This window comes from Crotalus tigris, unplaced genomic scaffold (assembly GCF_016545835.1).
Source record: "Crotalus tigris isolate CLP2741 ecotype Arizona unplaced genomic scaffold, ASM1654583v1 scf7180000024347.1601321, whole genome shotgun sequence".
In the NCBI taxonomy this organism is placed as follows: Eukaryota; Metazoa; Chordata; class Lepidosauria; order Squamata; family Viperidae; genus Crotalus; species Crotalus tigris.
The window spans coordinates 109059-174577 of record NW_024100516.1 but is presented as its reverse complement, the minus strand read 5'-3'; the positions used below and the strand labels follow the sequence as shown (position 1 = coordinate 174577).

The 65519-nt window shown below is 44.3% G+C and overlaps 1 protein-coding gene across 4 annotated transcripts; it reads right to left on the bottom strand.

The window, feature by feature from the left end:
- Window positions 1-5881: 5881 nt before the first annotated feature.
- On the bottom strand, window positions 5882-24197 carry LOC120300649 (ammonium transporter Rh type A-like). 4 transcript variants are annotated; one of them, XM_039326947.1, is made up of 4 exons: window positions 24080-24119; window positions 21394-21539; window positions 15567-15694; window positions 5882-7379 (listed from the first exon to the last, which is right to left on the bottom strand). In XM_039326947.1, exon 4 carries the CDS (start codon window positions 7350-7352, stop codon window positions 5931-5933), a length of 1422 nt encoding a protein of 473 aa, XP_039182881.1. In that variant the 5' UTR covers window positions 7353-7379; window positions 15567-15694; window positions 21394-21539; window positions 24080-24119; the 3' UTR covers window positions 5882-5930. The 4 variants fall into 4 exon arrangements, with proteins under 4 accessions (XP_039182881.1, XP_039182880.1, XP_039182883.1 ...); XM_039326946.1 differs by lacking the exon at window positions 21394-21539 and having other exon boundaries at window positions 24080-24197; XM_039326949.1 differs by lacking the exons at window positions 21394-21539; window positions 24080-24119 and adding an exon at window positions 17870-17982.
- Window positions 24198-65519: the final 41322 nt, after the last annotated feature.

Genomic DNA, 65519 nt, shown 5'->3' with positions numbered 1-65519 from the left:
TACAATTATTCTCTTCTCTTCCTGTTCTATTCTCTTCCTGTTCTACTCTACTCTACTCTACTCTACTCTACTCTACTCTACTCTACTCTACTCTACTCTATTCTATTCTATTCTATTCTATTCTATTCTATTCTACTCTACTCTACTCTAGTCTAGTCTACTCTAGTCTACTTTACTCTACCTCTCTATATATTCTATTCTACAATTCTTCTCTTCTCTTCTCTTCTCTTCTCTTCTCTTCTCTTCTCTTCTCTTCTCTTCTACAATTATTCTCTTCTCTTCCTGTTCTATTCTCTTCCTGTTCTACTCTACTCTACTCTACTCTACTCTACTCTACTCTACTCTACTCTACTCTACTCTACTCTACTCTACTCTACTCTATTCTATTCTATTCTATTCTATTCTATTCTATTCTATTCTATTCTATTCTATTCTATTCCCAGGCAGAAGCCCATTCAAGCCAAAATATTTTGAAATCCCCTGCAGCAAAACTGACAGCTAACAATAGCAGAGTGATAGAATTAGAACCAGCAACCCCTCACCCAAAAACATCTAACACAGCAAGTAAACCATCAGCCACAGCCACAGAGAAGCAGGACATGAACTTTAGGACATAATAGGATTAACCCCCCAATGGCAAAAAGGGCACACTCAAAAGCTCAGGTCAAGGTCATGCCACAGGAACAGGAACTCCAAACAGAAAAGCCCCAGAAGGTATCAAAACCCACCACTCCCAGCTCCATGTAGTCAGCTTTCCCAGCTGTCTGGCTCTGCTCTTCAATAAACTGCAACTTTCTTTCTAAAGCAGTCTCCATGTTGTTTATTCCCAGCTTGGACTGGACCCTGACGAGGATTTTTCTTTCAACAAAAAGAAATCTCAACCCACCTCTATAATTTTGCTGAGAAAATGGTACGGATGCCTTGCATTGAAGGCGGGAGAGAGGCAGTTTATTGAAGAGCAGACCCAGACAGAATGGTGGCTCTGGGAAAGCTGACTACACGAAGCTGGCCAGAACGGTCGTAAAATGGGGCAAAAGCCATTAGCGACGGTCTCACTTAGCAATGGAAATGTTGGGGTTCAGTTGCGGTGGGATGTTGAGGACTACCTGCATTGGTCCTGTGACCATGGAGGTGTTGTAATGGTCGCAAGTGTGAGGACCAGTTGTTGAGTCACATTTTCCAGTGCTGTTGTAAACTTCAAACAGTCTCGAAATGAATGGTTGTAAGGCCAGGGTAGGGTTTCTTGCCTGAGCATGGGGTTGGACTAGATGACCTCCAAGGTCCCTTCCAACTTTATTGTTATTATTATTGTTGTTGTTGTTAATTATTAATTATTATTATTGCTATAGCCCAGTAACACTTTAGTGCAGTGTTTCTCAACTCTGGCAACTTGAAGAGGTCTGGACTACAGTTCCCAGAATTCCCCAGCCAGCATAGCTGGCTGGGGAATTCTGGGAACTGTAGTCCAGACCTCTTCAAGTTGTCAGAGTTGAGAAACACTGCTTTAACGATTGCTCTTTTGAGCTGTGACACCTTTCCCTACCGCTTGTACAGCCCCTTCACACCCCAGGGCCTCCTGAGACCTACACCTTTCCTCCCAGCCCCCAAATGTCCCCTTCCCCCATCCCCAACGCCCACCCCCCAACCCCCACCCTCCTGGCTTTGCTGGTTTGTGCCTGATGCAGACTCCAGTTCTTCTTATTTTTCAAGTAGATGAGCGATTCCTTGGCCTTCCTTTGTCAAACTTCGGGCCATATATTGTATTCCGACAATTAACAAAACAAACTCGGGGGCCGCTGGGGTCTGTTTGTGATTATTTGCTGAACAATTTCCCCCAGCCTGGCGCAGGGGCGTTCTCTCTCCAGCCTGTGGCCGGATGCCAAGCCTTCCATCCAGTTTCCAGAAGTTCTCGCCTTCCAGAAGGAGCTCCTGACTCCGGGCAGGGCGCCTCCGAGCCGAACGTCCCTCCTCTCCCACCGAGCATGTAGGGCGCCACCCTGTCCTCCAGCTTGTCCCAAAGGTGACTCACCAGCGTGGGAACGCTTCTGGATGGCAATGCTCAGAAACAGGAACAGGCCAGTGCCTGAAGCTCTAACAGCCCCCCAAGCTTTGCCCCCCCTCCCCAAGAATGCAAGAGCCCTCTGCCCTTCCGCTCTCCCCGAGCAGGGGGTTGGACTAGAAGACCTCCAAGGCCCCTTCCAACTCTGTTATCCTATCCTATCCTATTTCTGTTCTACTCTACAATCTGTTTATTCTACAATCTGTCTTTCCTATCCTATCCTATCCTATCCTTTTCTATTTCTATTCTACAATCTGTTTATTCTAAAATCTGTCTTTCCTTTCCTTTCCTATCCTATCCTATCCTATCCTATCCTATCCTATCCTATCCTATCCTATCCTATCCTATTTGTATTCTACAATCTGTATATCCTATCCTATCCTATCCTATCCTATCCTATCCTATCCTATCCTATCCTATCCTACAATCTGTTTAGTCTATTCTAGAATCTGTTTATTCTATTCTATTCTATTCTATTCTATTCTACAATCTGTTTATTCTGTTCTATTCTACATTTTTTATTCTACAATCTGTCTATATTATCCTATCCTATCCTAGTCTAGTCTACAATTTGTTTATTCTACAATCTATCCCATCCCATCCCATCCCATCCCATCCCATCCCATCCCATCCCATCCTATCCTATCCTATCCTATCCTATCCTATCCTATCCTATCGACAGTTCCATCTCTAACTATCACAAGATGGTCTGCCTCAAAAGCTGCTGAACCAAAAAGAAATCTTGAGATTAAGTCGCATAGTTGCGGCTGTCACTTTGACTATATTTTTTTTTTAATCACACTGCGGACACTCCTGTTTTACGGCAGAGTTCCGCAACTTTAGAAAGGTGTTAGCCTTTACAAAACCACCAGGCTCCCAAAATTTTGGCTGCCACTGTCCAACAAGACCGACCCTCATTTTAACGCCACAAAGGCGTCGGCTGCTTTGCATCCAGGTAGCCCTCCACTTACGACCACCCCTGAGCACCAAATGTCCGTTGTTAAGCGAAACATTGGTTAAGTGACATTTGTCTTCTTTCGTCACCTTTCCTGACTCCGTTGTTAAGGGAATCGCTGCTGTTGTTAAGTCCGCAACACGGTCAAAAGCCAAGCTTTCCCCCTTGGCTTTCCTGATAAAAAGGTTGCAAAAGTTGATCCCCTGCGCCCGGGGCTGCAACCGTCATAAATACGAGTCAGTTGCCAAGCATTCGAATGTTGGTCCCGTGACCGTGGGGGAATGCTGTGACGGTCGTTAAATGTGAAAAAATGGTCCTAGGTCACTTTTTTCAGTCACGTTGTAACTTTGGTTGTTAAATGGACTGTTGGGAAGGGGAGTGAGCTGGGACACAGGTCAGCCCCCCCCCTTGCACCCACCCCCCAGGATCAGCAGAGAGATCCTTAGAGTCATGCAGAGTGAAGTTCTGCGGTCTCTGTTTGCACACACGAATGCCTAATTACGTCGTCCTTTGCCTGCCAAACAAAGAGTGTGTGGTGCTACTGTGGTCTCCTCAAAAAGAAGGGTATTCTGGGTGGTGGTGGATCCTCCTGTGATCTCCAGCCTGTTTGAGGCCACCCCCGGCGGCCGCTCCTCGCCTAATTAAACCCCTATGGAATTCTCGGCTAAATTAAATCCTCAATTCTGCCACCAGGAAACAGAAGATAATCCTTTGCAGAGCTCAAAACATCCCTTCTCTGCTTTCAATTTCAAGCAGAATAAAGCTGGAAGGGACCTTGGAGGTCTTCTAGTCCAGCCCCCTACTCAGGCAGGAGACCCTATACCAGGGGTAGGAAACCTTGGCTGTTTTATGACTGGTGGACTTCTCCCAGAATTCCTGAGCCAGCGTGGCTCAGCTTGGAAACCTCTCCCTTTCCCCTCAGCGTGGCTGGCTCAGGAATTCTGGGAGTTAAAGTCTACGAGTCATAAAAGAGTCAAGGTTGCCTAGCCCTGCCCAAATGCCTGGATTTTGATCACGTGACCGTGAGGAAAAAATATTTAAATATTTAAACCAGGGATCTTCAAACTTGCCCCCTCATGACTCATGGACTTCAACTCCCAGAATTCCTGAGCCAGCATGGCTTAGCTTGGAAACCTCTCCCTTTCCCCCTCAGCATGGCTGCCTCAGGAATTCTGGGAGTTGAAGTCCAGAGTCATAAAAGAGTCAAGGTTGCCTACCCCTGCCCTACACCATTTCAGACAAATAGCTGTCCAGTCTCTTCTTAAAAACCTCCAGTGATGGAGCACTCACAACTTCTTAAGGCAAAGCTGTTCCATTGGTGAATTGTCCTCACTTTTAGAAGTTTCTCCTTAATTCCAGGTTGCTTCTCTCCTTGATTAATTTGCATCCACTGCTCCTTGTCTTGCTTTCTGGTGCTTTGGAAAATAAGTTGACCCCTCTTCTTTGGGGCAGCCCCTCAAATACTGGAACACTGTTATCATGTCAGCCCTAGTCCTTCTTTTCTCTAGACTAGCTTAGTTCCTTCTTCTTTCTCCCAAACACTAGAGGTCATTTGTGGGCAGAAAAGCTGCCTATAGGGGTAAGTCCTCGACTAACAACAATAATTCAGCCTGTCCTTACGGTCATTAAGTGGCTCAAGAAGTGTGGTGGCTCACAAGATTAGGACACTTGTCTGATAATCAGCAGATCTGCGTTTGAGAGCCGGTTGAGGGATGGGGCGAGCTCCTGTCACACATTCCAGCTCCTGCCGGCCCAGAAGTTTGAAAAGGGGTGACAGCGAGTAGGTAAATGGGTACCACTTTGTTGGGCAACCTGACGGGGATGTGAAAGGAGGCCCCAGTTGGTCATCCCTCGTGCAATGGTGATGTCACAGTTCGATCTTTTCAACCTGGAAGTGCTTTGGTGTTCCCGACACAACTCTAGTACTGTGTTTCCCTGAAAATAAGACTTAACCGGGAAAAGAAGGCCTAGCATGATTTTTCAAGATGCTTGTAATATAAGCCCCACCCCAAAAATAAGCCCCAGTTAAGATCATCAGCCACACCAGGGGTAGGCAACCTTGTCTCTTTTATGACTCGTGGACTTCAACTCCCAGAATTCCTGAGCCAACCATGCTGAGGGGAAAGGGAGAGGTTTCCAAGCTGAGCCATGCTGGCTCAGGAATTCTGGGAGTTGAAGTCCATAAGTCATAAAAGAGCCAAGGCTGCCTACCCCTGAGCCAGATGGATACGTTTAGTACCTTATTTTCCAGAAGATAAGCCTTAACTGGAAAATAAGCCCTTTTGGAGCAAAAATTAATTTTTTGCTCTTATATTCGGGGAAACACGGGGTAGTAGTAGCACTGGGTCATGTGACTGCCCAATCTGACCACCTTTTTTGCTGCAATTGTGAAAGGAACATGAGGGTCATAAGGCAAATACCACAGTCGTTAAGCAAATCCATTGTAAGCTACGGGGTGGGGATGAGGGTTATTGCTGGAAATTGGAAGTAAATGCAAAAACATTGTAGGTAAGTGACATGACGTCAGGGCACTGCAAATAACCCTAAACGTGGGACATTTTCCCTGGTGCCCAAAATGGAGTCACACGACTGGGAGGAACATGGTGATTGAAACTTTAAATCTGAGTCACGAGTCCCTTTGAGGAGGGTGTTGTAACTTTGAGCAGTTGCTAAGCGACGGGTCATAAGTCAAGGGTTACCTATATGCAGTGAGATATAAAAAGCCGAGTTTCCCGTTTGTAAGGGGAGATTTTTGGTCACGGATTCCAAACTAACCCTCTCCACATTTAGCAGATCCCATCTTCTCGATCATTGATCAGAGGAATCTCCACAGGGGAGGGGCCTACATGAAATCTAGCTTGTACTGATTGTACTACATGGAGGAATTTTATTGCAGCAGGGATAAATAAAAGGCAATCAAGCTTTGCTCTTCAGTGGCATCTGAAGGTCTCCGTCCGCTTGGTCCACATTCACGTTCTCAAGGGGCTTCTGGATTTGAAAATAAAGCTCATCGTCAAAGCAGAATTGGTCAGGAGGCTGGGCTAAGAAGGGGAGTTTTAAAAGCAAGCCCGTGAGATAGCCTCCTACGAGGGACACAACGACCGAGAGGCCGAGGCCTACAGCTTGAAAAAGAGCCTGTTCTGAAGTGCTCCTTCCCAGCCTTTCTCCAATGAAGGTGGTCTCCACGGTGGCATTTTGCAACGGTGGACTCCGCGCGGGGAAGACATGGTAAAGCTGGTGTCCGTAGGCTTCATCTGGGACTATCAAAATGGCCACGATCCCAGCTAGGGCTCCAAGGATGCCTGGAAGACCATGAAGGTTGTGGATCCCACACTGGTCTTGAAGATGGACTTTGTTGGCCAAGAACGGGGTCATATATTTGAAGCCAAGGATGCAGACTAGAGATGACAGGATCCCCAAGAGAAATGCCCCACCTGGACCGATGGCCATGTCGGCTACTGTTCCGATGGCCACCCCTCCAGCCAAGGTGGCGTTCTGTAGGTGGCCCATGCTGATTTTGCCCTTCTTCTCCAGAAGGCTGGAGATAGCAAACGTGGTCAAGACGCTAGCGCTGAGCGTAATCCAGGTGTGTAGCACGGCCCTATGTTGGGCATCACCTGGATGGACAAGAACAGAAACAAAACTGGGCCAGAAGACCCAAAGGAATATGGCGCCCACCAAGGACAGAAGATCAGAGATGTAAGAGGGAGTGTCCTTGGGGTGTCTCGTCTGGAGTCCTGACCGGTACAAAGCTAGGGAGGCCCCCAGACCAAAGTAGCAAGAAAAGACATGGACGGTGACAGTTCCTCCAATGTCCACTGCTTGGAAGTAGCTTATAATTAGCCACTCACAAGCTACGTAGAGGGGCACCTCAAAGAAGCCCATGAGGAGAAGCTGGATGGGACTGGTTCGGCCCAAGATGGCCCCTGCAGAGATGAGGACAGTCACAGTGGCAAACTCCGCAGTCAGAAGGTTGTAGAGGCCTAGATGGATCTTTCCATCGTGGTAATGATAGATGAACCCCTGCACGATCAGAGCCCACTGCACAGAGAAGTTGGACAACAGGAAGTTGTAGGCCACAGCACTGACCCCGTAGCCTTTCATAAACGCCAGAAGCAAACCGAGGCCAACCAACAACATCAACTGGATGTCTTGGAAGAGAGAGAACAAGACATAGAGCTGGTTATCAGCTGGGTCAACGTCAGCAGGCTGGCGGGCAGCATCCGTGTGCCGGTCGTATGTTGTGAAGAGCACAAAGATGAAGAGGAGGGCACCTTGAAAGACAAAGAGCAAGACGGGCAACCGGCAACGGAGGCTGGTGGAGAAGAGTTTGGACATGTTCCACTCAGCAGGTCCGAGACGAACCTGTGAAAAAGCAACAAGAAGACGCAAAAATATTAACAATTTTGAGAAGGCTATTGCAAAGGTCTTCCAACTTGTGGTCGACTCTGGACTTTTCAAACATCCACCAGACTCAACCTTGCAAAGCCGAGGGATTTCTGCAAGTAGTACAGGAGGTCCTCGACTTCAAACAGTTCATTTAGGGACTGTTTGAAGGTACTATGGCACTGAAAAAAGTAACCTATGACCAGTTACTTACGACTATTGCAGCATCCTCATGATCACCTGATCAAAATTTTGACACTTGGCAACTGGCATGTACTTATGACGGTTGCAGTGTCCCAGGGTCACGTGATCCCCTTTTGCGACCTTCTGACAAGCAAAGTCAATGGGGAATCCAGATTCACTTAACAACCATGTCAAATCAACCTTTATTGTCAAAGTGCAATATGTGTACAATGAGATTGGCTGAGCCTCTGCTAAATTAACCAGATTCCCTTAACAACTGTGGCAAGAAAGGTCGCAAAACGAGGCAAAATTCACTTAACGAATGTCTCGCTGAATAAATGTCTCGCTTAGCAACAAAATTTGGGGCTCCGTTGTGATCGTAAGTCGAGGACTACCTGTACCCCCCCCCCCAGCTCAGAGTTTCTCACTCGAGGTGTGGACTTCAACTCCAAGAATTCTTCAGCCAGCCATGCTGTCAGGCTGTAAAATTGATGGCAGGAGAACTGTACTTTCAAAACCATGAGATTCTGTTAATGTAGCTTTACAGTAAAATAGAATTAGCTTATTTGGCTGGGTTTAGTGTCCGATGCATCTGGTAAGGCTGACAGTAGCAGAAAATAAAAAGAGGTCATTTCTGGCGTGCAGAATTGTCCTTTCTGCTTGTATAATGACACTTACATGAGGCACTTAATCTCCGACGTTAAACATTAACCAAAGATTGAATCCACTTGTAGGGAAAAATTTAACTTGTTTCTTGAGCAAGCTTCAGAAAATTGCAGAGATGCCTTTTTGGACCAACTATCAAAAATGTCACAATATGCGGCAATAAAACTGTCCTCCACATTCCTCACTGTATTGGTCCAAAGATATGGACTTTAGCCAGATTTCATGACGGCAATTTCTGAATAAATAAAGCTTTTAACCACAGGTTGTTGAGCCCTAATCAAACAAAGGTAAAGGCGATTTTCGGTATTGTTTGCCATCGATATATTAGCTGATCTTGCTGAATCTTTTTTTTTTTTAAAAAAAAAGAAGTTAGAACGTTCAATTACATAGAAAAATGAAATCTGGTAGGAAACCATAAATACACCCATTCAGGGTAAACCACAGTCGCTATCAAGACAGGGTATATTTGTTTGAGAAGCACAAGGCAGTTTTTTAAAAAATTATTTATTTTTATCCCACCTGTATTGTTTTTATAAATAAGCTGGAGAACATACCTTATGCCCCTTCTTCGTTCTATTTTCCCCACAACAGTAACCTTGTGAGGTAGTGAGATTAGGCTGAGAAAGTGATCGGCCCCAAGTCACCCAGCCGGCTTTCATGCCTAAAGTGGGACTAGAACTCACCATCTCCTGGTTGAATGGCCCAAAGTCACCCAGGTAGCTTTCATGCCTAAAGTGAGACTAGAACTCACTGTCTCCTGGTTGAATGGCCCAAAGTCACCCAGCTGTCTTTCATGCCTAAAGTGGGACTAGAACTCACCGTCTCCTGATTGAATGGCCCAAAGTCACCCAGCTGGCTTTCATGCCTAAAGTGGGACTAGAACTCACCATCTCCTGGTTGAATGGCCCAAAGTCACCCAGCTGGCTTTTATGCCTAAAGTGGTACTAGAACTCACCGTCTCCTGGTTGAATGGCCCAAAGTCACCCAGCTGGGTTTCATGCCCAAAGCAGGACTAGAACTCACAAACTCCTGGCGATTGGGCCAAAGTCACCAAACTGTGATGCCTAAGGCAAGTCTAGAACTCACAGTCTCCAGGTGATTGATCCAAAGTCACTCAGCCAGCTTTCACATTTAAGGAGGGACTAGGACTCATATTCTCCTTTTTCCTAGCCTGGTACCTTAACCAGTTGACCAAATTGTCTCTCTCCTACAGAGAGGATGCCCTCTCCTTTATTAGACATGGTTCAACTGGAGAGTATCAAAAACTGAGAAGAACCCTTGGAGATCTTCTAATCCTCAGTCAACCTTGACCGACGGCCGTGCAAATTTAGACATCCCTCTCTAAACTTTCCACCTGTCCACTTTTGTCCTAATCTTGGATGCTAGAAGGCTAGGAAGAATCCATCCATGTTACACATACTTTTCTTTGAAAATCTGGATTCACGCATTCATACATTTAGCCTTCAAGTTAAGGTCACCTAACCATAACCGACCAGATTTTACAATTTTATTGTAATTGGCAATCTTCAACAAAAGATTGCTGGCAATCTTCAACAAAACCATTGTAAAAATGGGCAGATGACCTTGGGATGCCATAAACGGCTGTAAAGTATAGGTTTACCATACACCGCTTAGAGATGTAATAAATAAACAAATAAATAAACAAACCAATAAATAACTGCAGCCATTTTGCTGAGTGTTCAAAGTGAAGTCACATGACCATGGGTGGGATGGGGGGGGGGACTCTCAGAACCTCTGATTCAGGTGTCTTAAATCCCCTTTTTCAGGCAGGTTGGATCTTCCAACGGTTGCTAAGCCACTGGTCGTAAGCCGAAGACTACTTGTCCGTGGGTTTCAAAACTCCCCCGCCCCACCGTCTCTTTCTGCTCTTTGTTCTCATTGCTGATGTTTTAGAGTTTAACAACCACAGCTGGGGAATATATATATATATATATATATATATATATATATATATATATATATATATATATATATATATATATATACTGTATATTTGAGCCAGCGAGACAAATAAGATTGCCCTGCCCAATGCAGGCAGTCCAGATGTGACAAAGATGGCTGCTTTTTTTTTTTTAAGTTAAACCAAACCACAGAGTTGTAGTCAGGACCCCATAGATGGAGTTTGGAAATGTTTAACTTCTCTGAGCTCTTTCTTTCCATATTATTCCTTCCTTTCGTATGACTTTAGGGAAGTGAACCATAGTAGCTATCACCTTCATCATCATCATGGGATTCCTAGAGGGGCTCCATATCTGTAAGGCCCCTCTAGGGCTTTGACTCTATGCCTCATCATACAAGCCAACTGATGGGGAGATTAGTTAAGCCTAAACCAGGCAACTTGAAGACTGGTGGACTTCAGTTCCCAGAATTCCTCAGCCAGCTATACCAAGTTTGGAAACTCTTAGCCCAGGGGTGGGGAGCCTTGGCTCTTTTATGACTTGTGGACTTCAACTCCCAGAATTCCTGAGCCAACATGGCTCAGTTTGGAAATCTCTTCCTTTCCCCTCAGCGTGGATGGCTCAGGAATTCTGGGAATTGAAGTCCACAACTCATGAAGCCCTCAGGGACCCTTTGGGGCTAACCCTACTTCTTTTTGCTTCCAATGGCATCCAATACAACTCACAACCATTCAGTTAGCAACTGTTCGAAGTTACAACGGCACTAAGAAAAAAGGGACTTAAAACCAGTACTCACATTTATGACCGTGATAGCATCTCCATGGTCATGTGATCAAAATTTGGGCGCTTGGCAACAGGCATGTAATGGTGGCATCCCAGGGTCATGTGATTGCCCTTCACCACTTTCTCAGCCAGCTTCCGACCACCAACATCAAGCTGTATTCGTTTAACGACCGCGTGATTCACTTAGCGGCAGTGATTTCCTTAACAACCGTGGCAAATAGGTTTACAATTGGGCATGGCTCACTGAACAATGGCTTTGTTTAATGACAGAAATTGCAGTCATAAGTCGAGGACTATCTATACAACATATTTGCCCGATAGTCGTGTTTATTTGTAAAATTGATTGGCCCCTTCTCTTATCCAGGGTAAACGGTGGGCGTCTTACAATCATAACTAACCTGAATCTTGACCCACTCAAATAAAGCCACAGTGTGTATTACACAATGTTGTGTATCTATGGAGATTCTCAGTCATCCAGGTATGGTTTTTTTCCTCAGGAGGCAACTGGATTTTCTTGTTTTTCTTTTTTATTTTTCGCTTCTCATCCAAGAAGCTTCTTCAGCTCTGACTGGATGGTGGGGAGCAAGCAATATAAGTCCTTCCAGTAACTGTGAGAGGGATCTTGGAGTTTTAGTGGACAATCAGTTAAATATGAGTCAACAGTGTGCAGCAGGAGCCAAAAAAAAAACCCCAACACAATCCTAAATTGCATTAACAGGGATTCACTCAAGATCAAGTGAGGTACTAATACCACTCTATAAAGCAGTGGTTCTCAACCTGTGGGTCGGGACCCCATTTGGGATCGAACGACCATTTCACGGGGGTCGCCAAACAAAGCAGTCCGCCATTTTTTCCCCCTTTTCCTTAGCTGTGCTACTCCCTTTTATTCTATTGGTTTTTGAAAGCCAATAAAATAGACTCTCTTGAATAGAGTCTAATTCTATTGGCTTTCAAAAGCCAATAGGAATTGTCCAGGCTGTCTCTGCCCTGCTGAGCCTACCAAAAGTCCCATTCTGCAAACAGTGCTGCACCAGTTGAGTAGTCCTCGACTTACGACCGGTTGAGTAGTCCTCGACATACGACCGGCTGGGGATTGCGGCATTAAAAAGGTTGAGAACCACTGCTATAAAGCCTTAGTAAGGCCACACCTAGAATACTGCAATCAATTTTGGTCTATCTTCCTGGGCTCCAAGATCACCACAGATGGGCACTGCAGCCAAAAAATTAAAAGACACTTGCTCCTGGGGAGGAAAGCTATGGCAAATCTAGACAGCATACTAAAAAGCAGAGACATCACCCTGCCAACAAAGGTGTGTATAGTCAAGGCCATGGTTTTCCAAGTTGCAATGAATGGCTGTGAAAGTTGGACCATAAGAAAGGCTGAGCACCAAAGAATGGAGGCCTTTGAACTCTGGTGCTGGAGAAGACTCCTGCGAGTCCCCTGGTCTGCAAGGCGATCCAACCGGTCAGTCCTAGAGGAGATCAACCCCAACTGCTCTTTAGAAGGCCAGATCCTGAAGTTGAAACTCAAGCACTTTGGCCACCTAATGAGAAGGAAGGACTCACTGGAGAAGAGCCTAATGCTGGGAAAGATGGAGGGCAAGAGAAAAAGGGAACGACAGAGAATGAGATGGCTGGATGGAGTCACTGAAGCAGCAGGCGTGAGCTTCAATGGACTCCAGAAGATGGTAGAGGACAGGAAGACCTGGAGGAACATTGTCCATGGGGTCATGATGGGTCGGACACGACTTGGCAACTAACAACAACGACACGCTACAGAAAAGATGTCGAGACTCTAGAAAAAGTACAGAGAAGAGCAACAAAGATGATCGGGGGATGGAGACTAAAATATATGAAGAACGGTTACAGGAACTGGGCATGGCTAGTCTAGTGAAGAGAAGGACCAGGGGGGACATGATAGCAGTCTTCCAATATTTGCGGGGCTGTCCCAGAGGGGAGGGGGTTAACCTATTCTCCAAAGCACCTGAAGGCCAGACAAGGAATAAAGGATGGAAACTGATCAAGGAGAGACTCAACCTGAAAATAAGGAGAGATTTTCTGACAGTGAGAACAATCGACCAATGCAACAGATTGCTTTCAGAAGTTGTGGGAGCTTCATCACTGGAGGCTTTCAAGAAGAGGCTGGACTGTCACTTGTTAGAAATGGTGTAGGGTCTCCTGCTTGGGCAAGGGGTTGGACTAGATGACCTCCAAAGTTCTATTCTATTCTATTCTATTCTATTCTATTCTATTCTATTCTATTCTATTCTATTCTATTCTATTCTATTCTATTCTACAATCTGTTTTCTATTCTATTCTACTCTATTCTATTCTATTCTATTCTATTCTATTCTATTCTATTCTATTCTATTCTATTCTACATTCTGTTTTCTATTCTATTCTGTTCTATTCTACAATCTGTTTTCTATTCTATTCTATTCTATTCTATTCTATTCTATTCTATTCTATTCTATTCTATTCTATTCTATTCTATTCTACAATCTGTTTTCTATTCTATTCTATTCTATTCTACATTCTGTTTTCTATTCTATTCTGTTCTATTCTACAATTTGTTTTCTATTCTATTCTATTCTATTCTACAATCTGTTTTCTATTCTATTCTATTCTATTCTACAATCTGTTTTCTATTCTATTCTATTCTATTCTACAATCTGTTTTCTATTCTATTCTACAATCTGTTTTCTATTCTACTCTACTCTATTCTATTCTATTCCATTCTATTCTATTCTATTCTACATTCTGTTTTCTATTCTATTCTGTTCTATTCTACAATCTGTTTTCTATTCTATTCTATTCTATTCTATTCTATTCTACAATTCTATTCTATTCTATTCTATTCTATTCTACAATCTGTTTTCTATTCTATTCTATTCTACAATCTGTTTTCTATTCTATTCTACAATCTGTTTTCTATTCTATTCTATTCTATTCTATTCTATTCTACAATCTGTTTTCTATTCTATTCTATTCTATTCTACAATCTGTTTTCTATTCTACAATCTGTTTTCTATTCTATTCTATTCTACATTCTGTTTTCTATTCTATTCTGTTCTATTCTACAATCTGTTTTCTATTCTATTCTATTCTATTCTATTCTATTCTATTCTATTCTATTCTATTCTATTCTATTCTACAATCTGTTTTCTATTCTACTCTACTATTCTATTCTATTCTATTCCATTCTATTCTATTCTATTCTACATTCTGTTTTCTATTCTATTCTGTTCTATTCTACAATCTGTTTTTCTATTCTATTCTATTCTATTCTATTCTATTCTATTCTATTCTATTCTATTCTATTCTATTCTACAATCTGTTTTCTATTCTATTCTATTCTACAATCTGTTTTCTATTCTATTCTACAATCTGTTTTCTATTCTATTCTATTCTATTCTATTCTATTCTACAATCTGTTTTCTATTCTATTCTATTCTATTCTACAATCTGTTTTCTATTCTACAATCTGTTTTCTATTTTATTCTATTCTATTCTACATTCTGTTTTCTATTCTATTCTGTTCTATTCTACAATCTGTTTTCTATTCTATTCTATTCTATTCTACAATCTGTTTTCTATTCTATTCTATTCTATTCTACAATCTGTTTTCTATTCTATTCTACAATCTGTTTTCTATTCTACTCTACTCTATTCTATTCTATTCCATTCTATTCTATTCTATTCTACATTCTGTTTTCTATTCTATTCTGTTCTATTCTACAATCTGTTTTCTATTCTATTCTATTCTATTCTATTCTATTCTATTCTATTCTACAATCTGTTTTCTATTCTATTCTATTCTACAATCTGTTTTCTATTCTATTCTACAATCTGTTTTCTATTCTACTCTATTCTATTCTATTTTATTCTATTCTATTCTATTCTATTCTACATTCTGTTTTCTATTCTATTCTGTTCTATTCTACATTCTGTTTTCTATTCTATTCTGTTCTATTCTACAATCTGTTTTCTATTCTATTCTATTCTATTCTACAATCTGTTTTCTATTCTATTCTATTCTATTCTACAATCTGTTTTCTATTCTATTCTACAATCTGTTTTCTATCTACTCTACTCTATTCTATTCTATTCTATTCCATTCTATTCTATTCTATTCTACATTCTGTTTTCTATTCTATTCTGTTCTATTCTACAATCTGTTTTCTATTCTATTCTATTCTATTCTATTCTATTCTATTCTATTCTATTCTATTCTATTCTACAATCTGTTTTCTATTCTATTCTATTCTACAATCTGTTTTCTATTCTATTCTACAATCTGTTTTCTATTCTACTCTATTCTATTCTACTCTATTCTATTCTATTCTATTCTATTCTATTCTATTCTATTCTATTCTATTCTATTCTATTCTATTCTATTCTATTGGTTCCTGAATGGTCCTAACGCCTTCGAAGAAAAACAAGAAACTCCAATTGCATACTTTACACCGGGGTGAGGAACAATGGCCCCTTTACGACTTGTGGACTTCAACTCCCAGAATTCCCGAGCATAGCTGGCTCAGGAATTCTGGGAGTTGAAGTCCACAAGTCATAAAGGGGCCATCGATTCTCACCCCTGCTTTACATAAATGCTCACCCTTCCGGACTCAGTGGATTTCAGCTACTCCTTACAGTTGCGCCCTCTTCGCCAATTACAAATTCCTCGGTGTAGTGCAGTAGTGTTACTCCAGTAGTCGTTGTGTGTCCTTTGGAGTCACTTGGGTGCTGTTGCAGGAAAAGGAAGTCAGAAGTTAGTACTCCGAAAAAACTCTAACTTGATTTTTTATAAGGCAAGGAAGGTATTTATTTCATATGGACCTGAGTTCCGCTATGGGGTTAGTAAAACTGTCTGTCCACCTTTGACAATGCCCCACCATTCAAAGGAGTTAGGAAATGCATCTTGCCGATGTCCCACTTCTTTTATAGGTTGCAATCCAGAAGGAGATCCTTGGGCCTGGGTTGGAGTTAAATTGTAACTTTTATTGATTATTGCAACGCAACCCACAAAGCCAACCCTAACCCTGAGAACATTTCCCAGTGACCTATCCCCACAGTAACAATCTTCTCTGATTTTCTTTTTTTCAAGGCACGTATGAGATGGTTTCCATCTGGAAGCTAAAACATATAAAGAACGGTTGCTGAAATTGGGTAGGTCTAGGCCAGGGATAGGCAACCTTGGCTCTTTTATGACTCGTGGACTTCAACTCCCAGAATTCCTGAGCCAGCATGGCTCAGCTTTGAAACCTCTCCCTTTCCCCTCAGCATGGCTGGCTCAGGAATTCTGGGAGTTGAAGTCCACGAGTCATAAAAGAGCCAAGGTTGCCTACCCCTGGTCTAGAGGCTAATGAAAAGAAGGACCAGGGGTGATGTGATAGCACTGTTCCAATCTCTCAGGGGCTGCCCCCAAAAAGAGGGAGTCAAGCTATCCTCCAAAGCACCTGAAAGCAGGACAAGAAGCAACGGATGGAAAGTCATCAAGGAGAGAGAAGCAACCTGGAACTGAGGAGAAATTTCCAGCCAGTGAGAACAATTGCAGGTGGTTTACTTACAATAGTTCATGTAGTAACTATTTGAAGTTACAATGGCACTAAAAAAAGGGACTTACGACCATTTTTTACACTTATGACCCTCCATGATCACGTGATCAAAATTCAGACGTTTGGCAACTGACTCATCTTTGCGACTGTTGCAGTATCCCGGGGTCACATAATCCCCTTTGGTGACCTTCTGATAAGCAAAATTATTTGGGAAGCCAGATTCATTTAACAACCCTATTACTCACTTAACAACCCCAGCGATTCATTTAACAACCATGGCAAGAAAAGTCGTAAAATGGGGCAAAATTCACTTAACAACTGTCTCCTGTAGCAACAGAATTTTTAGGGTCTTGAGTCAAGGACAGCCTGCAATTAGTGGAACCGCTTGCCTCCAGAAGTTGTGGGTGTTCCATCACATGGACAGCCACTTGTCTGAAATGCTATAGGGTGTGAGCAGGGGGTTGGGCTAGAAGACCTCCAAGGTCCCTTCCAATTCTGGTGATTATGGATTCTTTAGATGTGAAGGAGCCTTCCTTTAGAGAAACTCTTAAATTCTCTTAAAGGAGCATTTCAAAAGGCCTCTGTCAGGGCAGTGGCATGAAAAAGGCCCATCCAGATGGTCACCAGCATCTTTGTTGCGCATTAAAGGAGCCAGATGTTCTTTTGCTGCTTCTGCTTTGGCAGTTACACTAATTTCCATGGGGGCATTTCTTAAAGAGGTGGCCTCTTTCTTGAAGCCTCTAATAAATAGGGCAGATGTGCTGCATTCAGCGTGGGTCAGAATGATGACTTCCAGAGAAAATCTGGAGTGTGTGGAGCTATCATCACTACCGTTATCCTATAATAACAACAGCAACAACAATAATAATTCTATTCTATTCTATTCTATTCTATTCTATTCTATTCTATTCTATTCTATTCTATTCTATTCTATTCTATTCTATTCTGTTCTGTTCTATTCTATTCTATATTCTCTTCTCTTCTATTCCATTCTATATTCTATATTCTATATTCTATATTCTATATTCTATATTCTCTTCTCTTCTCTTCTCTTCTCTTCTCTTCTCTTCTCTTCTCTTCTCTTCTCTTCTCTTCTCTGTTCCAGGGGTGTCAAACTCACAATGTCACGTGACATGTTACGACGTATCACGACTTTTTCCTCATTGCCAGAGCTGGGGTGTGCCTGGTTTTGGCATGACGTATCCGGTCTGCAGGCCGGCAGTTTGACACCCCTGTTCTGTTCTATTGTAATAATAGAGTTGGAAGGGAACTTGGAGGTCTTCTAGTCCAACCCCCTGCTCAGGCAGGAAACCCTATAACATTTCAGATAAAATCCTTAGTTATAGATATGCAGAGAACAAACCTTAATTTTTTCCTGGAGGAATCTGTAACAGGTTGTCACCCCAATTTTGATCTCCTGTTTGCCATAAAGGCTGCTGGGGGTATCCTCCCTCGACTGTAAAGGAGACGGCAGTCAAAATATATACCATAGACAGTCCTCGAGTTACAACCACCATTGAGACCAACATTGATGTTGCTAAGCGAGATGGTTGTTAAGTGAGTTTTGCCTCATTTTACAACTTTTCTTGCCACAGTGGTTAAGTGAATCACTGCAGTTATGTTAGTAACATGGTTGTTAAGCGAATCTGGCTTCCCCATTGACTTTGCTTCTCAGAAGGTTGCAAAAGGCGATCATGGGACTTGGGACAGTGCGACTGTCATAAATATGAGTCTCAGTTGCCAAGCATCTGAATTGTGATCACGTGATGATGGGGATGCTGCAACAGACGTGAAGTGTGAAAAACGGTCCTAATTCGTCTTTTTTTTCAGTGCTGTTGTAATTTGGAGCCGTCACTAAATGAACTGCATACGTCTAAGCCAGGGGTAGGCAACCTTGGCTCTTTTATGACTTGTAGACTTCAACTCCCAGAATTCCTGAGCCAGCCATGCTGAGGGGAAAGGGAGAGGTTTCCAAGCTGAGTCATAAGCACAATAAAATCCCTTCAAGGGAAAAGGGAGAGCTGAGCCATGCTGGCTCAGGAATTCTGGGAGTTGAAGTCCATGAGTCATGAGGGGACCATAGTTCCCCCATGCTGGCTCAGGAATTCTGGGAGTTGAAGTCCACGAGTCATGAGGGGACCATAGTTCCCCCATGCTGGCTCAGGAATTCTGGGAGTTGAAGTCCACAACTAAGCTATTCTCCAAAGCACCTGAAGGCAGGACAAGAAGCAATGGGTGGAAACTAATCAAGGAGAGAAGCAACCTAGAACTAAGGAGAAACGTCCTGACAGTGAGAACAATTAATCAGTGGAACAACCTGCCTCCAGAAGCAGTAAATGCTCCAACACTGGAAGTTTTTACGAAGAGACTGGACAGCCATTTGTCCGAAATGGTGTAGGGTTTCCTGCCCGAGCAGGGGGTTGGACTAGATGACCTCCAAGGTCCCTTCCAACTTTACTATTATTATTATTATTATTATTATTATTATTATTATTATTATTATTATTATTATAAGAGAGCCAAGGTTGCCTAGCCCTGCCTAAATGACTGAATTTTGATCACGTGATCGTGAGGAAAAAATATTTAAATATTTAAACCAGGGGTCTTCAAATTTGGCTCTTTTATGACTCGTGGACTTCAACTCCCAGAATTCCTGAGCCAGCCTCACTGAGGGAAAAGGGAGAGGTTTCCAAGAATTCCTGAGCCAGCCATGCTGAGGGGAAAGGGAGAGGTTTCCAAGCTGAGCCAGGCTGGTTCAAGAATTCTGGGAGTTGAAGTCCACGAGTCATAAAAGAGCCAAGATTGCCAACCTCTGGTCTAAGTGCTATTGCTATTGCTATTTTAAGCACTTGGAGGGAAACCTTGAGTGAAAATCCTAGGGCTGAACCAGTGGTGGGATTCAAATACGTGAACAACCGGTTCTCTGTGTGGATGCCACTTCTGGAAGTCGGTTCTGGGCCTGGGCAACCAAAAATTAGCTACCAAACCGGTGTGAATTGGCTGAATCCCACCCCTGGGCTGAATGCTCGAATGGAAAGAAATGACAGGAAAAAAAATCCTGAAAATGCTGAACTTTTTCCATCAGTGCCCAGAAAGCTCCACCTACAGAACTAGAGCTGAGCTTGACTCAGAGAGACGTTACCTTAATTGCTGATCGGGCATAAAGGGGACATTGAGATGACCCAAATAAAATGCCTTGTCATGATTCTCTATCAGGCAGGGCTTGCAAGAGGACAAAGTCCCACCTGCCTTTTGAAGACTGGTGACCTAATCAGAAAAAGGAAGACTATTGAATGACAGGGGGGAAGTGAACTCCTAAGCCAATTTTTCCTGGCCTCTCCAGGACGTTTCTCCTCCAAATATTAACCAGCCCTGACCCTGATTACTTGTTCAAATTCAGACCAGGTTTTCTGCGTGTCTCCCGAAAACCTGGGCTGAATTACAACCATTCGTTTAGTAACCGTTCAAAGTTGCAACGGCACTCAAAAAGAAAATGACTTACAAGCGTTGCTTGCACTTAACAGCCTTCACAGTATCCCCACGGATCATCGGATCAAAATTTGGCCATTTGGCCAGCAGTATCTGTTTTCTTGCAGCATCTTGGGGGTCACGTGATCTCCACTTGCAACTTTCCCAGCTGGCTTCTAACAAGCAAAGTCACTGGGGGAAGCCGGATTCATTTAACAACCATGTAATTCACCTAACTGGTTGACTCAGCCTTCCATCCTTCCGAGGTTGGTTAAATGAGGACCCAGATTGTTGGGGGGCAGATTGTTGGGGGGACTTTGTAAGCCGCTTAGAGAGGGCTGGAAAGCACTGTGAGGAGGTATATAAGTCTAAGGGCTATTGCATTTACTAACTGTAGTGATTCACTTAACTGTGGAAAAAATGACCTTGGAAGGATGGAAGACTGAGTCAACCTTGAGCCCATCAGGACTGAACTCTTGGTAATAGAATGGAGAGTTAGCCTGCATACTGCATTCTGATAGATAGATAGATAGATAGATAGATAGATAGATAGATAGATAGATAGATAGTTAGATAGATAGATAGATAGATAGATAGATAGATAGATAGATAGATAGATATAGGATAGGATAGATAGATTGATACATAGATAGAGATAGGATAGGATAGGATAGGATAGGATAGGATAGGATAGGATAGGGTAGATAGATAGATAGATAGATATAGGATAGGATAGGATAGATAGATTGATACATAGATAGAGATAGGATAGGATAGGATAGATAGATAAATAGATAGGAAAGATAGAAAGAGATAGATAGATAGATAGATAGATAGATAGATAGATAGATAGGATAGATAGATAGATAGATAGATAGATTGATACATAGAGATAGGATAGATTGATAATAGATAGATAAATAGATAGATAGATGATAGATATAGATGGATGATAGATAGATAGATAGGATAGATAGATAGATAGAGATAGGATAGGATAGGATAGATAGATAAATAGATAGGAAAGATAGAAAGAGATAGATAGATAGATAGATAGATAGATAGATAGATAGATAGATAGATAGATAGATAGATAGATAGATAGATATAGGATAGGTAGGATAGGATAGATAGATTGATACATAGATAGAGATAGGATAGATTGATAATAGATAGATAAATAGATAGATAGATGATAGATATAGATGGATGATAGATAGATAGATAGATAGATAGATAGATAGATAGATAGATAGGATAGATAGATAGATAGATAGATAGATAGATAGGTAAGATGGATAGATGATAGCAATAGCACTTAGACTTATATACCGCTTCACAATGCTTTACAACCCTCTCTAAGTGTTTTACAGAGTCAGCCTGTTGCCCCCAACAATCTGGGTCCTCATTTTTACCAACCTTGGAAGGATGGAAGGCTGAATCAATCTTCAGCTGGCCAGGATCGAACTGCTGGCAGTCGGCAGAGTTAGCCTGCAATGCTGCATTAAAACCACTGCACCACCACAGCTCATCAACCCCCACCGTTAATCTTGCACAACATCTTTCTGGGGAATACGAACACAAGTTTATATAATTAATTCCACCTTTCCTAAAGCCCAGTCCCCCCCCCCCGCATTTGACATTTAATTAGCATTTATCGTTACAGAGAAAGCCCCACATTTTGCGAATGCGAGTGTTCAACGTCCCAGCTCAAAATCGGTGAACAAAGACAAATTCTTTTATAGAGTTTATAATCTATAATATTGATTGGTAATCTTTTAAACCTTTTATAGATAGCAGTTCCCTCCTTTGAGGAAGGCCTTTGCCCAGTGGTGGGATTGAAATACCTGAACAACTGGTTCTCTTATGGCTAGAACAGAGTTTTGGAAGTGGCTGGTTAGAAGAAATATTAGGTGAACATGTTGATTTTAAACCTGAACTTTTTTTTACTAGGTATAATGCCTGAAAAGATTAATAAGCAGAGTTTATTCTTAATTTTACACATCACTACAGCAGCGAGAATAATCTTCGCACAATACTGGAAGAACGAAGAATTGCCATCAGAAGAAGAAATAATTAGGAAAATATTGGAATGTGCAGAGATGAACAGATTAACTATGAGATTGAAAGATAAAGAAGACACGGACTACTACCAAATTTGGGGTCTATTTTATTGTTGGGTTAGAGCAGTGGTTCTCAACCTGTGGGTCAGGACCCCATTTGGGGTCGAACGACCATTTCACAGGGGTCGCCAAACAACGCAGTCCGCCATTTTTTTCCCCTTTTCCTCAGCTGTGCTACTCCCTTTTATTCTATTGGCTTTTGAAAGCCAATAGAATAGACTCTCTTGAATAGAGTCTAATTCTATTGGCTTTCAAAAGCCAATAGGAATTGTCCAGGCTGTCTCTGCCCTGATGAGCCCGCCAAAAGTCCCATTCTGCAAACGGTGCTGCACCAGTTGAGTAAGTCCTCGACTTACGACCGGTTGAGTAGTCCTCGACTTACAACCGGTTGGGGGTCGCAGCATTAAAAAGGTTGAGAACCACTGGGTTAGAGGAAAGAATGAAGGATTAGGAACTGAATATGTATTAGCATAACTAATCCCAGACAAACTCGTTGATTGAAAAATTAACATATGTATACAAAAGAAAATCAATAAAATCTTTATTTAAAAAAAAGAGTTTCGGAAGTGGCATCCACGTACTTCCGGCGGGCCGTTCTAGGCCTGGGAGGCCTCCTCCAGACGTCTGAGGCCTAGAATGGACATCTGGAAGTGGCATCCATGCACTTCCGGCGGACCATTCTAGGCCTGGGAGGCCTCCTGCAGGCCACTGAGGCCTAGACTGGACTTCTGGAAGTGGCATCCATGCACTTCTGGCAGACCATTCTAGGCCTGGGAGGCCGCCGAGGCCTAGACTGGACTTCTGGAAGCAGTGTGCATTCAGTCAGTTCTCCGAACTCAGCAAAATTTAGCTATCGGTTCTGCCGAACCAGTGCGAACCAGCTGAATCTCACCACTGTCTTTGCTCAATGATTGACAGCTGGTTTGCATTGCTTCTGTATTCCCAGCTATTCATAAAATTGGCTTGGAATTCAGACCTGCACAGCTCAACTTGCAGCCTAATTTTGACATTTATTGCAATGTAAACACATGTTTAAGTTGCACAAGTTTTGACCTGTCTTCCTCTCTTTCTCACCCTTATCATACAAAGAGCACCTCGTAGCCCAATGCTTTCAACATGGTGGTGTTTATGTGTTTGTTTTTATTTATTTGGGAGGTTTATCTTAAGCAAAGGCCTCTGGACAGCCATCTGTTTTACAATAGCCAGAGGCATGGTGATGTTATTGCAAACAAATGGACAGGGTACTGCTTTTCTTTTTGTGATAGTTGGCAACATTGCATGCCTGCTGCATGAATTTTAAAGCACATTCTCCCCTCTCTTTATAGATTTAGACCTTTTTTTAAAAAAAATAATACAACCTTTATTATTTTTTATAAATAACTCAAGGCAGAGAGCATGCCTCATTCCACCTGCGATTTTCCCCACAACAATCCTGTGAGGTCATTTGGGATGAGAGAAAGGGATTGGTCCAAAGCCACCTAGCTGGTTTTCATGCCTAAGGCAAGATTAGAACTCACCATCTTCTGGTGATTGGCCCAAAGTCACCCAGTTGGCTTTCATGCCTAAGGCAGTGGACTCATTGTCTCCTGGTGATTCGCCAAAGTCACCCAACCAGCTTTCACACCTAAGGCAAAACTAGAACTCACCGTCTCCTGGTGATTGGCCCAAAGTCACCCAGCCAGCTTTCATGTCTAAGGCGGGACTAGAACTCATGTCTCCTGGTGATTGGCCCAAAGTCACCCAACCCAGCTTTCATATCTAAGGCAGGACTAGAACTCACCGTCTTCTGGTGATTGGCCCAAAGTCACCCAACTTGCTTTCATGCCTAAGGCAAAACTAGAACTCACCGTCTCCTGGTGGTTGGCCCAAAGTCACCCAACTCAGCTTTCATGTCTAAGGCGGGACTAGAACTCACCGTCTCCTGGTGATTGACCCAAAATCACCCAGCCAGCTTTCATGCCTAAGGCAAAACTAGAACTCACCGTCTCCTGGTGATTGGTCCAAAGTCACCCAGCCGCTTTCATGCCTAAGGCGGGACTAGAACTCACCGTCTCCTGCTTTCTAGTCTGATGCCTTAAAGACTACCCAACTCTCTTTCTGCTTCCCAACCCACCACTCATGATGCATACATACCAAATACACCCTTCAGAACCTCTTGCTTTAAAATGCCAACGGTGGCAGCTATGCTTTACGTACCTTCTACTCCACTGGAGTGTTTTTCTACCTATCCTATTAAGTCAGGTAAAACAAGTTTCTGCCAGCTTCTGGCTGGATTTCAGAAACCATCCTTGTATCTGGAATGCGCCTTCAGTATTGTCAACCCAGTGGGGAGAGGCAAGAATAATGTTCTCCCCTCCTTCTAATTCAAATACAAATGTCCATATTTTCTGCTTTATAAAAGGACGGCAGTTCTTAACTGAAGCACGGTGCTATTTCCCAGTGCAGCTGGCTGATATTTCTAAAACAACGTTTTTCAAGAAACTTTAAGCTGTAGGGGCTGCAATTCCCAGAAGTCCCCAGCCAGCAAATATGGACTTCAATTCCCAGAATGTGATTCTCCAAAGCACCAGAGGGAAGGATGAGAAACAACAGATGGAAACTGATCAAGGAGAGAAGCAACCTGGAATTAAGGAAAAACTTCCTGACAGTGAGGACAATTAATCAGTAGAACAGTTTTGCCTCCAGAAATCGTGGCCGCTCCATCACTGGAGGTTTTTAAGAAGAGACTAGAGCAGGGGTGTCAAACTCAATTTTATTGAGGGCCGCATCAGCATTGTGGTTGCCCTCGGAGGTGTATGCGTGGCCAGGATGGGTGCGGCCAGAGTGGGTGTGGCCTATTGGGTGGGCATGGCCAGCTCTACATCGTTCGCTTCAAGAGTGCCTGTGGGGGCCTGGGCAGGAGTGGAAAAGATCTGAGGGTCTCTGGCAGAAGGGGGGAGGGGACCAGGGCAAGCGCCAAGGCATGGTCCACTGGAGGAGCCTCACTGCCTGCTGAAACCCCTCCGTCGGAGCCCATCAAGCCAGATATGTGAAGTAGGCGAGGGCCATTTGCTGGCCACTTCCAGGCGATGGTGCATTTCTTCATTCCTCACAAAGGGTGACCCCTCCCCAGCATGCACCCAGGGGGCGGGGCCAACACAGCAGGGGCTGGTTCCTCGCTGTTTCCAGACGGCCTTGTGGAGCTAAGACTGAGTGCATTTCAGCATAGATGGCCACCACAAAATTGTACATTGGCTCCTGGCTGGCCTGGGTCAGGGCCAAGGCAGCGGGGGCCGTTCCCTTACTGTTTCCAGGATGGCTTCGCAGGCCACATGAAACCACTTCACGGGCCACATCTGGCCCCCGGGTCTTGTGTTTGACATTTCTGGGCTAGAGATATTCACCTGTCTGAGAGGACATAGGTTCTCCTGCTTGAGCAGGGGGCTGGACTAGAAGACCTCCAAATTCCCTTCCAGCTCTGTTCTATTCTAATCCACCTTGCAGGGAAATTGGACGAGTGAATAGATTTCCCCTTTGTTCCGGTTGAAAAAGCAGGATGCAAATCCGAGTCCAACAGCCGTAGACATATACTTCAATGCAATAACCAGCATCTTATTCCTATTGTTTACCCAGACCTCGGGTTTTTTTGACAGTGGCGCTAGGCAGGAAGGGACCTCATTCACATCAATGGACTCACAACTCCTTGAAACCCAGCAGGGCCTTTTCATGTGGCTGTCATAACACCTCGCACACCTTGGCTGCTCTTGAAACAATTCCTGGGGGGGAGAAGGTTGGGGGGAGCAGGAATCAGACCTGGTCAGGATTCGGAGACAGAGACCGTGAGAAAAATCTCAGGGCTGCAGGCTAGACTGGGAAGTTGAAAGGCCATCCGGGAAGAAAGAAAGAAAGCAAGCAAGCGCTCTCTCTCTCTCTACTCTTGCCAAGAAAACCCTAGGGACATCTTCCTGCAGTCTGCAGCCGCCGAGAGGAGAGAGACATGAGTTTGTTTGTTTTTTTATAGACGCCACCAGTGCATGCCGAAAAATGGCTTTGGCACGTTCGTGTCTCCCTGGAGGGTCCAGCTCAGGGCTGCCTGGGCCCTTTCCAGAACGCGTTTTTCCAAAAAGCCAAATCTAGCCTCATGTTTTTCCAAAAAGCAACATCTAGCATTGCATTCCCCCCCCCCAAAAGCTAAATCTAGCATTGTGTTTTTCAAAAAAGCCAACTCTAGCATCGTGCTTTTCCCCACAAGCAACATCTAACATTGTTTTTCCAAAAAATCCAATCTAGCATTGTTCTTTTTCCTAAAAGCAACATCTAGCATCGTGTTCCTCCAAAAAGCCAACTCCTAGTGTGCTTTTCCAAAGAGTCCAATCTAGCACCGTGCTTTTCTCCAAAAGCAACATCTAGCATTGTGTTCCTCCAAAAAGCCAAATCTAGCACTATGTTTTTCCAAAATGCAACATTGCATTTTTTCCAAAAAGCTAAATCTAGCATTGTGTTTTTCAAAAAAGCCAAATCTAGCACCGTGCTTTTCTCCAAAAGCAACATCTAGCATTGTGTTCCTCCAAAAAACCAAATCTAGCACTATGTTTTTCCAAAATGCAACATCTAGCATTGCATTTTTTCCAAAAAGCCAAATCTAGCATCGTGCTTTCCCCCAAAGCAACATCTAACATTGTCTTTTTCCAAAAAATCCAATCTAGCATTGTGCTTTTTTCCCAAAAAGCAACATCTAGCATCGTGTTCCTCCAAAAAGCCAAATCTAGCGCTGTTTTTCCAAAACGCAACATCTAGCATTGCATTTTTTCCAAAAAGCTAAATCTAACATTGTATCTTTCCAAAAAGCTAAATCTAACATTGTATCTTTCCCAAAAAAATCCAATCTAGCATCGTGCTTTCCTCCAAAAAGCAACATCTAACATCGTGTTCCTCCAAAAAGTCAAATCTAGCATGTTCCTGCAAAAAGCCAAATCTTGCGTGCTTTTCCAAATAGCCAAATCTAGCATCGTGCTTTCCCCAAAAAGCAACATCTAGTATCGTATTCTTCCAAAAAGCAATATCTAATGTTGTGTTTTTTGGGGAAAAAAATTCCAATCTAGCATCGTGCTTTTTCCAAATGCCCAAATATATCGCCCAGTAGAGCAAAGGAAGCATCCTCACGACACAAAAGAAATGATGAAGCTTAGGCTGAATCATGAACGCCCTAGCTTGCAGGTCTGTTACTGCCTCTCTCAACCTGCTGATCCCCTCCCAACAGGGAGAATCATAGAATGTAGACCCATAGGGCTCAAAGAGACCGTGGAGGTCTTCTAGTCCAACCCCCTGCTCAAGACAGCAGACCCTACCATCCCAGTCAAATGGCTGTCCAGTCTCTTCTTGAAAACACTCACAACGTCTGGAAGCAAGCTATTCCACTGGTTGATTGTTCTCACTCTCAGAAAATTCTTCTTCCTTCTAAGGTGGATTTCTCTTTAATGATTCCCCACCCCATTACTTCTTGTCCTCAGCCCCCCTTTCTCTATGACATAATAGCTAAGGGGCTGCCACAAAGAAGAGGGAGGGTCAAGGTATCCTCCAAAGCACCTGAAGGCAGGACAAGAAGCAACGGATGGAAACTAATCAAAGAGAGAAGCAACCTAGAACAGTGGTGGCAAACCTATGGCACGGGTGCCAGAGGCGGCACCCAGAGCCCTCTCTGTGGGCACGCGTGCTGTCGCCCCAGTCCTAGGCCTTCAGCTGGGTTTTATAAAACCTTTTCGCTGCCGTGTGCAAAAAAAAAAAAGTTCAATTTCAACTTCTCGCGGGAAAAAAAAGATCTTGCAAAGTTGGAATTGATTGATTGAACTTTTTAGTCCCACCCAGTCTGCCGTGACCACCGCAGCCACGCCCACCCAGTGGGCCATGCCCACCCAATTGGCCATACCCAACCAATGGGCCACACCCAACCAATGGGCCACACCCACCCGGCACTCAACGATGCATAAGTGAGTTTTGAGTTGCAGTTTGGGCACTCAGTCTCTAAAAGGTTCACCATCACTGACCTAGAACTTAGGAGAAATTTCCTGACAGTGGGAACCATTAACCAGTGGAACAAGTTGCCTCCAGAAGTTGTGGGTGCTCCAACACTGTAAGTTTTTAAGAAGAGACTGGACAGCCATTTGTCTGAAATGGTATAGGGTTTCCTGCTGGAGCAGGGGGTTGGATTAGATGCCCTCCAAGGTCCCTTCCAACTCTGCTATTCTGTTATCATATCCCCCCAATCCTTCTCTTCCATAGGCTAGCCCAGGGGTCTTCAAAGTTGGCCTTTTATGACGTGGACTTCAACTCCCAGAATTCCTCAACCAGGCACGCTGGCTGAGGAATTCTGGGAGTTGAAGTCCACAAGTCATAAAAGGGCCCAGTTTGAAGACCCCTGCGCTAGACATATGTAGCTCCCTCAAACCATTCATCCTATGATTTAACGATTTGATTTACAATTTAAGGACCAGAGCACTCCAAAGCTTCCCTCAGCCAAATACTAGTGGCTGCTGTCCCCAACTTGGAAACTCTGAAAAGCTGCTTTAAGTTAGTGGATCACTGCCTCCCTGGATGGATCTCTGAGAAGGCCCCACGAAGTTTTGCAAGCCACCGAGTCCCTCGTTGGCCAGAGGCCATGCCTGCCGAACGCCCCCCCCCCCAGAATTGCTGAGAAAAATCCCGCTGGGAACAAGGCGCCTTGCATCCACATGGCCTGATTGCCAATTGTGCCCTGCAGCAGCAGCAGCGGCTGTCAAAAAATGAAGTAAAATAAAATAAAGTAAAATAAAAACGACAGGCAGGCGGCCAAACCATTATTAAACCCTCCCGAGAGGGACGAGCCGCTTCTCCCTTACCCCACACACCAAGTTTGCGACCCGGGTGCCATTTGTGGGGACGGGCCCCCAAGCCTTTCTGAAAAATCTCCAACCCCCCCCCAATGTCATGTTGCTAGCACATTGCACCCAGCATGACTTATGGGGGCCCTCGGACCGCACACATGTGCGATGAGGTGGCCTCTGGGCCGGGCCTTAAGGGGATGGGGGCATTTTTTGGTGTGGTGTCTTTTCAGACATCAAATGCTAGCTTGTTTCGTCACTCGCTGTCATGGCTCCGTCTGAACTCGCAGGCCCCAAAGCTTTGAAGCCCTGAGGAGAAAAAAGAAGAAAAAAAAAATGTTCGCGACATCTGGAAAAGCTTGGATTAATGAAAACAGAATTCCCCAAACGAGCCGCACCGCTTTGCGAGTTGTGTGTTCCACTGCCGGTTCCATCGCCCGCCCCTGAGTGAATTGGTTAATTTCTTTCAAGCTGCCCCCCCCCTCTCCCCAATTGTCCCCTGTCCTCTCCGGGGGAACAATATTGCTTCTTCCAGTTAGCGCAGTGGTTCTCAACCTTGTTAATGCCGCGACCCCCAACCGGTCGTAAGTCGAGGACTACTCAACCGGTCGTAAGTCTAGGACTACTCAACTGGTGCAGCACCGTTTGCAGAATGGGACTTTTGGCGGGCTCAGCAGGGCAGAGAGCCTGGACAATTCCTATTGGCTTTTGAAAGCCAATAGAACTAGACTCTATTCAAGAGAGTCTCTTCTATTGGCTTTCAAAAGCCAATAGAATAAAAGGGAGTAGCACAGCTAAGGAAAAGGGGGGAAAAATGGCGGACTGCGTTGTTTGGCGACCCCCGTGAAATGGTTGTTCGACCCCAAATGGGGTCCCGACCCACAGGTTGAGAACCACTGAGTTAGCGGATGGCGAACTTCACACTAGCATCAAAGAAAGTGGGCAGTTTGGGGGTCCAGCGTCTTTGTGGAGTCAAGCAATCCTACAATCTTAAAGTACAGAATGACAAGAGTTGGAAAGGACTCTTGGAGTCTTCTAGTCCAACCCCCTGCATGAGCGTTCTGGACAAATCTGGCTATACAATCTCTTGTAAAAAAAATCAAAACCCCAAAACCGTCCAGTGATGGAGTACCTACAATTTCTGAAGGCAAGATGTCCCACTAATTAATTGTTCTTAATTGGATTTGGGAGATCATCTAGTCCAGGGGTCTTCCAACTTGGCCCTTTTATGACTTGTGGACTTCAACTCCCAGAATCTCTCAGCCAGGCACGCGGGTTGGACTAGAAGACCTCCCAGGTCTCTTCCAGATCTATTCTGATTCTGATTCAGAGACACTTTGCTTCCCTCTAGTGGTCACCTGCAGTACTACGCTCCAGATCTGGTCAATCAAATTTTTCTCCTGGTAAACCATCTATTTTGAATACAGGTGATCAAGCACCCACGACGTTTGAAGCCCTTCTAGTCCATCCCCCTATCTTAGCCTCCTCTGACCACCAGCATTGACAAAATATCCCCATTAATCAATTGCAAAAGGCAGCCTTAATAATAGTAATAATAATAATAATAATAATAATAATAATAATAATAATAATAATAATGGACGTGGCAGTGCCTGGAGATAGCAGAATAGAAGAGAAAGAACTGGAGAAGATAACAAAATACAAAGACCTACAAATAGAAATAGAAAGACTGTGGCAAAAGCAAGCAAGGTAGTACCAATAGTAATAGGCTCCTTAGGTGCAATCCCAAAACAACTGGAGCACCACTTGAACATCATTGGCATTGACAAATTCGCTATTAGTCAATTGCAAAAGGCGGCCTTATTAGGAACTGCTTCCATCCTGCGACGATATCTGTAATACCATCAAACATCCACATCTGCCTATCCCAGGTCCTGGGTAAGGACTCGATCGGTAGACAAAATGCCAAATCCAGTCTGAACATCTGGCTGACTGTGCGATGATCCATAATAATAATAATAATAATAATAATAATAATAATAATAATAATAATAAAGTTGGAAGGGACCTTGGAGGTCATCAAGTCCAACCCTCTGCTCAGGCAGGTAACCCTATACCATTTCAGACAGCTTCCCTCTTGCAACAATATTTAACGCCATCTGTCAACAACAGGTGCCTATTCCAGGTCCTTTGGCGGATAAAAATGCCAAATCCAGTTTAAACATGTGGTTGACTGTGCAAGCAACCATAATACAGGCAGATTTGGCAAGTTGCTCATATTTATGATGGTTGCAGTGTCCCAGGATCATGTGACCCCCCTTTTGCTTCATCCCTGGAGGTTTTCAAGAAGAGACTGAACATCCACTTGTCAGAAATGGTATAGGTATCTCCTGCCTGAGTGGTGGGTTGGACTGGAAGACCTCTAAAGACCCTTCTAACTCTGTTATTCTAAGTTAAGATAAATAAAAGAGAAAGTGGAATTGCATTATATATAAGAACTTTATAATCATCATCATCATCATCATCCCAAGTCCTTGGTAAGGACTCGATAGGTAGACAAAATGCCAAATCCAGTCTGAACATCTGGCTGACTGTGCGATGATTAATAATAATAATAATAATAATGATGATGATGATGATGATGATGATGATGATGATGATGATGATGATGATAAAGTTGGAAGGGACCTTGGAGGTCATCAAGTCCATCCCCCTGCTCAGGCAGGAAACCCTACACCATTTCGGACAAATGGCTGTCCAGTCTCTTCTTAAAAACTTCCGGTGTTGGAGCATTTACTGCTTCTGGAGGCAAGCTGTTCCACTGATTAATTGTTCTCACTGTCAGGAAGTTTCTCCTTAGTTCTAGGTTGCTTCTTTCCTTGATCAGTTTCCATCCGTTGCTTCTCATCCTGCCTTCAGGCACTTTGGAGAACAGCTTGACTCCCTCTTCTTTGAGGCAGCCCCTGAGATATTGGAAGACTGCTATCATGTCCCCCCCTCGTCCTTCTCTTCATTAAACTAGACATGCCCAATTCCAGCATCCGTTCCTTGTATGTCTTTAGCCTCCAATCCCCTGATCATCTTTGTTGCTCTTCTCTGTACTCTTTCTAGAGTCTCAACATCTTTTTTACATCGCGTTGACCAAAACTGAAAAGCAAAGTCAATGGGGAAGCCAGATTCACTTAACAACTGTGTTACTAACTTAACTCAGTGTTTCACTTAACAACTGTGGCAAGAAAGGTCGTAAAATGGGGCACAGCTCACTTAACAACTGTCTCGCTTAGCGACAGAAATTTTGGGCTCCACTGTGGTGGTAAGTCAAGGATTACCTGCAATAATTACTGTTAACTATCAAAATAATAATATCGGCCTATCCCGGATCCTCGAAAAGGACTTGATAGGTGAATAAAAATGCCAAATCCAATCTAAACATCTGGCTGACTGTACATAATAATAATAGTAATTTTTTAGTAGGAATCGGTTCACCCTGTCTTTGAATCTCAGGAAGGGAAGAAATGCCAGCAGCCTGTTACGACTGCGGAACACACCTTGTGATCAAAAGAAACCAGCAGGCACAACATAACACAACAATAAACAGATGGAAATCCGGGTGGCCCCTCCCCCTGGTTTCCTTTCCCTGGCCTTGAATCCACTGCATGCCACCTGTCTCAGCACCCCTCTTGGATGTAACAAAGACAACTACAATAACAACAACAACACCCACTCCTTATGTCCAAAGGGGGAAATGGGCCCCCCATTTGCATTCCAGCTGCTTCCATCAAAAGTGGAGGACAAAGTGTCTCCTTGAACTGCCAGATCCAAGCTGCAAAAATGGAGACAACCACTAAGGGGTCCCAAAGAGAGAGAGAGAGAGAGAGACTTTGTTTTCCCCTAGTGGTCAACTGCAGTACTGCATTGCAGATCTGCTCAATCTTATTTCTCTCCTTGAGCTGCCAGATCTGAGCTTCAAAAATCAAGGCAATCAACTAGAGCAGTGGTTCTCAACCTGTGGGTCGGGATCCCATTTGGGGTCGAACGACCATTTCACGGGGGTCGCCAAACAACTCAGTCCGCCATTTTTTCCCCCTTTTCCTTAGCCGTGCTACTCCCTTTTATTCTATTGGTTTTGAAAGCCAATAGAATAGACTCTCTTGAATAGAGTCTAATTCTATTGGCTTTCAAAAGCCAATAGGAATTGTCCAGGCTGTCTCTGCCCTGCTGAGCCCGCCAAAAGTCCCATTCTGCAAACGGTGCTGCACCAGTTGAGCAGTCCTCGACTTACGACCGGTCGAGTAGTCCTCGACTTACGACCAGTTGGGGGTCGCGGCATTAAAAAGGTTGAGAACCACTGAACTAGAGGGCCAGAGAGTGAGTGAGTGAGTGAGTGAGTGAGAGAGAGAGAGAGAGAGAGAGAGAGAGAGACAGACAGACAGACAGAGAGACAGAGACAGACAGACAGAGATTGAGAGACAGAGACACTTTGCTTCCCTCTAGTGGTCACCTGCAGTACTGCATTGCAGACCTGCTCAATCTTATTTCTCTCCAAGTGTCTCGAGTTGCCAGATCTGAGCTTCAAAAATCAAGGCAATCAACTAGAGGGCCAGAGAGTGAGTGAGAGAGAGAGAGAGAAAGAGAGAGAGAGAGAGAGAGATACTTTGCTTCCCCCTAGTGGTCACCTGCAGTACTACATTCCAGATCTGGTCAATTTAATTTCTCTCACCGTAAACCATCTATTTTGAGTACAAGGGGTGGGTGATTAAAAGAAAAAAAAAACGGGATCCCCTCTTTTTTGGTCTTTTTATAGTCTTGACCTCAATAGAAATTAACGTTCCCCCCCCCTTTTCCTTTTTGCGTGAAAAATCACTTCCTTAAAAACAGGTGTTTCAGAGGCTGGATGGGGAGGGGGTGTTGGTCAGGAAAGAAAGACATTGACAAGAGGGAGGGGGCTGGTGATTTTGATGGTTTGTATTTACAAAACCCAGCTTTTTCCTGGTGCCGACGATGGTGGGAAAAACAACAGGATGTGTTGAGCCCAGCCAGCTCCTGAGGTCCTGCACAATGCCGTTGGCACAACTGCATACATATGATGGATTTTTTTTCGTTCTCTCCTCTTTCCCATTTTTTTTTTAATAAAAAAATTTCTCCATCTCCACAAACACAGACATAGGAACGATATCTCCCTGCTGATGCACCTACCATGAACATCCTTCACAACTAGTCAAGGTCTCCCCCGGAAATGGATGCTTGGATTTCCCACCGCTACAAAAAGACCCACAAAAACTTGAGGGGTGTTGTAGACTTTCTCTCTGAGGGAGAGAGAGGAAAGAGGGGGAAAAAAACCCCACCAACAACATTTGCCTATTTCCTTTCCAGTAAACATGTCCTTTCATTCATCCCTGCTTTTGATTTTTCCTTTATCCATTTTAATGTACAGGTAGTCCTTGACTTACGACAGCTTGCTTAGTGACCGTTCAAAGTTACAATGGCACTGAAAAATGTGACTTATGACAGTTTTTCACAGTTACGACCACTGCAGCAGCCCCATGATCACGTGATCAAAATTCAGATTGCTTGGCAACTGGTTCATACTTAACGACCGTTGCTGTGTCCCCGCAGATCACGTGATCCCCTTTTGCGAGCTTCTGTCAAGCAAAGTCGATGGGGGAAGCCAGATTCACTTAAGAACCGGGTGACTTACTTATCAGCTGCAGGGATTCGCTTAACAACGGAGGCAAGGAAGGTCGTAAAATGGGGCAAAACTCACTTAGCAATTGTCTCACTTAGCGACACAAATGTTGGGCTCAGTTCTGGGGTGTAAGTCAAGGACTGCCTGTAGAAGTTTCCCTGGACGATCTCAGAATATTTGCTAACACGAAATGTGGCCTGTATTCTTCAAGTGTTTTAAAAATCCACTCACTCCATTTGCATCGCTCATTCTTTTTGATTAGGGCAGGGGTGGGCAGCCTTGGCTCTTTTATGACTCGTGGACTTCAACTCCCAGAATTCCTGAGCCAGCATGGCTCACCATGGAAACCTCTCCCTTTCCCCTCAGCATGGCTGGCTCAGGAATTCTGGGAGTTGAAGTCCACGAGTCATAAAAGAGCTGAGGTTGCTTAACTCTGGCCTAGGCCTAGGCCGCTTTATGACTCGTGGACTTCAACTCCCAGAATTCCCGAGCCAGCATGGCTCAGCTTGGAAACTTCTCCCTTTCCCCTCAGCATGGCTGGCTCAGGCATTCTGGGAGTTTTGAAGTCCACGAGTCATAAAAGAGCCAAGGTTGCCTACCTCTGGCCTAGGCCGCTTTATGACTCGTGGACTTCAACTCCCAGAATTCCTGAGCCAGCATGGCTCAGCTTGGAAACCTCTCCCTTTCCCCTCAGCATGGCTGGCTCAGGAATTCTGGGAAAAAGTTGCTGAGGTGGAGAAACAATGGACTAGGCTAGGGCAGAAATAAGCAACCTTGGCTCTTTTATGACTCGTGGACTTCAACTCCCAGAATTCCTGAGCCAGCCATGCTGAGGGGAAGGGAGAGGTTTCCAAGCTGAGCCATGCTGGCTCAGGAATTCTGGGAGTTGAAGTCCACGAGTCATAAAAGAGCCAAGGTTGCCTATCCTTGGACTAGGGGGATGAAGACTCTGTATTGACCTATATTTATGTTTCTCAGTCTTGGTGAATTTAAGAGATTTGGACTTCAATTCCCAGAATTCCCTCAGAAAGGCTGAGAAAGCATGGTTTATGTCTGTGCCTGTGGTGTACCCAGGTTGTACAAATGGTGTGCAAAGGGGATTAGAGCTCAAAAGAACAGTCATTAAGCCGTGTTTCTCAACCTTGGCAACTGGAAGATGTCTGGACTTCACCTCCCAGAATTTCCCAACTAGCATGGTTGGCTTGGGAATTGTGGGAGCTGAAGTCCACCCATCTTTGAAGTGGCTGTGGTTGAGAGAACTGATTTAACCTCTGGATCCAGGTCTGTATATAAATACAGCAGTTCCATGATGTCATCATCACACAGATTTTTATCCTTTAGACCAGGGGTAGGCAACTTTGGCTCTTTTATGACTCGTGGACTTCAACTCCCAGAATTCCCAAGTCTATTCTATTCTATTCTATTCTATTCTATTCTATTCTATTCTATTCCATATCCCATCCCATCCCATTATTCTATTCTATTCTGTTCTGTTCTGTTTGTTCTATTCTATTCTATTCTATTCTATTCTATTCTATTCCCTTCCATATCCCATCCCATCCCATCCCATTATTCTATTCTATTCTATTCTGTTCTGTTCTGTTCTGTTCTATTCTATTCTATTCTATTCTATTCTATTCTATTCTATTCTATTCTATTCTATTCTATTCTATTCCATATCCCATCCCATCCCATTATTCTATTCTATTCTATTCTATTCTATTCTATTCCATATCCCATCCCATCCCATCCCATCCCATTATTCTATTCTATTCTATTCTATTCTATTCTATTCTATTCTATTCTATTCTATTCTATTCCATATCCCATCCCATCCCATCCCATTATTCTATTCTATTCTATTCTATTCTATTCTATTCTATTCTATTCTATTCTATTCTATTCTATTCTATTCTATTCCATATCCCATCCCATCCCATCCCATCCCATTATTCTATTCTATTCTATTCTATTCTATTCTATTCTATTCTATTCTATTCTATTCTATTCTATTCTATTCTGCAAGATGGTGGCCAAAACACATGAGATTGAAACCACTCCCATTAATCTTGGCTTTTTAAACTCTTTGTTTGCTGACACCCTAAGTGTCCCAAGCAGGATTGGGATTTATTAATTCTTGGACAGGGCACCAAAAGGAAATCCCAGGGAGGTAAATTAGACAAGGAAGTGGGGAAAAATAATCCTTAGATTAGAAGAAGCTCATGGTACTGTTTCCATATTACAGGTAGTCCTCACTTTACAACCATTCATTTAGTGACCGGTCGAAGTGACAACACCACTGACAAAAGTGACTTTTGATCGTTTTTCACACTTAGGGTATGACTATTGCAGCATCTCCATGGTCACGTGATCAAAATTCAGGCGCTCGGCAACCACTTCATATTTATGACGGTTGCAGTGTCCTGGCAACCAGGAAGCCAGCTTCACTTAACAGCCATGTGGTTAACTTGACAGCTGCAGTGATTTACTTAACAACTAGGGCAAGAAAACTCGTGAAATGGGGGCAGACGTTTAACAATGGTCTTGCTTAGCCACAACGTTGGACGTAAGTCGAGGACTCTCTGTCTCTACAACTTGAACATGAAAGAAAAATGACCTTCTCTCAATTGTCCGCTTGCTCAGCGCGAAGCAACGGAGGGTCTCCAACGACAGATAGAATGTGGGGGTTTTTTTCCTCTTTTTTTTTTTTTTTTGTATTCCAAAACAAAAGATAATGAGAGGAAATCTGTGACCCTCCACATCCCTTGTGTGGGAAGAGGCACAAAATAAAAGCTATTCATTGCCGATTCCTGAGATCCGAAAGTGAGAACAATTCACAAAGCAAAAAAAAAAGAGGAGGAATCTGCAAAGCCAGGGAAGGGAGAGAGAAAAAAAAGGCCGTTTGCCAAATGGAGTTTACTCTTGCGAAGACCCAATAGAGAATACTTTTGAACAGAAACTGATCAAAGAGAGAGAAGCAATCTGGAATTAAGGAGAAACTTCCTGACAGTGAGGACAATTAAGCAGTGGAACGGCTTGCCACCAGAAATCGTGGGCGCTCCATCGCTGGAGGTTTTTAAGAAAAGGCTAGAGACAGTCACCTGTCTGAGATGGTGTAGGTTCTCCTGCTTGAGCTGGACTAGAAGACCTCCAAGGTCCCTTCCAGCTTTATTCTATTCCAGTGATGGCGAACCTTTTAGAGACCGAGTGCCCAAACTGCAACCCAAAACCCACTTTTGCATCGTTGGGTGCCGGGTGGGTGTGGCCCATTGGCTGGGCGTGGCCATTGGGTGGGTGTGGCCAATTGGGTGGTTGTGGCCCATTGAGTGGGTGTGGCTGCGGTGGTAATGGCAGACTGGGTGGGACTAAAAAGTTCAATCAATCAATTCCAACTTTGCAAGATCTTTTATTTACCCTGTGAGAAGTTGAAATTGACTGATTGATTGAACCTTTTTTTTTTTTGCACACGGCGGCAGAGGCCTAAAGCGAAAAGGTTTTATAAAACCCAGCTGAAGGCCTAGGACTGGGGCGACCGTGCTCGTGCCCACAGAGAGGGCTCTGAGTGCCACCTCTGGCGCCCATACCATAGGTTCGCCACCACTGGTCTATTCTATTCTATTCTAGTCTAGTCTAGTCTAGTCTAGTCTAGTCTAGTCTAGTCTAGTCTAGTCTAGTCTAGCCTACAATCTGTCTATTCTATTCTATTCTATTCTATTCTATTCTATTCTATTCTATTCTATTCTATTCTATTCTATTCTATTCTATTCTACAATCTGTTTATTCTATTCTATTCTGTTCTATTCTATTCTATTCTATTCTATCCTATTCTATTCTCAATTAAGCCTCCCGCAGCCTCCGGTTATGTTTAGACCAGGGGTCTTCAAACTGGGCAATTTTAAGACTTGTGGACTTCAACTCCCAGAATTCCCCAGCCAGTAAATTCATAATTTACTATTAATAAAAAATTACTAATAATAATTCTTTAAAATGTCTGAGCATCTTGCTCTTTTTAGGGTCCATCTCCTTATCCTTTTTTGCCCTTTCCATTTAATTTTAATGGGATTATAGTCTGCCCACGAATTTATGTCAATGTTACTTCCTCAATTCCCAAATTCACCTCTGTCGATGCCCAAACCATATCAATTCGAGACCAAGTCTGAGCATCTTTTGCAAGGTTACTGAATACAAAGTTTGCCGGAAAGGATTGAATTTATTTTGAGAGAGGCAGTGATTTTACTTTCCTTAAAAAAAAAAAAAATCTAATACATTGCCCTAGCCAGGTGAAATTTAGATGGAATAGAAACTATCAAGGAGAGAATCCATCTAGAACAGTGGTTCTCAACCTGTGGGTCGGGACCCCATTTGGGGTCGAACGACCATTTCATGGGAGTCGCCAAACAACGCAGTCCGCAATTTTCTCCCCCTTTTCCTTAGCTGTGCTACTCCCTTTTATTCTATTGGCTTTTGAAAGCCAATAGAATAGACTCTCTTGAATAGAGTCTAATTCTATTGGCTTTCAAAAGCCAATAGGAATTGTCCAGGCTGTCTCTGCCCTGCTCAGCCCGCCAAAAGTCCCATTCTGCAAACGGTGCTGCAAATTGTCTGCAGTGAAGGCGAGCTGTCTGGAAGTTTCCACCCCTCCCTGCTGAGCAACTACAAAAAATGTAAGTAAAAGAGGGCCAGGGGTGGGAGTTGGGAGGCCGGGGGGCGCAGGGAGGGTTCCTGGCGCGCATGGGGTCCGGCGGGTGCCTTACCTCCCTTGGGCTGGGCCAGCTGGTGGCCCAGCCAGTGGTCGGCCTGCGCCGTCGCTGCCCCTTGCCAGCTACGCCTCGGCCGGCGTAGGGGGCGGCACCACGCATGCGCGGCGCTCCCGGGCAGGGAAAGTCCTCGACTTACGACGGGTTGAGTAGTCCTCGACTTATGACCGGTTTAGTCCTCAACTTATGACCAGTTGAGTAGTCCTCGACTTATGACCGGTTGGGGGTCGCGGCATTAAAAAGGTTGAGAATTACTGATCTAGAACTAAGGAGAAATTTCCTGACAGAACAATTAACTAGTGGAACGACCTGCCTCCAGAAGCGGTGAATGCTCCAACACTGGAAGTTTTTAAGAAGAGACTGGACGGTCATTTGTCTGAAATGGTATAGGGTTTCCTGCCTGAGCAGGGGGTTGGACTAGATGACCTCCAAGGTCCCTTCCAGCTCCGTTTAGGGACTGTTCAAAGTTCCAACAGCACGGAAAAAGTGACTCATGACCATTTTTTCACACCTATGACTGTTGCAGCATCCCCCTATGGTCACTTGATCAAAATTCAGAGGCTTGGCAATGGGTTGATATTTATGACATCCCGGGGTCATGTGATCCCCTTTTACGACAAGCAAAATCAGCAGGGGGAAGGTAACTTAACAGTGGCAGTGATGGGCAACTAGGGCAAGAAAGACAATAAAAACAATAATAATAGTAGTCGTAGTAATAATAATAATAATAATAATAATAATAATAATAATAATAAAGTTGGAAGGGACCTTGGAGGTCATCTAGTCCAACCCCCTGCTCAGGCAGGAAACCTTGTACCATTTCGGACAAATGGCTGTTTAGTCTCTTTTTAAAAACTTCCAGTGTTGGAGCATTTACTGCTTCTGGAGGCAGCTTGTTCCACTGATTAATTGTTCTAACTGTCAAGAAGTTTTTCCTTAGTTCTAGGTTGCTTCTCTCCTTGATTAATTTCCATCTGTTGCTTCTTGTCCTGCCTTCAGGTGCTTTGGAGAATAGCTTGACTCCCTCTTCTTTGGGGCAGCCCCTGAGATATTGGAAGACTGCTATCATGTCCCCCCTTGTCCTTCTCTTCATTAAACTAGACATACCCAATTCCAGCAACCGTCCCTTATATGCTTTAGCCTCCAGTCCCCTAATCATCTTTGTTGCTCTTCTCTGTACTCTTTCTAGAGTCTCAACATCTTTTTTACATCGTAATGACCAAAACTGGATGCAGTATTCCAAGTGTGGCCTCACCAAGGCCTTGTAAAGTGGTATTAACATGTCACGTGATCTTGATTCTATCCCTCTGTTAATGCAGCCTAGCACTATGTTGGCCTTTTTGGCAGCTGCAGCACACAGCTGGCTCACATTTAAGTGATGGTCCACTAGGACTCCGAGATCCCTCTCACAGTTACTACTATTGAGCAAGGTACCCCCTCTACTATACCTATACATTTGGTTTTTCTTGCCTAAATGTAGAACCTTATTTTTTTCACCATTGAATTTCATTTTGTTAGATAGCGCCCAGTGTTCAAGTCTGTCCAGATCCTCCTGTATCCTAAGCCTGTCTTCTGGAGTCTTGGCTATTCCTGCCAGCTTGGTGTCGTCTGCAAATTTGATGAGTTCATACAATGGGGCAAAATTTGCTTATCAACCGTCTCAGATATTTTGGGCTAAGTTGTGATCGTAAGTTGAGGACTACCTGTGTTCTGTTTAATGTGTCTTTTCCAGTTGTTGCCGTTTCCCTCTCTGGAAGCTTGAGGGCAGTAGGGTGGTCCATCCCCATCACATGCCATGAGTTAGGAGATCCCCCCCCCCGTCTCCCTCTCTGACGCATGCCTTGCTCTTGGTAGCAGCAACCCAGGGATTGCAAGGCTGTTTTGCAAGGAATTCTGGGCTTCTGCTGGACAGAGATAAGCTCAAGAATTCAGCCGTCCGTTCCAAATATCCTGCCCGCTTCCGGCTGTTTCCTTGCTGCTGCTCCATGTCATTTGTCTGGTTTCCGCGACATCACGCTGCGGAGAGCTTCCTGTTTTCTGGATAGAGATTGGAGGGTGGCTGAGCAAAAGACCTCGCTGATGGAGGAAGGCCGGAGCCAGGAGAGTCTGAGATAGGATGGAAGGCCAGGGGGGAACCTGGATGTCTAGTTTAACGAAGAAAAGGACGAGGGATGACAGGATAGCAGTGTTCCAGTATCTCAGGGGCTGCCCCAAAGAAAAGGCAGTCAAGCTATTCTCCAGAGCGCCAGAAGGCAGGTCAAGAAGCAACGGGTGGAAACTAACCAAGGAGAGAAGCAACCGAGAACTAAGGAGAAACTTCCTGACAGAACAATTAACCAGTGGAACAACCTTCCTCCAGAAGCGGCGAATGCTCCAACACTGGAAAGTTTTTAAGAAGAGACTGGAGAGCCATTTGTCTGAAACGGTATAGGGTTTCCTGCCTGAGCAGGGGGTTGGACTAGATGACCTCCAAGGTCCCTTCCAAGTCTTGTTATTCTGTTATATATATATTATGTATTCGGAGACTACAGTTGGTTCAGAATGCAGCCGCGCGAATGATGGTGGGTGTTCCTTGGTACACTCACGTTACACCTATCCTCCGTGAGCTGCACTGGTTGCCTATTGGTCTCCGGGTCCAATTCAAGGTGTTGGTTATTACCTTTAAAGCCCTATATGGCTCAGGGCCAGGCTATTTGCGAGACCGCCTACTACCTCATAGTTCCCTTCGTCCGGTTAGATCCCACAGGCTGGACCTCCTTCGGGTCCCGTCGGCCAAGCAGTGCCATTTGGCGGGGCCGCGGAGGAGGGCCTTCTCTGTGATGGTGCCCACGCTTTGGAATCAGCTCCCCCCCGGAGATTAGGACCGCTCCCACCCTGTTGGTTTTCCACAAGCTGCTTAAGACCTGGCTTTTCTGGCAGGCCTGGGGTTTATAAAACCCGACCCCTGGATGAATGTTACTGTATTGTTTGTCTTGTTAAGTTATATGGTGTTTTTATTGTTAGCCGCCCGGAGTCCTGCGGGAGTGGGGCGGTCTATAAATTTAAATAAATAAATAAATAAATAAATACCCTGGGGTGGATGTGAGGATGGGCCCACGGATGGGGAACTGTATTTTTTTTGGCAGGGAAAAGCAGCAAGCTTTGATTTTGAGGTGATGACACAGCCCAAGGTGGCCCTTGTCTTTAGGGCTGGATGTTCTCCAAGCATCTTGCCAAAGAGAAGAGGGGGGTGGACTTCTTCTCCAAAACACCGGAGGGCAGGCCAAGAAGCAATGGGTTGAAGCTCAATAAATTGAGATCTAGCCTAGAATTAAGGAGAAATTTCCTGGCAGTAAGAACAATGAATCATTGGAAGAGCTCGCCGCCTGCAATTGGGTGTGCTCCATCGCTGGAAGTTTTCAAAAATAGACCGGGCAATCAGGTGACCAGCATGGTGTAAAGTTTCCTGCCCTGAGCAGGGGGTTGGACTGGAGGACCTCTGAGGTCCCTTCCAGCCCACCCGCTCTATGTTCTATGAATGATGCAACTGGGCTTGAGGAGGATTCGGGGGAGGACGCGCCCTGGAGCACGCTCCATGTTTCCATCCTGATCTGACCGTAGAAGGCCTGGATTTCTCCCATCCCCTTGGAAAAATAAAGGGAAACGAGGGGGGGGGGGGAAATTGCAGCAAAATGCAGTTGCTTCCTCTGAGCCTCTTTGTGGGGTCAGCTGGCTGGTTGCGTCATACCCCGAGCAGGTCCATATCAAATGGACAGACTTGAACACTGGGCGCTATCTAACAAAATGAAATTCAATGGGGGGAAAAGCAAGGTTCTACACTTAGGCAAGAAAAATCAAATGTACAGGTATAGTAGAGGGGGTACCTGCCTCAATAGTAGCAACTGTGAGAGGGACCTCGGAGTCCTAGTGGACAATCCCTTAAATAGGAGCCAGCCGTGTGCTGCAGCTGCCAAAAAAGCCAACACAGTGTTGGGCTGCATTAACAGAGGGATAGAATCAAGATCACATGAAGTATTAATACCACTTTACAAGGCCTTGGTAAGGCCACACTTGGGATATGGCATCCATTTTTGGTCACCACGATGTAAAAAGATGTTGAGACTCTAGAAAGAGTGCAGAGAAGAGCAACAAAGATGATTAGGGGACTGGAGGCTAAAACATATAAGGAACGGTTGCTGGAATTGGCTATGTCTAGTTTAACGAAGAGAAGGACGAGGGGGGACATGATAGCAGTGTTCCAATATCTCAGGGGCTGCCCCAAAGAAGAGGGAGTCAAGCTATTCTCCAAAGTGCCTGAAGGCAGGACAAGAAGCAACGGGTGGAAACTAATCAAGGAGAGAAGCAATCTAGAACTAAGGAAAAACTTCCTGACAGAACAATTAATCAGTGGAACAATCTGCCTCCAGAAGCGGTGAATGCTCCAACACTGGAAGTTTTTAAGAAAAGACTGGACAGCCATTTGTCTGAAATGGTATAGGTTTTCCTGCCTGAGCAGGGGGTTGGACTTGATGACCTCCAAGGTCCCTTCCAACTTCATTATTATTATTATTATTATTATTATATGAGCATGGCACATTAAACTGTTTGCTTTCTAGCTTTTTGACTTATAACAGAATAATAGAGTTGGAAGGGACAACAAGAGCCTTCCACCATCCTAGCCAAAGGTAATAATAATAATAATAATAACAACAACAAAAACAACAATAATAATAAAGTTGGAAGGGACCTTGGAGGTCATCTAGTCCAACCCCCTGCTCAGGCAGGAAACCCTATGCCATTTCAGACCAATGGCTGTCCAGTCAAATGGTTGCCCAGTCTACTTTTGAAAATCTTTGGAAAGCAAAGCCCGTGGGGGAAGCTAGATTCATTTTACAACCCCAGGATTCATTGAACAACTGCAGTGAGTCTCTTTGCACACACGGCAAAATAGGTCGTTAAAAAATTGCATGCAACTTGCTTCGCCACCACCTTGCTTAGCAGTGGAAATTCTCATCCCGATTATGGTGCTTGTAAGTCAAGGGCGACTGGTAAATACCTCATATTAGCACTTTTTGTAAAAATAAATAAATAAGAAAAATGGATTTGCTGCTCATTTACCCTGAATGCCGCATGTGGGGGTTACTTCCCAGTTTACGTGTCACGTGAGCCTCGAATGTGGTTTAATTCAGAGCTACGCGGACATGCAAATCCTGAACCGTGTCATGAAAAAAACAATAAAAGGCCCTTCGCAGTTCAGGGACTGTCTAGCCAGCGTTGCACAGTTGTTGGAAAAGATGTGATCACACACCATCCCTGTGTTTGGGGTAGCGACAGACACCACAAATCTGTTCTCTGCCTATGTTTGTCATCCCAGGAAAAAAAAAAAACCCGAAACAACTGATTTCTATAGTTGTTAATGCAGTTGTGTCCTGTTTCCTGTCTGGCCTGCATTTGTTTCTGTACAAACACACAGAGGGAGAGAGAGAGAGAGAGAGAGAGAGAGAGAGAGAGAGAGAGAGAGAGAGAGAGAGAGAGAGAGAGAGAAAATCCTAAAATAAAATTAGTGTTGGGCACTCTCTTGCTTAAATCTCAAATAATAGAAGTATGTAGACATGTCACTGAATTAAACCGTTCGCTTGTCTAATCCGAGATTTTTAACTGCATTCCAGCATCTGAAGTGATCATTTTACTTACTTGTGTTCCTGGCCATTTTTAATTGGAGATGCTCAGAACTGACCCCAGGGGCACGGGGGGGGGAGGGGGGAGGTAGGTTTTTATTGGGGGGGGGAATCTTGGGATTTGTCAGATCTTCCATGGAGTCACTGGCTTTTCTCCAGCATACATTTTGCATCCTGTTGTGATGTGGACAACGTGCAGTTTTCCTTTGGCTTATTCTTTTCTTCCATCATTATGTGCCAGACTGTCTTTGGTGCGAATGCCGCTGCACCGGTTTAGGGAGAGAGAGAGAGAGAGAGAGAGAGAAGGAGAAGGAGAAGGAGAAGGAAGAAAGAAAGAAAGAAAGAAAGAAAGAAAGAAAGAAAGAAAGAAAGAAAGAGGGAGGAAGGGGTAGAGAAGGAAGGAAGGAAGGAAGGAGGGAGGGAGGGAAGGAAGGAAGGAAGGAAGGAAGGAAGGAAGGAAGGAAGGAAGGAAGGAAGGAAGGAAGGAACACCCTACATTTGCATGTCCGATTCTTCAGAAATTGCTAGTAGGATATGTGATTCAAACAACAGAGCCTATGGAATAACAGAGAGAACTCACTGATGATGTGAAACATGTTTGTTCACAAATATTAGATCACAGTTCCACCCTATTCCACATTGCACGGTATTACCAATCATGAAAGTCCATTTTAATTCTCTGAAATTATTTTAAGACCCTCCCTCCCTCCCTCCCTCCCTCCCTCCTTCCTTCCTTCCTTCCTTCCTTCCTTCCTTCCTTCCTTCCTTCCTTCCTCCCAGCCCCCTTTCCTTTTAGAGTGATCCACCTCAGGGCCTGTCATTTTAGCAATCAACCTCTCTAAGGTTCTACATTTAGGCAAGAAAAACCAAATGCACAGATATAGTATAGGGGGTACCTTGCTCAATAGTAGTAACTGTGAGAGGGATCTGGGAGTCCTAGTAGACAATCCCTTAAATAGGAGCCAGCTGTGTGCTGCAGCTGCCAAAAAAGCCAACACAGTGCTGGGCTGCATTAACAGAGGGACAAAATCAAGATCACGTGAAGTGTTAATACCACTTTACAATGCCGTGGTAAGGCCACACTTGGAATACTGCATCCAGTTGCCATGATGTAAAAAAGATGTTGAGACGCTAGAAAGAGTACAGAGAAGCGCAACAAAGATGATTAGGGGACTGGAGGCTAAAACATATAAGGAACAGTTGCTGGAATTGGGAATGTGTAGTTTAATGAAGAAAAGGACGAGGGGGGACATGATAGCAGTCTTCCAATATTTGAGGGGCTGCCCCAAAGAAGAGGGAGTCAAGCTATCCTCCAAAGCCCCTGAAGGCAGTACAAGAAGTAACGGATAGAAACTGATCAAAGAGAGAAGCAACCTAGAACTATGGAGAAACTTCCTTACAGTGAAAACAATTAACCAATGGAACCACCTGCCTCCAGAAGTTGTGAATGCTCCAACACTGGAAGTTTTTAAAAAGAGACTGGACAACGATTTATCTGAAATGGTATAGGGTTTCCTGCTTGAGCAGGAAGTTGGACTAGAAGACCTCCAAGGTCCCTTCCAACTCTTTATTCTGTTCCGTTCCGTTCCATATATTCTATTCTATTCTATTCTATTCTATTCTATTCTATTCTATTCTATTCTATTCTATTCTATTCTATTCTATTCTATTCTATTCCAAACTTTCCCAAGGAGAAACCATGGTTTGGGCAACCCTGTTGAGGAGGCAGACATTTGGACAGAAACAGTGGCCATGGAGGGGGGGCTGTCCTTTAGACACCCCCCCCCCAGATTCCATGATGGATGTGAGCGAGCGTTCCCAGTCATTCTCATTATTTTCAACCAGACCGGAGGTATTCAAAGCAGGGAAGGAAGCAAGAGCAGCAACTGAAACAACAATCAAAAGAAAACAAAGACTTAAAAAAAAAAATTAAAGAAAAATTATCCGTTCATAAATCAGATGAACTGCAGGTAATCCCTGGAGCTAGCCAACGTCTCGGAAAAGATGAGGGCTTTGAAAAAACAGTCAAGAAACAGCTGGGAGACAGGAGGGTGGGCTTGCTAAGAGCATAACAAACCTACTAGACACTCAGGGGAAGCAGCCTCGAAAGAGGGGGGATAGGTCAAAAAAGTCAAGATGGCGGAAAGAACCACGGAGTGGAAGCCCCGCAGGATTGGCAGAGCTTCAATTGCACAGTTGCCAGCCGCCATCTGTCTTTGTCTGAATCCCTTCCTCTGTGCACTTGTTCAACACACTTTGTTCATGTCACTGCAAGGTTTTAATAATAAAAACAATAGTCATAATAATAATAATAATAATAATAATAATAATAATAATAATAATAATAGTAGTAGTAGTAGTAGTAGTAGTAGTAGTAGTAATAAAGTTGTAATGGACCTTGGTGGTCATCTAGTCCAACCCCCTGCTCAGGCAGGAAACCCTATACCATTTCAGACAAATGGCTGTCCAGTCTTTTCTTAAAAACTTCCAGGGTTGGAGCATTCACCGCTTCTGGAGGCAGGTTGTAGTCTCAGTTAATAACTGTCTCGCTTAGCAAGGGAAATTCTGGAGTCCATTGTGGTCATAAGTTGAGGGCTAATTATACAGTACGAGGGGGGACATGATAGCAATCTTCCAGTATCTCAGGGGTTGCCCCAAAGAAGAGGGAGTCAAGCTATTCTCCAAAGCGCCTGAAGGCAGGACAAGAAGTAACAGATGGGAACTAATCAAGGAGAGAAGCAACCTGGAACTAAGGAGAAACTTCCTGACAGTGAGAACAATTAATCAGTGGAACAACCTGCTTCCAGAAGTTGTGGGTGGGATCTCCATCACTGGAAATTTTTAAGAAGAGATTTGTCTGAAATGGTATAGAGTTTCCTGCCTGAGAAGTGGGTTGGACTAGAAGACCTCCAAGGTCCCTTCCAACTGTTATTCTATTCTGTTCTGCTCTGCTCTGCTCTGCTCTACTCTACTCTACTCTACTCTAGTCTAGTCTAGTCTAGTCTACTCTACTCTACTCTAGTCTAGTCTAGTCTAGTCTAGTCTACTCTACTCTACTCTACTCTGGTCTAGTCTAGTCTACTCTACTCTACTCTACTCTGGTCTAGTCTAGTCTACTCTACTCTACTCTACTCTGGTCTAGTCTAGTCTAGTCTATATACTCTACTCTACTCTATTCTACTCTACTCTATTCTACTCTACTCTATTCTATTCTATTCTATTCTATTCTATTCTACTCTACTCTACTCTACTTTACTCTATTCTAGTCTAGTCTAGTCTAGTCTGGTCTTAAAGTTGTCAGGTCTGGAGACCTCTGCTTTATGGTGATCTTTGCTTAAGAACCAACCATTCAGCGGCCTTTCAAATTTGCAACGGCGCTGAACAAGCGATCCTGATGATCGGTCCTCAAAGATCTGGCCGTTGCAGCATCTGGTCATGCAGTCATCATGTGCAATCTTTTTTTGTCAGTTTCCTATGAGCAAAGTCAATGAGGAAGCCGTCAAGAAGTCTCAGGTGGAAACCATAGAAAGTCCTGACTTAATGACACAAGGTGAGTCACTTAAGAATAGTACCAGGAAGTTCCAGCCCTGCCATGGCTAACTGACGTGGTCATGCGACACTGAGCTTTAGGACCACATTGCTTAATGACCACGTCGCTTAATTCCAGTGAGGACTGCCTTTTGCTGGTTTTCGGTGGCTCCCTCATTATAAGGCAGTGGTTCTCAACCTGTGGGTCGGGACCCCATTTGGGGTCGAACGACTATTTCACGGTGGTCACCAAACAATGCAGTCCGCCATTTCCCCCCCCCCTTTTCCTTAGCTGTGCTACTCCCTTTTATTCTATTGGCTTTCAAAAGCCAATAGGAATTGTCTAGGCTGTCTCTGCCCTGCTGAGCCCGCTAAAAGTCCCATTCTGCAAATGGTGCTGCACCAGTTGAGTAGTCCTCGACTTACGACCGGTTGAGTAGTCCTCGACTTACGACCAGTTGGGGGGTCGCGGCATTAAAATGGTTGAGAACCACTGTTATAAGGGAAGCTGAGGTAGTACATGAGGTTTAAAAACTCACAATCACAATAACAAGGATGCCTTCAAAAGATAAAAGAAGAGCAGGTAGGAAGATAGAACATTTGACAGTCTTCCACCTCTGTTAGCAAGAGTGTCTCCTGAGTAGGGACCAGAAATGAAAATGTAAGCCACAATAGTGCAATTGAAGCTCAACCTAACTTTTAGTTCTTGTAGGAAGAACCAGAACTAGAATTCTTTCTCCTCTTCTCTTCTCTTCTCTTCTCCTCTTATCTTCCTTTCCTTTCATTTCCTTTCCTCTTCTCTTCTCTTCTCCTCTTATCTTTCCTTTCCTTTCCTCTTCTCTTCTCTTCTCCTCTTATCTTCCTTTCCTTTCCTCTTCTCTTCTTTTCTCTTCTCTTCTCTTCTCTTCTCTTCTCCTCTTATCTTCCTTTCCTTTCCTTTCCTCTTCTCTTCTCTTCTCCTCTTATCTTCCTTTCCTTTCCTTTCCTCTTCTCTTCTCTTCTCTTCTCTTCTCTTCTCTTCCCTTCTCTTCCATTCCATTCCATATTTTCTCTTCTCTTCTCTTCTCTTCTCTTCCATTCCATTCCATTCCATATTTTCTCTTCTCTTCTCTTCTCCTCTTATCTTCCTTTCCTTTCCTTTCCTCTTCTCTTCTCTTCTCTTCTCTTCCATTCCATTCCGTATTTTCTCTTCTCTTCTCTTCCATTCCATTCCATATTTTCTCTTCTCTTCTCTTCCATTCCATTCCATATTTTCTCTTCTCTTCTCTTCTCTTCTCTTCTCTTCTCTTCTCTTCTCTTCTCTTCTCTTCTCTTCTCTTCTCTTCCCTTCCATTCCATTCCATATTTTCTCTTCTCTTCTCTTCTCTTCTCTTCTCTTCTCCTCTTATCTTCCTTTCCTTTCCTTTCCTCTTCTCTTCTCTTCTCTTCCATTCCATTCCATTCCATATTTTCTCTTCTCTTCTCTTCTCTTCTCTTCTCTTCCATTCCATTCCATTCCATTCCATATTCTTCTCTTCTCTTCTCTTCTCTTCTCTTCTCTTCTCTTCTCTTCTCTTCTCTTCTCTTCTCTTCTCTTCTCTTCCATTCCATTCCATTCCATTCCATTCCATATTTTCTCTTCTCTTCTCTTCTCTTCTCTTCCATTCCATTCCATTCCATATTTTCTCTTCTCTTCTCTTCTCTTCTCTTCTCTTCTCTTCTCTTCTCTTCTCTTCTCTTCTCTTCTCCTCTCCTTCCTTCCTTCCTTCCTTCCTTCTGAAGAACTGAAGAAGCTTCTTGGAGGAGAAGTGAAACGTGTTCGAAGAAAAACAAAATCCAGTTGCCTTTTGGAAAGCCCCTTTGGGACCGGACACTGTATATAAACACTGCATCTTTAAGACATTTCAGCCAGTGCCTGGGAATGCTCTTGCTGAATTACAGCTTCTAATCAAATACATGTAACCATGTCACTTAAAGGGCCCAGGAGAAGAAATAATACAGGGGGAAAAAAAAATACAATTGGAAGAGCACGAGATTAAAACCAGCTGCTTTGCTAGACCCCTCTGCATTTAATTGGTTCTGAATGTTCTGCAGAAGGAAGGGGGTGCAGAAGCGAACGCAGCCAAAACACTATATTTCTGTCCATCTTTTTGGATCCCACTAAGTCTGCTTTATATTTTTGGGGAGAAGGGGGGGGAGAAAACCCAGCAGGAGCAGCTAAGCAAGAAGGAAAATGGACCACGGGGGGGTGGTGTTAGGGGCCCCCATCTGGAGTGGTTACCCTCCCTCTCTGCCTTCCATGCCAGCTTCACGAGGACAGCAGATAGCTCAAGTTCCCATTGCATGTTAAAGAAATAAATAGGATGGGGGGGGGGCAGAAGGGAAAAACTGGGAAAAAAAATTCCCCCTGATCCACTTTCTATCCTTGCTTCAAAAGCCGTACAGGTACTTCTAGACCAGTGGTTCTCAACCTTTTTAATGCCGCGACCCCCAACTGGTCGTAAGTCAAGGACTACTCAAACGGTCGTAAGTCGAGGACTACTCAACTGGTGCAGTACCGTTTGCAGAATGGGACTTTTGGCGGGCTCAGCAGGCAGAGACAGCCTGGACAATTCCTATTGGCTTTCGAAAGCCAATAGAATTAGACTCTATTCAAGAGAGTCTATTCTATTGGCTCTCAAAAGCCAATAGAATAAAAGGGAGTAGCACAGCTAAGGAAAAGGGGGAAAAAATGGCGGACTGCGTTGTTTGACGACCCCTGTGAAATGGTCGTTCGACCCAAATGGGGTCCCGACCCACAGGTTGAGAACCACTGTTCTAGACTTAGGACCAAAACTGTACCCCAAATTTCCTCAGCCAATTCCTCAATCAGAATAGAGCTGGGAGGGACCTTGGAGGTCTTCTAGTCCAGCCCACTGCTGAAGCAGGAGACCCTATACCATTTCAGACAAGTGACTGTCCAATCTCGTCTTAAAAACCTCCAGTGACGAAGCACCCACAACGTCTGAAGGCGAAGCTGTTCCACTGGTTAATTGTCCTCACTGTTAGGAAATTTCTCTTTAGTTCTAGGTTGCTTCTCTCCTTGATTAGTTTCCATCCATTTCTTGTTTCGCTTTCTGATGCTTTGGAAAATAAGTAGAAAAATGTGGGATAGACAGAATCACCACCAGATGGATCCGTAGCTGGCTGACCAGCCGTACTCAGCATGTGGTCCTCAATGGAACCGCCTGTACATAGAGGGAAGTATGTAGTGGGGTGCCTCAGGGCTCTGTTCTGGGCCCAGTGCTCTTCAACATCTTCATCAACGATTTGGACGAAGGGATAGACGGGGAACTCATCAAATTTGCAGATGACACCAAGCTGGCTGGAATAGCCAACACTCCAGAAGACAGGCTTAGGATACAGGAGGATCTGGACAGTCTTGAACGCTGGGCACTATCTAACAAAATGAAATTCAATGGTGAAAAAAGTAAGGTTCTACATTTAGGCAAGAAAAACCAAATGCACAAATACAGCATAGGTGGCACCTTGCTCAATAGTAGTAACTATGAGAGGGACCTCGGAGTCCTAGTAGACAATCACCTAAATATGAGCCAGCCGTGTGCTGCAGCTGCCAAAAAGGCCAACACAGTGCTAGGCTGCATTAACAGAAGGATAGAATCAAGATCACGTGAAGTATTAATACCACTTTACAATGCCTTGGTAAGGCCACACTTGGAATACTGCATCCAGTTTTAGTCACCACGATGCAAAAAAGATGTTGAGACTCTAGAAAGAGTACAGAGAAGAGCAACAAAGATGATTAGGGGACTGGAGGCTAAAACATATAAGGAACGGTTGCAGGAATTGGGTATGTCTAGTTTAACAAAGAGAAGGACGAGGGGGGACATAGCAGTGTTCCAATATCTCAGGGGCTGCCTCAAAGAAGAGGGAGTCAAGCTATTCTCCAAAGTGCCTGAAGGCAGGACAAGAAGCAACGGGTGGAAACTAATCAAGGAGAGAAGCAATCTGGAACTAAGGAGAAACTTCCTGACAGTTAGAACAATTAACTAGTGGAACAACCTGCCTCCAGAAGTTGTGAATCGTCCAACACTGGAAGTTTTTAAGAAGAGACTGGACAGCGATTTGTCTGAAATGGTATAGGATTTCCTGCCTAAGCAGGGAGTTGGACTAGGTGACCTCCAAGGTCCCTTCTAACTCTTTCTATTCTATTCTCTATTCTATTCTTTGTGGCAGCCCCTGGTCCTTTTTTTCTCTAGACTGGCCATACCCAATTCTGCAAATGTTCTTCCTATGTTTTAGGCTTCAGCCCTCTGAAGGGAGGGAGGCTCAGCCAATCTCACTGTATACATGTTATACTTTGATCATAAAGGTTCATTCATTCATTCGTCATCTTAGTTGCTCTTCTTTGCACTTTTTCCAAAACCTCAACATCTTGTTTTGTAACGTGGTGACCAAAACTGGATGCCCTACTCCAGGTGTGGCCTTACTAATGATTTATAAAGTGGTACTAATATCTCGTGTCATTTTAATTCTACGCCTCTGTTTATACACTCAAGGATTGTATTTGCTTTTTTGGCTGCTGCCGCACGCTGCTGGCTAATGTTTAAGGGATCGTTCTGTTGAAGGAAAAGTCTTCATCATGGTTCAGTCCAAGCCGGGAATAGACAACATGGTGATTGCTTTAGAAAGAAGGTTGCAGTTTATTGAAGAGGAGAGCCAGACAGAGAGATAGCTCTGGAAGAAAAGAGAGAGAGAGCACATGTAGGGAGTGCATTTTTATACCCTCTGAAGCCTTTTGTTTGGAGGTGTTTCCTGTTCCTGTTTGAGGCTTTGTATTTTCTGTGTCATGTATTCTGACTTGAGTCTGGATGTGCCCTTTGGCATCTGTGGGTTAATCCTATTATGTCCTGTCTTAGAGTTTGGGTGGGGTATGTAGATTTTGGGTGTCTTTGTCTTCCTAAGCTTCTAACTCAGTGGTTCTCAACCTGTGGGTCGGGACCCCATTTGGGGTGGAACGACCATTTCACGGGGGTCGCCAAACAACTCAGTCCGCCATTTTTTTCCCCCTTTTCCTTAGCTGTGCTACTACCTTTTATTCTATTGGCTTTCGAAAGCCAATAGAATAGACTCTCTTGAATAGAGTCTAATTCTATTGGCTTTCAAAAGCCAATAGGAATTGTCCAGGCTGTCTCTGCCCTGCTGAGCCCGCCAAAAGTCCCATTCTGCAAATGGTGCTGCACCAGTTGAGTAGTCCTCAACTTACGACCATTTGAGTAGTCCCCGACTTACGACTGGTTGGGGGTCGCGGCATTTAAAAGGTTGAGAACCACTGTTCTAGCTGGAGGCCTCCAACCTTCCTGAATGGATTATTTACATCTGCATTTCTATAGAGCTGGTTTCTGCTTGGGGGAGGGAGAGTTGGGGCTATTAAGAAAAACTGGGCATGCTTTTCTGCCTCTTTAATATTTCCTTCTCTGGGGGGGGGAGGCTGACTTCCCACAGTCCACTAGGGCTCCAAGGTCCCTGTCACAGTGACATCCATTGCTAAGCGAGACAGCTGTTAAGAGAGCTTTGCCCCATTTTACAACATTTCTTGCCGCAGCTGTTAAGGGAACCCCCACAGTTGTTAACAAGGTTGTTAAACAAATCCGGCTTACCTGTCACAAAAGGGGATCACGGGACACACACCCCGGACACTGCAACTGTCGAAACTATGAGCAAGCTGACAAGCCCTTGAATTTTGATCACGTGACCAGGGGGATGCTTGCAAAGGTCATAAGTGCGAAAAATGGACCTAAATCCCTTTTTTTTAAAGTTGTGACTTCGAACAGTCACTAAACAAACAGTTGTAAGTCACGGACTTTCTGTACATCTGAGATTCTACCATATTTCCTCTTTAGAAGGAGTAGTGGTAGCAGAGGGGCCCAAAGACAGATTCTACCCTAAATGTAGAATTTTAACTTTTCTCGTGGGTGAGAAATGACACCAAGGGCAACGCTCAAGAGTTGGGAGGGGGGGGAGGGATACAATTTTGAAGAACTGATAGTCTTTGACTTACAACCACTCACTGAGTGACAATTTGAAGTTACAATGGCATCTTAAAAAAATGATTCAGATTGGTCCTTGCCTTTACGTTGCAACAGCATCCCCTTTATAAACAGGGAGCAAATCCCACACTCACTTAACTGATGATGTTGCCTAGTTGGGTGATGAAACGTCTTCCAGCAAACAATCAAGCATAGACAGCACCAGAAATCCTGTGAGGCGGGTTGGGCTGAGAGAGAATAATTGGCCCAAAGTCACCCAACTAGCTTTCATGCCTAAGGCGGGACTAGAACTCACTGTCTCCTGGTGATTGGCCCAAAGTCACCCAGCCAGCTTTCATGCCTAAAGCGGGACTAGAACTCACAGTCTCCTGGTGATTGACCCAAAGTCACCCAACTGGATTTAATGCCTAAGGTGGGACTAGAACTCACTGTCTCCTGGTGATTGGCCCAAAGTCACCCAACTAGCTTTTATGCCTAAGGCGGGACTAGAACTCACAGTCTCCCGGTGATTGACCCAAAGTCACCCAACTAGCTTTCATGCCTAAGGCGGGACTAGAACTCACAGTCTCCTGGTGATTGACCCAAAGTCACCCAACTGGATTTAATGCCTAAGGTGGGACTAGAACTCACAGCCTCCTGGTGATTGGCCCAAAGTCACCCAGGTGACTTTCATGACTTAGGTAAGACTAGAACTCATAGTCTCCTGGTGATTGACCCAAAGTCACCCAACTAGCTTTCATGCCTAAGGCGGGACTAGAACTCACTGTCTCCTGGTGATTGGCCCAAAGTCACCCAGGTGACTTTCATGACTTAGGTAAGACTAGAACTCACAGTCTCCTGGTGATTGACCCAAAGTCACCCAACTAGCTTTCATGCCTAAGGCGGGACTAGAACTCACAGTCTCCTGGTGATTGGCCCAAAGTCACCCAACTAGCTTTCATGCCTAAGGCGGGACTAGAACTCACAGTCTCCTGGTGATTGACCCAAAGTCACCAAACTAGCTTTCATGCCTAAGGTAGGACTAGAACTCACAGCCTCCTAGTGATCGGCCCAAAGTCATCCAGCCGGCTTTCATGCCTAAACTAGGATGATGAAAGGTCTTTTAGCAAACAATCAAGCGTAGAGAGCACCATTATCTTATGGAGTCCATGACTCAGCTTCCATAAATCACCAGGTTGGTCTTCTCTGTGTAGAAGCAGGAAAATATATGAATTGTTCCCCATTTTTCAGAGGGTAGGGGCAGGGCCCCAGAAACATTGGTTTGGGGTAAAGCCAATTTGGTCTAGTAGTTAGGGCATCTGACTAGAAACTAGGAGACAGTGAGTTCCAGTCCCGTCTTAGGCATGAAAGCCAGATGAGTGACTTTGAGTCAATCACTAGGAGATGGTGAGTTCTAGTCCCACCTTAGGCATAAAAGCCAATTGGGTGAGTTTAAGCCAATCCCCAGGAGATGGTGAGTTCTAGTCCCACCTTAGGCATGAAAGCCAACTGGGCGACTTTAGACCAATCCCCAGGAGATGGTGAGTTCTAGTCCTGCCTTAGGCATGAAAGCCAACTGGGCGACTTTAGACCAATCCCCAGGAGATGGTGAGTTCTAGTCCCGCCTTAGGCATGAAAGCCAACTGGGCGACTTTAGGCCAGTCCCCAGGAGATAGTGAGTTCTAGTCCAATCTTAGGCATGAAAGCCAACTGGGTGACTTTAGGCCAATCCCCAGGAGATGGTGAGTTCTAGTCCCGCCTTAGATATGAAAGCCAACTGGGTGACTTTAGGCCAGTCCCCAGGAGATGGTGAGTTCTAGTCCAATTTTAGGCATGAAAGCCAGTTGGGTGACTCAGTTGCCCCCCCCCTCTCAGCCCAACCCACCTCACAAGGTTGTTGTTGTTCTGAGGAAAATAGGTGTAGGAAGGAGTAATAGCTGTGTTTATCCCCTTGAATTACTTTAAAAAAATAAAGGCAGGATAAAAATAAATAAATAAAATAAATCGTGGTGCTTTCTTTGTGTGACAGTGTCTCCCATCTGCACACACACACACACACACACACACACACACACACACACACACACATACACCACCACCACCACCACCACCAATACTGACACCCATCCTGGTAACATTCCAAGAGCTTGTTAACCTTTGAACATCTCCAGAAAGCCCTAAGAAGTATAAGAACACTAAGATATTTGCGGTTTGGAACTTGCCAGTTGTTTATTTTCCTATTTTTATAATGATCGTTTTGTTGCATTCTTACATATTTTTTTTTTCTGTTTTAGGATGCTAACTGCCAGGCCTCTTGGTCTAATGTGTCAACCTTGCGCAAAATTGTAATAAATAACAACACACAAGTAAAACACAGAATCGCTGCAAGCTACAGGCTGTGTCTCACACCTTTGCATTACATTCTCATCCATCTTTGGGGCACGCAAACTTTCATTTGATGCGCTCTGGGCTTTGCACATTTCCTCAGCTGTAAATTTCCACCCGAATCTGAGATAGCAGCGTAATTTTTCTGCCGAAAATGGTTTGCTTGCTTTCCTAACCTACTTGCAGAACTAATAATTTCGTTAAGGTGTAACAACTGTGTTTCTCAACCTGGGCCGTTTTCAGCTGGGTGGACTTCAACTCCCAGAATTCCGCAGGCAGCAATTGCTGCCTGCGGAATTCTGGGAGTTGAAGTCCACCCAGCTGAAAACGGCCCAGGTTGAGAAACACAGGTGTAAAATAACAGAAATGAACCACTTATCCCTGGTGTGTAATTCATTTCATGCTCAAGTCGTTTTTCAAATCACGGGACAAACCACATTCGTGCCTCAAGGATATCAGAATCACCTTCCTCGTTCAGACTAAGAAATCTGGGTTTTTTGTTAAGTGGGTTAACTGACAGCCTTTCAGTTTTATTAACATTTCACCTTGTCGTGAAATTCTGCCATGTGTGAATCATGTAATTCTAAGGTGACCCAACCGTCCTCCTTTAGGGAGAACAGTCCTCCTTTTGTAAGTTTTGTCCTCTCTCGAAAAGTGTCCTCCTACGTGTCCTCCTTTTTGATATTTGAAGACTAAAATCTGTAAATCTCCATATTCGATCGATGCCGAGCCGATCCGTTGCGTGTGATGTGACGTATTTATATTTGACATGACGATTCGTCAAGGCTCGGTACAGTGCAGCGAGACGCGATTATGAGACGTATGCGCTCCGCAAAGAAGAATTGTTTTGAGAGAGTGCGCCGCGCGCAAGAGTGCGCCGCACACAAGTGGCTTTGTTTACTTCTTACCAAAACACGACACGGCGCACACACACGCATTAGACTCACTTTTTTTTCTTCAATTTATTTGTGTCCTCCTTCTCATTGTAAAAAAGTTGGTCACCTTAGTAATTCTGACCTTGATCCTTGCCTGTCTATGAGGCTAATCTCTTTTATCAACTTGCTGTCTGAACTGACCACAAATCACAGTTTTGCCACCACACTATAAAAGGTTTCCAGTTACTGGAAAAAAGACAGGACCGGTCAACGGATTTTTTTTGCCCAACCAACTTTCTGTCCATTTGTTGTGGTGTGTCCATCCACACCAACCTTCTGCTTCCTAGGTCAAGCTGTCAGGAAGACATTGTGTAAACTTTTCTGACTGGGTTCACACAACGCTTATGCTGAATCCCTGGTTGGGTTCACACAACGAGATTAACAAGCCAGGGAGTTACATTTCTACGACACGTTAAGCTTGGTTGAGGTTAAACTGAATTGAATTTCGTATATGGGTGTCTTAGCATGCTTATAAGCCCATTTTGCCATTCGTGATATTCAACGACTCCAGAAAATATGTTAATTCAGTAAATAAATGTGTTGTGTGGAAACAAATTCATACAAAGAGGTTATCAAGCCAAGGAGATCCCTTTGCGCAACAGACTAAGGTTGTTTGTTTATTAGATTTTTATTCTGTATTATTACTTTATAAGAAATGCAAGGTGGCGAACATTTATTACTATCCTTTTCCTATTTTCCTCACAACAACAATCCTGTGAGGCGGGTTGGGCTGAGAGAGAATGATTGGCCCAAAGTCATCCAACTGGATTTCATGCCTAAGGTGGGAATAGAACTCACAGTCTCCTGGTGATTGGCCCAAAGTCACCCAATCCAGCTTTCATGCCCAAGGCGGGAATAGAACTCACAGTCTCCTGGTGATTGGCCCAAAGTCACCCAATCCAGCTTTCATGCCTAAGGCGGGACTAGAACTCCGACTCCAGTGATTGGCCCAAAGATCCAGTGAGTTTTTATGCCTAAAGCAGGACTAGAACTCACAATCTCCTGGTCATTGGCCCAAAGTCATCCAAATAATAAATATATATTATTTATCAGATGCATTCTGTGTTTGTTCTTTTAAATTTTTCTGGTCATTGACTGAATAAATATTATTGATTGATAAATGTAGCTTACGCGCAGAGGCCCAGTTTGTCGTTCCCTGTGTTCTATCACCCCACGTAGTGGTAATGCGGAAAGACCGTTGCTATTGTGAGGAGTTAGTGATATATTTTGAGGCTAATGTTGTACAGATAGTCCTTAGGCAACCCTTCATTTAATGTCTGTTCAAAATTACAATGGCACTCAAAAAAGTGACTTAAAGCTGTTCCTCGCACTTACGACAATCCACAGCATCCTCACGACTAAAATTCTGATCTCAATTGTGGTCGTAAGTCAAGGACTCCTGTACCTTCCATTCTTATTCCAGTCCCTGGAATTAAACCAGGCAGAAAAAAGATGATAGAGAAAAAACACAATGCTAGTTATTTGGAAGGCTAAGACCCGTAGTAGTAGTAGTAGTAGTAGTAGTAGTAGTAATAGTAGTAGTAGTAGTAGTAGTAGTAGTAGTAGTAGTAATAATAATAATAATAATAATAATAATAATAATAATAATAATAATAATAATAATAAAGTTGGAAGGGACCTTGGAGGTCATCTAGTCCAACCCCCTGCTCAGGCAGGACACCCTATACCATTTCAGACAAATCTAATCAGAAAGGATTGGAAAAGCTTCTCTGGAAGGATCTGGAAACCAATGCAAAAAAAAAAAAATCTTCAAAGGAGAAGGGCAGTTCAGCAATACGAAATATAAATAAATTTAAACTAAAAGAGGAGAAGTAGTAGGCAAAATAAAGTTGGGAAGAGGGAATTGGGGTACAACCCCTGTTTGCTCCTCTCTTAATCCCTCTAAAACAGTGGTTCTCAACCTGTGGGTTGGGACCCCATTTGGGGTTGAATGACCATTTCACGGGGGTCGCCAAACAACGCAGTCCGCCATTTTTCCCCCCCTTTTCCTTAGCTATGCTACTCCCTTTTATTCTATTGGCTTTTAAAAGCCAATAGAATAGACTCTCTTGAATAGAGTCTAATTCTATTGGCTTTCAAAAGCCAATAGGAATTGTCCAGGCTGTCTCTGCCCATTCTGCAAACGGTGCTGCACCAGTTGAGTAGTCCTCGACTTACGACCGGTTGAGTAGTCGTCGACTTACGACCGGTTGGGGGTCGCGGCATTAAAAAGGTTGAGAACCACTGCTCTAAAATAATCCTTGTTTTTCCAAGTTGACCACTTTAAGATGGGCGGACTTCAAGTCCCAGAATTCTCCAGCCAGGTTTGCTGGCTGGGGAATTTTGGGACTTGAAGTCCGCCCATCTTAAAGTTATTAACTTGGAAAAACAATGTTCTAAGGGGGGAAATCTACATCTGAAGAACCAGGACAAAGGTGTCCTTCTTGACCTGTTGGTCACAGCTGCTTGTGAAGCTAAACATGGGGAAGACATGTGCAATTGTTCTGCACTGGGACAACACTCTTGAAACAATTAAGACTCCACAATGACCCAGTGAGTGAGAATTCCACAACTGGGCATATGTATCTTAATTTTCTTGTTCGTCCCAGCCTGGGATCGCGCCCTCCTCTGCTGTCTGCACAATTTTTGGCTTAAATCTCGCATTCCTATTGTTGGCTTCCCCCAGCTGCCCTTGCCAAGTCTCTCAAGCTATGCGGTTGTTGTGTAATGTGGACAAGCCGTTTGCGACGAGCCAGGCGGGGTTTGCCAGACATGTCCGAACGTGGCTTTGCAACACACCGGGCCTTCGAGCTACGTAGTATGTCGTTCTGGGGCTTCTGGGGCAAGGGGCATTTGATGCACACCGCTACGGCGAGACCTCTCCCTACTTAATTGAATATAAAGGGGATATTTATGAAGCGCGCGCGCACACGCACAAACGCACACACGTGCGCGCTGGATGGAAAATGTTCATGGGTTCCATATGGGAACACACACTGGCCAGTGGAGAGCAGCCAAAGAGAAAAAGAGGTGGTTGGTTTTGTGTGTCTGCGTGTGCGTTTGTGTGTGTTTTCAAAGCCACATTCCTCACAACGGATGGCTGGACCTGTTCCCAGAAGGCCTGCATTATAGCTTGGACCAGTTTTTTCTTGATGGATTTCAACTCCAGCAGAAAGGCAGATTCTCTGCCAGCATTTACCCCCCAACCAGCTGAAGAGTCTTGTTTGACTTGGATCCCACATCTTCCCCCAGAACCCGAGTCAAGACAGGAAATGTGCGCATGGGAAGACCTAGGAGATGCTAGACAAGAGACCTGCTCACCAGGGACGTTCTGAACAGGAAGGTTGAAAAATTCTGGGTGTTGAAGTTCACCCGTCTTAAAGTTGCCTCCTTCGAAAAATATGGGTCTAAATAGTAGTAGTAGTAGTAGTAGTAGTAGTAGTAGTAATAAAGTTGGAAGACGGAGCTACAACTCACCATCTCTGGGTGATTGGCCCAAAGTCACCTAGCCTGTTTCTTTCACTCTTAAGGCAGGGACTAACAACAACAACAACAACAACAATAATAATAAAGTTGGAAGGGACCTTGGAGATCATCAAGTCCAACCCTCTGCTCAGGCAGGTAACCCTATACCATTTTGGACAAATGGCTGTCCAGTGTCTTCTTAAAAACTTCCAGTGTTGGAGCATTCACCGCTTCTGGAGGCAGGTTGTTCCACTGGTTAATTATTCTAACTGTCAAGAAGTTTCTCCTTAGTTCTAGGTTGCTTCTCTCCTTGATTAGTTTCCATCTGTTGCTTCTTGTCCTGCCTTCAGGCGCCTTGGAGAATAACTTGACTCCCTCTTCTTTGGGGCAGCCCTTGAGATATTGGAACACTGCTATCATGTCCTCCCTCGTCCTTCTCTTCGTTAAACTAGACATACCCAATTCCAGCAGCCGTTCCTTATATGTTTTAGCCTCCAGTCCCCTAATCATCTTTGTTGCTCTTCTCTGCGCTCTTTCTAGAGTCTCAACATCTTTTTTGTATCGTGGGGACCAAAACTGGATGCAGTGTTCCAAGGGTGGTCTCAATTGATTGATGGATTGAAAACAGAATCCTGAAATCTTTCAGAGAGGGTGAAGATTAGCAGTCCACCCAAGCGATGTTCTGGTTCCAAAAGCAGACAATCTTTCATCTGCACAATTTAGAACCCAAATCTCAAACATCTGTTCTATAGGGAAAGAAAGCAACTTGTCCATCCAGATGCTGCACCCCCAACTCTACCTTAGGTTTTCACAGATTAGAATAGAATAGAGCTGGAAGGGACCTTGGAGGTCTTCTAGTCCAGCCCCCTGCTCAAGTGGGAGAACCTACACCATTTTAGACAAGTGACTGTCCAATCTCTTCTTTAAAAACTCCAGTGATGAAGTACCCAAAACGTCTGAATGCAAGCTGTTCCACTGATTAATTGTCCTCACTGTTAGGAAGTTTCTCCTTAATTCCAGGTTGCTTCTCTCTTTGATTAGTTTCCAACCATTGTTTCCTGTCCTGGCCTCTGATGCTTTGGAGAATAATTTGACCCCCTCTTCTTTGTGGCAGCCCCTCAAATACTGGAATACTGCTATCATGTTACCCCTGTTTCTTCTTTTTTCTTTAGACTAGCCAAACCCAAGTCCTGCAGCGGTTCTTCATATGTTTTCGTGTCCAGGTCTTTGAACATCCTAGTTGCTCTTCTCTGAACTTTTTCCAAACTCTCAACAACTTTTTTGTGGTATGGTGACCAAAATTGGTTGCAGTATTCCAGGGGTGGTCTTACTAGAGTTTTACAAAGCAGTACTAATACTTCACGTGATCTTGATTCTATGCCTCTGTTTATACAACCCAGGATTGTATTAGCTTTTTTGGCTGCTGCTGCACACGGCTGGCTCATAGTCAAGTGATCGTCCACTAGGACTCCAAGGTCCCTCTCACAGTTGCTATTTTTGAGCCAGGTCTTAATGGCCCTCTATCTGGGTTGGACCACACAACAGTCTTCCACCCCCTCAGCTTCCCCAGGAAATATGGGAATCGTGGTCCAACGTGAATGACATCAGTCAAGGAAAGCAGCTGTAACTGTTAGGTCAATGTTCTTCACCATGGTGGCTTGAAGATGTGTGAACTTCATCTCCCAGAATTCCCCAGCCAGCAGAGATGGTCCAGATAAGGCTGAGAAACAGGATTAGGTGATATCAATAATTGGTATGTTTGGGACTTTGGATATTCATTTTCTTCTTTTGGTTATTGGTGTAGTGCAGGGGTGGGGAACCTTGGTTGGTTCTTTTATGACTCGTGGACTTCAACTCCCAGAATTCCTGAGCCAGCCACGCTGAGGGGAAAGGGAGCAGTTTCCAAGCTGAGCCATGCTGGCTCAGGAATTCTGGGAGTTGAAGTCCACGAGTCATAAAAGAGCCAAGGTTGCCTCCCCTGGTGTAGTGCAATATGTTTATGCTTGGGCATATTGTATTTTATCGCCGTAATGTGGTACATTCACATCTTGGAGTATTTGATACTGAGCATTATGGTGGCACAGTGGTTAGAATGCAGTATCGCAGGCTGACTCTGCCCACTGCAAGCAATTCGGCAGTTCGATCCTGACGAGCTCAAAGTTGACTCAGCCTTCTGTCCTTCCGAGGTCGGTAAAATGAGGACCCAGATTGTTGGGGGGCAAGAGGCTGACTCTGTAGAAAGCACTTAGAGAGGGCTGTAAAGCACTGCGAAGCGGTATATAAGTCTAAGGACCATTGCTATTCTTGCAATGCGGTGTCTTTTATTTTATTCTGGATATGCTGTGTGTTTACGTCTCTGAATATGATTTTATTTGTTGGAAAGCAGTCTGCTTATATCCTGGTGCTTTCTCCGAGACTGCAATTCTATTTGCGTTTGGCAATCCCCTAATATTATTCCCTGCACAACATTCCTGTGAGGTAGGGCTGCTGGCTGAGGGCGTGCAGATAGATCTTTGACTTACAACAGTTTATTTAGTGAGCATTTGAAGCTACAACAGCACAGAAAAAAGTGACTTATAGTTTTTCCTCATCCCCACGGTCACGTGATCAAAGTTCAGATGCTCGGCAACTGGCTTGTGTTTATGACGATTGCAGGGTCCCGGAGTCACGTGATCCTCTTTTGCGACCTCCGGACAAGTCAATGGGGAAGCCAGATCCACTTATTAACAGCCGTGTTACTGACTTAACAACTTCAGTGACTCCCTTAAAAATGGTGGCAAGAAAGCTCGTAAAACGGGGCAAAACTCATTTAACAATTATCTCGCTTAGCAACAGGAATTTTGGGCTTAATTGTGGTTGTAAGTCGAGGACTACCGATATTTTGGAGGAGCTCAGCCTGATAGATTCCTGTGATGCTTCCAATCTATAAAATGCCAGGGGGGGGGGAGAGAAGAAAAGTTTAGGAATGGATATTTTTAAGCCACCCACAAGATCACTTCAGATGGGGACTGCAGCCAAGAAATTAAAAGACGCTTGCTCCTGGGGAGGAAAGCTATGGCAAATCTAGACAGCATACTAAAAAGCAGAGACGTCACCCTGCCAACAAAAGTACATATAGTCCAGGCCATGGTTTTCCCAGTTGCAATGAATTGCTGTGAAAGTTGGACCATAAGAAAGGCCGAGCGCCAAAGAATGGAGGCCTCTGAGCAGAAGACTCCTGCGAGTCCCCTGGACTGCAAGGTGATCCAACCGGTCAGTCCTAGAGGAGATCAACCCCGACTGCTCTTTGGAAGGCCAGATCCTGAAGTCGAAACTCAAGTACTTTGGCCACCTAATGAGAAGGAAGGACTCACTGGAGAAGAGCCTAATGCTGGGAAAGATGGAGGGCAATAGAAGAATGGGATGACAGAGAAGGAGGTGGCTGGATGGAGTCACTGAAACAGTAGGCGTGAGCTTCAATGGACTCCAGAAGATGGTAGAGGACAGGAAGACCTGGAGGAACATTGTCCATGGGGTCACGATGGGTCGGATACGACTTTGCAATTAACAACAACAAAGCCACCCAGTTGCTTTGAATAATGAGATGGGCAGCACACTGAATGTATGAATGAATGAATGAATGAATGAATGAATGAATGAGCAGGTAAGCATTGTGGGGTTCAAAATTCATTTTAATTCCAGCTACCATGTCTGGGCTGCAACATCGAGACGGCCACGAGAGGGCAGCAAAGAGTTCTCGTCTGGATTTGCAATTTAGCTAAAGTTCCGTTTTTTTAATTGCAGAATTCTGCAATTGCTGTGGATTGTTTGAGCTGCCTTATTGATGTTTTTTGCCCGTGGCTCTGGGTCCTTCAGGGAGAAAGAGCTGAGGAATCATAGTTTCCTATCTTTCCCTGCTAGGCAGAGCTGAGTCAAGTCTTTCTTTTTCATTCTTCTGTTCAATCCTGCTCAATTCTTGGAGACGGCCTGCAGAAGTGCCTGCAGGTTTCTTGGCCAGGTTTTCCCCCAAGGGGTTCGCCCTTGCTGCCTTCCTAGGGCCAAGGGAAAGTGACTGGCCCAAGATCAGCCAGCTGGCTTTATTTATATAGTTACTTATTAGATTTTTATCCTAGTCTCTGGGTGATTAGTCCAGAGACACCCAGCTGACTTTCCTGCCTAAGGTGGTGCTAGAACTCACAGTTGTCTGGCGACTGGTTTGACGTTA

Bases quoted from the DNA above. Each gene is read 5' to 3' on its own strand.
- LOC120300649 (XM_039326946.1), bottom strand. From the start codon at position 7,352: ATGTCCAAACTCTTCTCCACCAGCCTCCGTTGCCGGTTGCCCGTCTTG.